The sequence below is a fragment of the Hevea brasiliensis genome, chromosome 15 (genome assembly GCF_030052815.1).
Source record: "Hevea brasiliensis isolate MT/VB/25A 57/8 chromosome 15, ASM3005281v1, whole genome shotgun sequence".
In the NCBI taxonomy this organism is placed as follows: domain Eukaryota; kingdom Viridiplantae; phylum Streptophyta; class Magnoliopsida; order Malpighiales; family Euphorbiaceae; genus Hevea; species Hevea brasiliensis.
Genome location: NC_079507.1, coordinates 3,094,004 through 3,166,092, shown reverse-complemented (window position 1 = coordinate 3,166,092; position 72,089 = coordinate 3,094,004). Strand labels below are relative to the sequence as shown.

The 72,089-nt window shown below is 34.3% G+C and overlaps 2 protein-coding genes across 4 annotated transcripts; one reads left to right on the top strand and one right to left on the bottom strand.

Annotated features, from left to right (window-relative positions):
- The first annotated feature begins 30,889 nt into the window (after nt 1-30,889).
- LOC110659245 (UV-B-induced protein At3g17800, chloroplastic) lies at nt 30,890-52,131 on the top strand. Of its 3 annotated transcripts, none has more exons than XM_021817119.2 (3): nt 30,890-31,175; nt 31,694-31,968; nt 51,056-52,131. In XM_021817119.2, the coding sequence occupies exons 1-3, from the start codon at nt 31,053-31,055 to the stop codon at nt 51,870-51,872; spliced, it is 1,215 nt and encodes a 404-aa protein (XP_021672811.2). In that variant the 5' UTR covers nt 30,890-31,052; the 3' UTR covers nt 51,873-52,131. The 3 variants fall into 3 exon arrangements, with proteins under 3 accessions (XP_021672811.2, XP_057991842.1, XP_057991841.1); XM_058135859.1 differs by lacking the exons at nt 30,890-31,175; nt 51,056-52,131 and adding exons at nt 38,747-41,135; nt 41,358-45,393 and having other exon boundaries at nt 31,843-31,968; XM_058135858.1 differs by lacking the exons at nt 30,890-31,175; nt 51,056-52,131 and adding an exon at nt 38,747-45,393 and having other exon boundaries at nt 31,843-31,968.
- Nucleotides 46,730-48,144, bottom strand: LOC131173755 (uncharacterized). Its single transcript, XM_058135861.1, has 2 exons — nt 47,724-48,144; nt 46,730-47,630 (listed from the first exon to the last, which is right to left on the bottom strand). The coding sequence occupies exons 1-2, from the start codon at nt 48,142-48,144 to the stop codon at nt 47,065-47,067; spliced, it is 987 nt and encodes a 328-aa protein (XP_057991844.1). The 3' UTR covers nt 46,730-47,064.
- Nucleotides 52,132-72,089: the final 19,958 nt, after the last annotated feature.

Sequence of the window (72,089 nt, the reverse complement as noted above, 5' to 3'; positions counted from 1 at the left end):
GAGAAATGGGAGTATATTTGAGAAATATTGAGATTTTGTTGATGAAATAGAGTTTGGGAGTGATTGAAAATTTTGGAAGTGTTTTTCACAGGTTCGAAAGAACTGTTTTATCCATTTTTAGCCGGCACTCTGCCGGATTTTCAATAAAATTTGTAGAACCTCAAATAAATTATAATTTCAATAAATGACTTAAATGAATTATATTTTATAAATTGTACTTCATAACTATGATAAAAATAAATTAAGGAAAAAAAATAATTGAGATAAAATAGAGTGTTCCGGTATACTGTGTGACATATCTTACTCGGCTATACTGTAGACAGGTAAAGGGTGTCACATTTAGTGGTATCAGAGCACGGTTTAGGCGTTTCTGGGCCCAGATCGAGTCCATACCATGCATTGCATTTGTAAGAGTCGAGGGGACACTAATGCAGATCTGTTTGTCTTTGTTAAACAGGATATGGACCCTATATCTCAGAGGGTAGTTGAGGAGGAAGTGGAGAGTCATGCTCCACTTACAGCAGGTAAGACTAAGGGTAGAGGAGAACCTACTCCGCCAACTCCGGCAAAGCCTGCTCAGCCTCCACAGGCCATGTTCCAGCAAATGGCCGAATTCTTCAAACAAATGGCTGGGGTAATGCCACCACCACCACCACCTCCACAGCAGAAATCCCACCTAGAAAGATTGACAAAATTTGGAGCAGTGAATTTCTTTGGCAAGAGAGAAGATGATTCTGTTGCAACCGAAAACTAGTTAAACAGAACAAGCAGAGTTTTAAAACAACTCCACTGCACTCCTGAACAAAATCTAGAAGTTATTGTATCTCTATTGCAAGATGATGTATATGAATGGTGGGATACGGTGTCCAATAAAGTACAGCTAAAAGTAATAACTTGGGACTTCTTCCTCTCAAAATTCAAGAAGAAATATGTTGGTAGTGTATACCTAGAAGAGGGAAGAAGAGAGTTCATTAACCTGAGGTAGAGACAGCTGACAGTGACAGAGTATAAAAAAGAATTTGTCAGACTAAGCCGCTATGGAAGGGAGATAGTCCCTAATGAAGCTGAGAGGTGTAAAAGATTTGAAGAGGGATTAAATGATAACATAAAGATCATGATCACTGCCTTGGGAATCACAGACTTCAGCAAGTTAGTGGAAGCTGTAATAAAAGTTGAAAAAGTTAGAATAAGTGAGCAGACCAGAAGAGAGAGACAACAGAAGAAGGACCCAGGTCAGTCTAGTTCATCTCTTGCACTTGGAAAGAAGTTTAAAGGTCCACCTGCACAGAGTTCAGGTCAACCACAAAGTCAGGGTCAGACCCAAGGGCCCAGGCCGCAGTTCACCCCTAGGAGAGATCAGTCCACACCATCAGTGGGCAGCTCTCCAAGGATGGGGTTTAGGGGACCAACCCCAGCATCTTCTGCATGTCCACATTGCCTAAAGTGGCATAAGAGGGAGTGTTGGAGAGTGACTGGTGCCTGCTTAAGGTGTGGGTTGACAGAGCATCAGTTGAGGAACTGTCCACGCAGAACTGCTACAGCTGCTCCAACACAAGCAGACAGACCTGCTCCTGCACCACAAAGGGGTAGGAAATCTAAAAAATCTGAGGCAGTGGGACCATCACAGAGGCCTGCATCTGAGCTAGTAGAGAGGCCTGAGGGCAGACCACTTGCCAGAGCCTATGCTATGAGAGCTCAGGAGGAGCAAGATACCTCGGACGTTATCAGGGGTACATTCTCCCTCTACAATACATCTGTGCATGCATTGGTGGATCCAGGATCCACTCATTCATACATCTGCATCAACCTACCCATAGAAAGGGGGATACTAGAAGGGGAGAGTGACCAAGACATTCTGGTCACTAATCCATTGGGCCACAGTGTAGTGGTGAACAAAGTGTACAAAGGTTGCCCGTTAAGGATTCAGGGGTATGAATTCTTGGCAGACCTGATTGAGTTACCTTTCCATGAGTTTGACGTGATTTTGGGAATGGACTAGTTGTCACGTCATCAGGCAATGGTTGATTGTAAACTGAAGAGGATTTTCTTGAAAACTCCTGAGGGTAATGAGATCACAGTTGTGGGGAAAGGACAGATTTCTTGTCCAATGTCATCTCAGCCACAGTTGCAAGAAAACTGATGAGAAAAGGCTGTGAAGCCTACCTAGCACATGTGGTGGATACTAAGCAGGCTAAGCCAAATCTGTGTGAGATACCCATAGTAAAAGACTTCCCAGATGTGTTCCCTGAAGAATTGCCTAGCTTGCCACCAGAAAGGGAACTCGAATTTGCTATTGAAGTATTACCGGGTACAGCACAAATCTCTATTGCTTCTTATAGGATGACACCCATAGAATTGAAGGAACTGAAAATCCAGTTACAAGAGTTATTAGATAAGGGGTTCATACACCCCAGCGTGTCACCATGGGGAGCTCCAGTGCTGTTTGTGAAGAAGAAGGATGGGACTTTGAGGTTATCAATTAATTACCGACAGTTGAATAAAGTGACAGTGAAGAATAAGTATCAGTTGCCTAGAATTGATGTTCTGTTTGATCAATTGAAGGGAGTAGGAGTATTTTCCAAAATTGATCTCAGATCAGGGTATCATCAGTTAAGGGTGAAGGATGCAGATGTGCCAAAAACTGCATTCAGGACCCGGTATGGGCATTATGAGTTCCTACTGATGCCCTTTGGCCTAACAAATGCACCAGCGACATTCATGGACATTATGAACCACATCTTCCATCCATACCTAGATCGGTTCTTAGTGGTCTTTATTGATGATATTTTGGTGTATTCCAAGACCAGTGAAGAACATGATGAGCATTTGAGGATTGTTCTGCAAACCCTGAGAGAAAAGAAGCTGTATGCTAAGCTGTCCAAGTGTGACTTTTGGTTGAATGAGATTGCATTCCTTGGACACATAGTGTCAGCTGATGGGATTAGGGTGGATCCCAAAAAAATAAAAGCAGTGATGGAATGGAAGCCTCCCAGGAATACAACTGAGGTCAGAAGTTTCTTGGGGCTAGCTGGGTATTACAAAAGATTTGTGAAGGGATTTTCGTTAATAGCTACTCCAATGATCAAGTTTTTACACAAGAATGTCAAATTTGACTGGAATGACAAGTGTCAGGCTAGTTTTGAGAAGTTGAAGGCTATGTTGACAGAGGCACCAGTATTAACACAGCCAGTGTCGGGAAAGGACTTTGTGGTCTACAGTGATGCCTCTCATAATGGGTTAGGGTGTGTATTGATGTAAGAGGGGAAGGTAGTCGCTTATGCTTCCAGGAAGCTAAGGCCACATGAACAGAATTACCCTACTCATGATCTAGAACTTGCAGCAATTATCTTCGCATTGAAGATATGGAGGCACTACTTGTATGGTGAAAAGTGTTATATTTACACAGACCACAAGAGTCTGAAATACTTGACAACCCAGAAGGAACTCAACCTCAGACAGAGGCAATGGATTGAGTTCCTGAAGGACTATGATTGTGTGATTGACTATCATCCTGGGAAGGCAAATATAGTTGCTGATGCTTTGAGCAGAAAATCCATCACAGCTTTAAGATCATTGAATGCCCGTCTATCTTTGGCTGGAGATGGAGCTATTTTGGTTGAGTTGTAAGTGAGGCCAAACCTGCTACAGCAGATTTTAGATGGGCAAAAGGTAGATGAGAAATTAATGACTACTATGACTAAAATCTCAGAGGGGAAAGCAATTGACTATGAGGTGAAAGCAGATGGGTGTCTGTACTACAAAGGAAGATTGTGTGTACCAGATGATGGGGAATTGAAAGCCAATATCCTGAAAGAGGCACATACCAATGTTTATGCTATGCACCCAGGAAGTACAAAAATGCATCATGATCTAAAGCTTCAGTATTGGTGGCCTGGTATGAAGAAGGACATAGCTGACTATGTGACTAAATGCTTGACATGTCAACAAGTCAAGGCAGAACATCAAGTTCCATCGGGTTTGCTACAGCCTATACGCATACCTGAATGGAAATGGGATCGGGTCACTATGGATTTTATAAGTGGTCTACCTCTCACCCAGAAGAAGCATAACGCAGTATGGGTGATAGTAGATAGATTGACAAAGTCAGCACACTTTCTGCCAGTTAGGACTGACTACTCACTGGAGAAGTTAGCAGAATTGTATATCAGTGAGATAGTTAGACTACATGGAATTCCATTTTCCCTCATATCTGATCGAAACCCAAGGTTTACAATGAGATTTTGGAAGAAATTGCATGAATCCTTGGGTACACAACTCCACTTCAGCACAGCTTTCCATCCTCAAACGGATGGGCAATCAGAAAGAGTAATCCAAGTAAACAATTGAAACCAATTGAATTAATACAAATATTGAACTGAAATGATAATAATAACATGAAATATATGTCAGGTCCTTAAGGATATGCTGAGGAGTTGTGTCATTGAATTTAAGGAAAGTTGGGATAGATATCTCCCACTGGCAGAATTTGCATACAACAATAGCTATCAAGCTAGCATTCAAATGGCCCCGTATGAAGCACTGTATGGGAGGAAATGTAGAACTCCAGTGTGCTGGACTAAATTGGGTGAAGATAAACTAGTAGGGCCAGACCTGGTGAAACAAACTGAGGAGAAAGTAAAGCTAATCAAAGCCAATTTGAAGGTTGCCTCAGACAGACAAAAATCCTATGCCGACCTGAAGAGAAAAGAAATAGAATATGCGGTTGGCAACAAAGTGTTCCTTAAGGTATCACCGTGGAAGAAGGTACTGAGGTTTGGAAGAAAAGGCAAGTTAAGTCCTAAGTTCATTGGCCCATATGAAGTCATTGAATGTGTGGGTCCAGTGGCCTACAGGCTAGCTTTACCACCAGAGCTGGACAAGATCCACAATGTGTTCCATGTGTCTATGCTAAGAAGATACCGCTCAGATCCTTCACATGTCATCTCCATGGAAGAAATTGAAGTACAATCGAATTTGACATATGAAGAAGAACCCATAAGGATCCTGGCTCTGGAAGTGAAAGAGTTGAGATATAAGCAGATTTCACAGGTAAAAGTGCTTTGGAGGCACCGCAACACCGAGGAGGCAACTTGGGAAAGTGAAGAGATGATGAGGCAACAGTTCTCTCAACTGTTTGCATCAGGTAAATTTCAAGGTCGAAATTTAAATTAGAGGGGAAGAGTTGTAATATTCCAACCACCAAGAGGTTCACACGACAACACCAATCTTACAACGAAGGAGTCTCACGGCAACAAGGTCACTCCCAACCCAATAATGGCCGAATCCCTTAACAACCCAAGCAAGAGTTACAATGTGCTTACGGCAACCAAGTGAACCACCTCCCTGTAGTAACTCCGTACATTCTACTGTTTCGATGACCAGTGTCAGTTCGGACAGCTAGAACGCCTGGAAAAATATTTAAACTAAATTGAGGAACCATAATTAACTCAAATATTAGCAAGAAAAATTTAGGAAAAATTTTAGAAATAAAATATAACCAAGTTAAATGAGCCGGTGCCCTAGCGATGGGTAACCTAGTGGGAAGTTGCGGTTCTCACAATTAGGGTCCTAGACCTAGGAAAAAATTCATAAAATAATTTTTGGGACTCCAGAGAATGGTCATTGAGGTTCCTATGGCATTAGAATGCCAAGAAAATGCTTAGGAAAATTTTTCAATCGGTACAGACAATTTTGGCTCAATAAGCCAAATGGAGGGCATTTTGGTCATTTCATCTTTAGAGATGATTTTTAGCCAACTTGTCCAGTTAAGTAAATAATTATTATGACATAAAATATGAATAAATATTGCTAAAAATTAAATTGAAAATGAGTAGAGAAGAAAAAAAGAGAAAAATGAGATTAAATGATAATTTTGATATCACATGATGTCATCAACCCTTTCCCCACCAATCACATTTAAGCTAACTTATTAAAAAGGGATAATTGAGATAAAAATACACAAAAGCAATTAGCAGCCATCACTTTCCTTCAACCAGCCATTTCCTCTCCACTATTCAAGCTCCACCAAAGCTTCATTTCACACCAAATCTCACCTTGAAACCACCACTTAGCTTCACAAAAAATTAACCTAGCAACTTGAACATCCTCTAGGTAGCCAAAAGAGGAAGAAAAAAAAGAAGTTTGGGCAGCTTGAAATTCTGCTCCATTCAAGGTTAGTGTCTAATCTTAGTTCCTTTTGCTTTAATTCATGTTTAAGGGCATGAATTTTGTAAGTAAGGTAAGAAAATAAAATAAACAAGAGTGTGTGTGTGTACCCTACAATTTTAGCAGCTAGGTTTAGCTAGGGTTTGATGATTTTTCTTGGTAGAAAAATAGTTACATGAGTTCAAATACATATGAAAAAGTAAAAATCTGCTACAAAATATCAAAATGACAAAATGACACCTAGTGCCCTACCAATGCACTGCAGGTAGTGAGGTGACATGGACACTGCGCAGAACTGCAAGATGGACTCACCCAGTCTGTGGTCTACTGGGCTCACGATCGGTATCTCCAGTACCTACGCGTGGCAAAAGCAACGCGCTAAGCAATAATGCTTAGTGGTGCAATAATATAATAATAAGAAATAACATATATAAATATGTATTGCATGTACATGTTTTGTTTGTCATGTATTTGTATATCCATTCATTTATTTCTTCTACATTGCTCATTTTCATTCATTTGGTTGCCCAAGTAACCTACACTAGACGACTGGACTGGATAACGGGTAAACTGGCACTGGGTATCTAGTACCTCGGGCCGTCACACCATCGGTCGCATATGCATCACCCGTGCAACGTAACAGCCTACCAAGCTGTAAATAATCTCAGGCACAAGGCCAAGTCTCAATGCAAAGTCAGAATGGCTAAAAGCCATGAAATCACAGAATGGCATTTTTGCCATGTGCAGTACTGCTAACTGAACCCTATTGGCATGCCAAACTATCCAAACCAATCTTGTTAGGTATACTAGGGCATTTGAAACTTTTAAATTCTTTAATTTGTGAATTTCAAATTTTTGGTGTCACTATTCATCATTGGTCAAAAAAAATGTTGACTTTTAGAATAAAAATGTGTACATTGACTTTGGCACTCCCAACATACCACATTTGGTGTTTAAAACTTGTTGGCATTAAGTGTTAATACCATTTCTAAGCATTAAACCAAATGAGCAGATTTTTCAGATTTTGTACCATAACTTCACTGTTCCATTGGATACTGTTACTGTGGGAATTTGTAGCTCTAGATATGGTCCAAGAACCCAAGCTGGCCGAATGTGCATTCTGCAGAAAATTACCATATCTACAGTGCATGAACAGTAACTAGAGTCACTTGGTTGGATGGGTTCTGGCCATAATTTGGGGTAGGTTCCTTCATGAAAGTTGTTTTTCTATGTCTTAACTTGTTGCTGTAAAAATTTCAGGTCAATTGACCAAATCTACAGTGAGTTATGGCTAAATGAACAGTTACTGTTCATTTGGCCAATTCTACAAAATCAGTTTCAGGGTTCCGGATTGGGGCCAAGTTTTGGTCCTCTTGCTTTGGTCTTTTGGGCATGGTTTCTTCAGCAAAAATGTGCCATTATAAGCCTAGTTTCATGTCCAATTGGCCAAACTTCAATTGGACTAACACAGTCCAAGTTATGGTAGTGCAAAGGGACTGAATTTTCAGTCCCTATGTCTTGCCCTAGGCGCTTTATACCTTGACTTTGCCATACCATTTTTCAGTCCAAATTGTATTCAACATACCTCAAATGGTCACTTATTGACCATTAGATTGTTCTTTAACAGTTTAGTAAGTCAAGTCAATTTTTCATGCCTCAAAACCCTAATATCCAATGCAATTTACCCATAAACCTCAACTAGCACCCTAATTCAACATCTATATAGGTATATAGCTTAAACATAACCTCCAATTCATGCTAAGTCCATTAAAAACATCCAGAACCATTCCTCTATTAGGGCTGCCGAAATTCAAGTGTTCATACCCATAGGTTTTTTGTTCATTTAAACTACAAATCTTACTAAGTTCAAGTCCAAAATCATGGAAATAAAGAGTTTAATGGGTATAAGTGCACTAACCTTGTTTGGGCAGAATTTCCAAAGCCCTAAACTTCACTTTCTTTCCTCTTGTTGGCTGCCAAAAGCTTGTTTAAGGTGTGTAGATTAATTTTAGTGAAGATGACTTAGGGTTTTGGGGTGAGGTTTGAGAGGTTTGAGAGCTTGAAAATGAAGAAAATGGAGGTTTGGCTATGGAATTTTGAGAGCTACGGGTAGCTTTTGTGGGAGTGGTGGCTGCTAGAAATTTTGTTAATTTGGTCTTTATTTAGTCCTTTTTATTTGTTGGTTAATTAGTTATTTAAATAGGATTGGTTATAGTTTTTAAATGACATCTTCATGATGTCATTAATAAGCATTTTTCTCATTTTCTTTTTTCTTCCTTCACTACTCAATTTCAATTTCATTTTTAGTAATGTTTATTCATATTTTATGTTATATTAATTATTTACTCAACTGGACAAGTCGGCGAAAAATCACCTCGGAAGGCGAAATGACCAAAATGCCCTCCGTTTGGCTTAACGGGTCAAAATCGTCTGTACCGATTGAAAAATTTTTCTAGGTATTTTCTTGGCATTCTAATGCCATGGGAACCTCAATTACCCTTCTCTGGAGTCCCAAAAATTATTTTATAATTTTTCCCCCGGGTCTAGGGCTCCTCGTTGCGAGAACCGCAACTTCCCTCCGGTTACCCATCGCTTGGGCGCCGGCTCTTTTTGCTTGGTTGTATTTTATTTCTAAAATTTTTACTAAGTGCTTCTTATTAATATTTGAGTTAATTATGGTTCCTGACTTTAGTTTAAATATTTTTTTCCAGATGTTCTAGCTGTCCGGACCGACACCGGTCACCGGAACAGTAGGATGTACGGAGTGGTTACCGGGAGGGTGTTACAACTCTTCCCCTCTAATTTAAATTTCGTCCTCGAAATTTACCTAATGCAAACAGTTGAGGGAACTGTTGCCTCATCGTCTCTTCACTTTCCCAAGTTGCCTCCTCGGTGTTGTGGTGCCTCCAAAGCACTTTCACCAATGGAATTTGCTTGTTTCTCAACTCTTTCACTTCCCGAGCCAAGATCCGTAGAAGTTCTTCTTCATATGTCAAATCCGGCTGTATTTCAATTTCTTCTCTGGAGATGACATGTGAAGGATCTGAGCGGTATCTTCTGAGCATAGACACGTGGAACACATTGTGGATCTTGTCCGGCTCTGGTGGTAAAGCTAGCCTATAGGCCACTGGACCCACACGTTCGATGATTTCATATGGACCAATGAACCTAGGGCTCAACTTACCTTTCCTTCCAAACCTCAATACTTTTTTCCGTGGTGACACCTTGAGGAACACTTTGTCGCCAACTACATTTTCTATTTCTTTTCTCTTCAGGTCGGCATAGGATTTCTGTCTGTCTGAGGCAACCTTCAAGTTGGCTTTGATTAGTTTCACCTTCTCCTCAGCCTGTTTCACCAGGTCTAGCCCTACCAGTTTGTTCAAGACAATTCAGTCCAAAGACACTGGAGTTCTACATTTTCTCCCATACAGTGCTTCATACGGAGCCATTTGGATGCTAGCTTGGTAGCTATTGTTGTATGCAAATTCTGCTAGTGGGAGGTATCTATCCCAACTTCCCTCAAACTCAATGACACAACTCCTCAGCATATCCTCAAGGACCTGACAAATATTTCATGTTATTGTTATCATTTCAATTCAATATTTGTATCAATTTCATTGGTTTCAATTATTTACCTGGATTACTCTTTCAGATTGCCCATCCGTCTGAGGATGGAAAGCTGTGCTGAAATAGAGTTGTGTACCCAAGGATTCATGCAACTTCTTCCAAAATCTCGATGTAAATCTTGGGTCTCGATCAGATATGATGGAAAGTGGAATTCCATGTAGTCTAACTATCTCACTGATATACAATTCTGCTAACCTCTCTAGCGAGTAGTCAATCCTAACTGGCAGAAAGTGTGCTGACTTTGTCAATCTATCAACTATCACCCATGCTGCATCATGTTTCTTCCGGGTGAGAGGTAGACCACTTACAAAATCCATGGTGACCCGATCCCATTTCCATTCAGGTATGCGTATAGGCTGTAGCAAACCCGATGGAACTTGATGTTCTGCCTTGACTTGCTGACATGTCAAGCATTTAGTCATATAGTCAGCTATGTCCCTCTTCATACTGTGCCACCAATATCAAGCTTGGATCATGATACATCTTTGTACTTCCTGGGTGCATAGCATATATACTAGTGTGCGCCTCTTTCAGAATACTGGCCTTCAATTCCCCATTATCTGGTACACACAGTCTTCCTTTGTAGTGCAGACACCCGTATGCTTTCACCTCATAGTCAGCTGCTTTTTCCTCTGGGATTTTGCTCATAATAGCCATTAGCTTCTCATCTACCTTCTGCCCATCTAGTATCTGCTGTAGCAGGTTTGGCCTTACTTGCAACTCAGCCAAAATAGCTCCATCTCGAATCAAGGTTAGACGGGCATTCAATGATCTCAAAGTCGTGATGGACTTTCTGCTCAAAGCATCAAGAACTACATTTGCCTTCCCGTGATGGTAGTCAATTACAGTCATAATCCTTCAGAACTCAATCCATCGCCTCTCTAAGGTTGAGCTCCTTCAGGTTGGCAAATATTTCGTGCTTTTGTGGTCAGTGTAAATATAGCACTTTTCATCATACAAGTAGTGCCTCCATATCTTCAGTGCGAAGATAATTGCTGCAAGCTCTAGATCATGGGTAGGATAATTCTGTTCATGTGGCCTTAGCTGCCTGGAAGCATAAGCGATCACTTTCCCCTCTTGCATCAATACACACCCTAACCCATTATGTGAGGCATCACTGTAGACCACGAAGTCCTTTCCTGACACTGGCTGTGTTAACACTGGTGCCTCTGTCAACATAGCCTTCAACTTCTCAAAACTGGTCTGACACTTGTCATTCCAGTCAAATCTGACATTCTTGTGTAACAACTTGGTCATTGGAGCAGCTATTAGGGAAATCCTTCACAAATCTTCTGTAATACCCACTAGCCCCAAGAAGCTTCGACCTCGGTTGTATTCCTGGGAGGCTTCCATTCCATCACTGCTTCTATTTTCTTGGGATCCACCCTAATCCCATCAGCTGACACTATGTGTCCAAGGAATGCAATCTCATTCAGCCAAAAGTCACACTTGGACAACTTAGCATACAGCTCCTTTTCTCTCAGGGTTTGCAGAACAATCCTCAAATGCTCATCATGTTCTTCCCTGGTCTTGGAATACACCAAAATATCATCAATAAAGACCACTACGAACCGATCTAAGTGTGGATGGAAGATACGGTTCATAAGGTCCATGAATGCCGCTGGTGCATTTGTTAAGCCAAAGGGCATCACCAGAAACTCATAATGCCCATACCGGGTCCTGAATGCAGTCTTGGGCACATCTAAATCCTTCACCCTCAGCTGATGATACCCTGATATGAGATTAATCTTAGAAAAGACTCCTGCTCCCTTCAACTGATCAAACAGATCATCAATTATAGGCAACGGATACTTGTTCTTCACAGTCACTTTATTCAACTGTCGGTAATCAATACAAAGCCTCAAAGTCCCATCCTTCTTCTTTACAAACAAAGACCGAGCTCCCCATGGTGACACATCGGGCGTATGAACCCCTTTATCCAAAGAATCCTTGCAACCGAGTTTTCAACTCCTCAATTCAATGGTGCCATCCTATAAGGAGCAATGGAAATGGGTGTTGTACCCGGCAGTGTCTCAATAGCAAATTCAACTTCCCTTTCTGGTGGTAAACCAGGCAACTCTTCAGGAAACACCTCTGGGAAGTCTCTCACTGTGGGTATGTCACTCAGGTTTGGCTTAGCCTGCCTAGTATCCACCACATGTGCTAGGTAGGCTTCACAGCCTTTTCTCATCATTCTTCTTGCAATCGTGGTCGAGATGACATTGGACAAGAAATGTCCTTTCCCCACAATCGTGATCTCATTACCCTCTCAAGTTTTTAGAGAAATTCTCTTCAATTTGCAATCAACTATTGCACGATGACGTGACAACCACCCATCCCAATATCACGTCAAACTCATGGAAGGGTAACTCAATCAGTGCGCCAAGAATTCATACCTGAATCCTCAATGGGCAACCCTTGTATACTTTGTTCACTATCACATCGTGGCCCAATGGATTAGTGACCGTAATGTCTTGGTCACTCTCCCTACTAGTATCCCCTTTCTACGGTAGGTTGATGCAAATGTAGGAATGAGTGGATCTGGATCCACCAATGCATGCACAGGAGTATTGTAGAGGAGAACGCACTCGATGACGCCCGGCATCTTGCTCCTCCCGAGCTCTCAAGGCATAATTTCTCGGCAGTGGTCCATTATCCGCCTCTCGCTAGCTCGGATGCGAGCCTCGAGATGGTCCCACGCTGATTTACGGACCTTCTACCCCTTGGTGGTGCAGAGCAGTGCTGTCGCTTGTGTTGGAGCATTGTAGTAGTTATGCGTGACGCTTCTTCAATCGATGCTCGTTGACCCACATCTCAAGCGAGCACCGCCACTCTCCAACACTCCTTGTGCCATTTCGCATGGTGTGGACACGCGAGAAGATCTCGGGCCGGTCCTGAACCCCATCCTCGGAGAGCGCCACCGATGGTGTGGACTGACCTCTCCTAGGGGTGAACTGTGGCCTGGGCCCCTAAGACTGACCCTGACCATGTGGCTGAGCTGAACTCTGTGCAGGTGGACCCTTGAACTTCTTTCCAAATGCAGGGGCTGAGCTAGACTGACTGGGTCCCCTCTTCTGCTGTCTCTCCCTTCTAGTCTGCTCACTGATTCTCACTTTTTCAACTCTTATTGCAGCTTCCACTAGCTTGCTAAATTCTGTGATTCCCAAGGCAGTGAGCTGTATCTTAATATTGTCATTCAATCCCTCTTCAAATCTCTTGCACCTTTCAGCTTCATTAGGGACTATCTCCCTTCCGTAGCGGCTTAATCGAACAAATTCCTTCTCATATTCGCCATCACACGCTCTGCCTCAGATTAATGAACTCTCTTCTTCTCTCTTCCAGGTATACAGTACCCACATATTTCTTCTTGAATTCGGAGAGGAAGAAGTCCCAAGTTATAGTTTCGGGCTGCACTTCACTGGACAGAGTGTCCCACCATCCGTAGGCATTGTCTTGTAACAAGGATACAGCAGCTTCTAAGTTCTACTCTGGGGTGCAGTGAAGTTATTTTAGGACTCGCTGCCTGCTCAACCAATTCTACCGCAATGAGTCATCTTCTCTCTTGCCATAGAAGTCCACACTCCAAACTTCCTTAGCCTTTCGGTGGGATTTACTGTGGAGTCGGTGCCGGTGGTGGTGCCGGCATTACCCGCCATTTGTCTCAAGAAGTCGGCCATTTGTTGGAACATGGCTCGTGGAGGCCGAGCAGCTCGCTTGAGTGGCGGAGCAGATTCTCTCATGCCCCAGCCTCACCGCTGCAGTGGAGCATGACTCTCCACTTCCTCCTCAATGGCTCTCTGAGATGAAGGGTCCATATCCTATTCAAAATAAGAAGGATAAACAGATATGCGTTATTTTCACCTCGACTCTTACAAATGCAATGCATGGTCTGGACACAATCTCGGACCAGAAACGCCTAAACCGTTCTCAGATACCACTAAATGTGACACCCTTACCCGTACAGATACCCGAGTAAGTAATGCCACACGGTGTACCAAGCACACTCTAATATTCCTCACTTAATTTATATCATGCTTTTGCATATAATTTATGAAATACAATTTATTTAAACCATTTATCAAAAGTATCATTCATTTAAGGTTCAAAATTTTAAATAAAATCCATGAGTACCGCTAAAAATGGAGAAAACTGTTCTTGAACTGTTAAAAAACACTTCCAATATTTTTATTCCATCATCTCAAACTCCAATATCCAAAATCTCAACAATATTTCTCAATAGCAAATTCTCAATAATCTTTTCATTTCACAAACATCCATTTCTCATATACAAGCGATAAATACATGCTCAAATTTTGCATTCATAGTCATAACTTTCATTATTTACATGGACATCAAAATATATTACATGAGTTCAAATACATATGAAAAAGTAAAAATCTGCTACAAAATATCAAAATGACAAAATGACACCTAGTGCCCTACCAATGCACTGCAGGTAGTGAGGTGACACGGACACTGCGCAGAAGTGCAAGATGGACTCACCCAGTCTGTGGTCTACTAGGCTCACGATCGGTATCTCCAGTACCTACGCGTGGCAAAAGCAACGCGCTAAGCAATAATGCTTAGTGGTGCAATAATATAATAATAAGAAATAACAGATATAAATATGTATTGCATGTACATGTTTTGTTTGTCATGTATTTGTATATCCATTCATTTATTTCTTCTACATTGCTCATTTTCATTCATTTGGTTGCCCAAGTAACCTACACTAGACGATCGGATGGATAACGTAAACCGCACCGGGTATCTAGTACCTCGGGCCACACCATCGGTCGCATATGCATCACCCGGCAGTAAATGTAACGACTACCAAGTCAGAATAATCTCAGGCACAAGGCCAAGTCTCAATGCAAAGTCAGAATGGCTAAAAGCCATGAAATCACAGAATGGCATTTTTGCCATGTGCAGTACTGCTAACTGAACCCTATTGGCATGCCAAACTATCCAAACCAATCTTGTTAGGTATACTAGGGCATTTGAAACTTTTAAATTCTTTAATTTGTGAATTTCAAATTTTTGGTGTCACTATTCATCATTGGTCAAAAAAAATGTTGACTTTTAGAATAAAAATGTGTACATTGACTTTGGCACTCCCAACATACCACATTTGGTGTTTAAAACTTGTTGGCATTAAGTGTTAATACCATTTCTAAGCATTAAACCAAAGGAGCAGATTTTTCAGATTTTGTACCATAACTTCACTGTTCCATTGGATACTGTTACTGTGGGAATTTGAAGAAATGTAAAACATGAAAGTTGTTCCTTATTTTGTCTAGTTGAATTTCCTTTTTTGAATCACTCCATTTGGAGTTTTGTAGCTCTAGATATGGTCCAAGAACCCAAGCTGGCCGAATGTGCATTCTGCAGAAAATTACCATATCTACAGTGCATGAACAGTAACTAGAGTCACTTGGTTGGATGGGTTCTGGCCATAATTTGGGGTAGGTTCCTTCATGAAAGTTGTTTGTCTATGTCTTAACTTGTTGCTGTAAAAATTTCAGGTCAATTGACCAAATCTACAGTGAGTTATGGCCAAATGAACAGTTACTGTTCATTTGGCCAATTCTGCAGAATCAGTTTCAGGGTTCCGGATTAGAGCTAAGTTTTGGTCCTCTTGCTTTGGTCTTTTGGGCATGGTTTCTTCAGCAAAAATGTGCCATTATAAGCCTAGTTTCATGTCCAATTGGCCAAACTTCAATTGGACTAACACAGTCCAAGTTATGGCAGTGCAAAGGGACTGAATTTTCAGTCCCTATGCTGCTGTCCTAGGGCAGTTTATACCTTGACTTTGCCATACCATTTTTCAGTCCAAATTGTATTCAACATACCTCAAATGGTCACTTATTGACCATTAGATTGTTCTTTAACAGTTTAGTAAGTCAAGTCAATTTTTCATGCCTCAAAACCCTAATATCCAATGCAATTTACCCATAAACCTCAACTAGCACCCTAATTCAACATCTATATAGGTATATAGCTTAAACATAAGCTCCAATTCATGCTAAGTCCATTAAAAACATCCAGAACCATTCCTCTATTAGGGCTGCCGAAATTCAAGTATTCATACCCATAGGTTTTTTGTTCATTTAAACTACAAATCTTACTAAGTTCAAGTCCAAAATCATGGAAATAAAGAGTTTAATGGGTATAAGTGCACTAACCTTGTTTGGGCAGAATTTCCAAAGCCCTAAACTTCACTTTCTTTCCTCTTGTTGGCTGCCAAAAGCTTGTTTAAGGTGTGTAGATTAATTTTAGTGAAGATGACTTAGGGTTTTGGGGTGAGGTTTGAGAGGTTTGAGAGCTTGAAAATGAAGAAAATGGAGGTTTGGCTATGGAATTTTGAGAGCTACGGGTAGCTTTTGTGGGAGTGGTGGCTGCTGGAAATTTTGTTAATTTGGTCTTTATTTAGTCCTTTTTATTTGTTGGTTAATTAGTTGTTTAAATAGGATTGGTTATAGTTTTTAAATGACATCTTCATGATGTCATTAATAAGCATTTTTCTCATTTTCTTTTTTCTTCCTTCACTACTCAATTTCAATTTCATTTTTAGTAATGTTTATTCATATTTTATGTTATATTAATTATTTACTCAACTGGACAAGTCGGCGAAAAATCACCTCGGAAGGCGAAATGACCAAAATGCCCTCCGTTTGGCTTAACGGGTCAAAATCGTCTGTACCGATTGAAAAATTTTTCTAGGTATTTTCTTGGCATTCTAATGCCATGGGAACCTCAATTACCCTTCTCTGGAGTCCCAAAAATTATTTTATAATTTTTCCCCCGGGTCTAGGGCTCCTCGTTGCAGAACCGAACTTCCTCCGGTTACCCATCGCTTGGGCACCGGCTCGTTTTGCTTGGTTGTATTTTATTTCTAAAATTTTTACTAAGTGCTTCTTATTAATATTTGAGTTAATTATGGTTCCTAACTTTAGATTAAATATTTTTTTCCGGACGTTCTAGCTGTCCGGACCGACACCGGTCACCGGAACAGTAGGATGTACGGAGTGGTTACCGGGAGGGTGTTACAGGTTTGCTCATGTGATGGTTCATTAACCTTGTAATGGTCAATTAGTGGCCATTTGAATGTGTATGATGAGGAAATGAAGTGAGTTGAGGCTTGGCATTTGTGTATGGGTGAGCTGCCTTGGCTGACCTGCAGGGCTGAACATGAGTCTAGCAGGTTTGGGCAGTTATAAATGGAGTTGTAGAGGTTCAATTGGCGCAAGGCTAATTGGACATGAAACTAGACACATAATGGCACCACTTTGGTAAAGAAACCCTTCCCAGAAAACCAAATCAAATTGGCCTAAAAATTGCCCTAATCCGGGTGACTTGCATTCTGCCTAGGCAAAATGACTAAATAAATAGTGTTTATTCATTTGGTTATAACTCAGCGTAGAAAGGTCCAATTGAACCAGCAGAAAGTTGAGACATAAACCTACAACTTTAATGAAGAACACAAATCCAAATTCTGACCATAACCTAGTCAAATTACCAACCAAACTTGGGTTACCAAATTTGGCAGAACCAGTTTTGCCCAGAATTTTGGATTCTGTCCAATCCGGCCAGTTATGGTGTTTAGGCCATAACTTAAGCTACAAAACTCCAAATAAAGTGATTCAAAAAAGAAAAATGTAATTAGACAAAATAAGAAACAACTTTCATGAAGACAACTTTGCCAAATTTCTATTGTACAAATGACCAATGAAACAGTAAACATAAGGCTTGAAATCTGAAAATTGTGAATAATTAACGCTAAGCTTAGAAATGGTATTGGCAATCAATACCAACAACTTTAAAATGTAAAATGTGGTATGTTAGGAGTATTAGAACTAATGTACCTATTGTCTATGCAAAAGTCAACATTTTAATTGACTAATGAAATGAATAGTAACACCTAAACTTAAATTTCAAGAATTGTACAATTTAAAAGTGTAACATACCCTAATATACCTAGCAAGATTGGTTTTGATAGGTTGGCATGCCAATAGGGTCTTGTTAGTAGTACTGCACATGGCATTATGCCATTCTGTGATTTCATGGCTTTTAGCCATTATGACATTATGTTGATACTTGGCTTTGGACCTAATATTATTACAGCTTATTAGCTATTCTGTTGCACACCAGGAGATACATATGTGACCGATGGTGTGATGGCCCCGAGGTACTTGATACCCAGTGCCAGTTTACCCGTTTATCCAGTCCAATCGTCTAGTATAGGTTATTTGGGAATCAAAAATGAAAGTGGATAAATTTAATGAAATTATGAATATAACAAGTACAAAATAAATAAGATTACCAATAATGATCAAAAAATTGTCTGCATAAGACATTAGGACATGCACTGTATATTTATTTTCTGTTATTTCTTTTTATTTTATTATTGGCACCACTAAGCATTATTCTTTAGCCCGTTGCTTTTTGCCACGCGTAGGTTCTGGAGAGACTGACCGAGAGCCCAGTAAACCACAAACTAGGTGAGATCTTCTACAGCTCTGCATAGTATCCGTGTCACCTCACCGACATCAGTGCATTGGTAGGACACTAGGTTTTATTTTGGTATTTTGTAATTAACTTTTATTTTCTTATGTGTAATTAAGACTGATGTATTGTATTTTAGTATTAATGTAAATAATGAAAATTATGCTTATGAATGAACAAGTGAATATTTATTTATGACTTTTATATGAATTTCATATGAAATGAATAAATGAGAAATGGGAGTATATTTGAGAAATATTGAGATTTTGTTGATGAAATGGAGTTTGGGAGTGATTGAAAATTTTGGAAGTGTTTTTCATAGGTTTCGAAGAACTGTTTTATCCATTTTTAGCCGGCACCCTGCCGGATTTTCAATCAAATTTGCGGAACCTCAAATAAATTATAATTTCAATAAATGACTTAAATGAATTATATTTCACAAATTGTACTTCATAACTATGATAAAAATAAATTAAGGAAAAATATAATTAAGATAAAATAGTGTTCCAGTACACTATGTGACATATCTTACTCGGCTATACTGTAGACGGGTAAGGGGTGTCACATATTGTCTTGCTGGGGGCTATGGTTGTGCTGTAGGGGCTAGTGTCTGAGCTTGTGTTGGCAAGTTTCCCACCATTTTTTGAAAGAGCGCAGCCATCTGCTGTGCAAACTGAGCAGCAAACTGCGGTGCTTGAGGAGGAGCTGGAGTGGCTGACCCACTCACATTCTGGAGTGCTGGGACTTCTCCTTAGGCCTCAGCCTTGACAGATTACTCTATGGAATGATCTCTCTCTTCCATTCCATTTTCCAAAAATTCTACTTCCTGAGATAAAACACATGGAGGTTGATCCCATTAGTGCATATTTATGATGTAAATATGTCATATGTATCAATTTAGGACACTTGAGCAATTGTACTTATCAAAGGAAATATGTACAAGCACAATCAAAATTCATTTCAAAACCATGCTCTGATACCACTAAACATGTCACACCTTACCCCTCTGTAAGGCATAACATGATCCCGTAGTATACCTAATGAATTACCGACTCCGTCTACCGATAATCCATTAAATACACTACGAGGGATTTTAAAACAATTTTCTTATTTTTTGAAAGTGGTGAGCATTTTCTTACATTTAATATAAGTTTAAAAGCTAGTTAAAATTTTTATCCATTTTTATTTGTCCGCAACTTTTGGAAAATTTTTTGCAGAGTGCCGTCTATATTTGGGAAAAAAAGTTCTTCAAAACCTGTGAAAAACACTTCCAAATAATTAATTTCAATCTTATTTGCAACCACTAAAACTCATATCAAAATCAATAGCAACAATTCAATTCAAAATCCAAATTTCAAATCAAAAATTGTTATCTCAAAATATTTCATAAACTCATGTACAATGCATTTTAAATATTTAATTTGCATTCATATTTTAATTTACAGACATAAAATCTCAAAAGTAATATTATTATACATTGACTATACAACTGCTCAATCTACATTAATACATATGACACTAAACCATTTACATCAAAATAAATATAAAGGTATCAACAAATACCAGTACAAAAATCTTCAAACTGTGCTCCTCTCTTACTGTAGCAGCTCACTCTACTGCTATGTCCTTTTCCTTATCTGCGACAGTAAAAAAAGCTATCGCTGAGTATAAAAATACTCACTAGTGCACAATAAAATGTAAAATGTATAATATAAAATATTTATGAACAATTCATAATTCAAAAATCTCATAATCGCATTTCACAATTTTTCAAATCACATTTATAATAAATCACAATTTTCAAAGCTTAATATAACACAAATTTGATCAAACAATTTAATAAACACTGTGTTACCAATCAATAACACAACTTAGACCATGACACAAAATTTCCAAACATATCGTGTTGCACACCACGACAAGGCAAACTCACCCCACTAATCGAAATTAATAAGGGAGGTGGCTAGCTAGCTAATGAGTACTAATCCAAACTCACCTCAAATTAACAAGCCAGAGAGGAAGGAATATAGTCAAACTCACCCCATAAATGGAGGTGGAACATAGTGATATTGCCATGCTAAGTGTGAATCAAAAACAATTTAAGTCAAGTTATTCAAACATTTCACGCAAAGCACAAATAAAGTTTTAACTCAAATTTCCATTCACAAATTGGCAACACAACATTTCTCGAAACTCATAATTAGTACAACTAATTCACAATGCATAGCTAAATAAGTTTTCAATTAGAAAACGATAAATCAAAGTTTATTGTGCACAAACCTGATGTGAGTTGCCTCTAGGCCTTGACTCAGTTTGCCCTATCCTTATCCAGGTCTTCACGTAATTTATAGTGTTTCAGTATCTTATATCATAATAAATCTAATAATTAATTCATATATACTTAATTCTAGCTCCAATACGCTTAAATTAACGTTCTTCAAAATTTTCATTTCGGAGTTACTATTCACAATACTATTCAAGTCAATTTATTGACTTTCTTATACTTAATAGGTATAGGGATTTCAATTTTATCCACATACCACATTTTGGTGTCCTAACTTATTGGTTTTGGTTGTTTTCCTCAAATCTTAAGTCTCTTAGGTGAAATTTCAAAATTTCAGATTTGATATCATGTTTTGCACTGTTCCATTGGTCATATTACTGTGGTAATTTGGCTAAGTTCTCTTCATAAAAGTTGTTTCTAATTGTCTTAACTTTATTTTCCTTTTCGAATCACTCCATTTGGAATTTTTGTAGCCTAAGTTATATCTATTTGAACATGGCTGGTCAGATTTGGTGTTACCCAGAATTATGGGCAAATTCTTGGTTATTGGCAATTTTTGTGGGTTGACTGCAGGTGAGTTTTTGGACAGGTTATGGTCAAAATTTGTGTTTGTTTTCTTCAAGAAAGTTGTAGGGCTATGTCTCAGCTTTCTATCAGTATAAAATTCAGGTCATTTGGACCTTCCTAGACCAAGTTATTATCATTTATGTAACTACTATTCATTTGGTCATTTTTGTACAGGGCAGTGTGCTCAATTTTGGATTTGGCCTAATTGTTTACTAAGTTATGGTCACTTTCTGGGCATGATTCCTAAATGAAAAATGTGCCATTTTGTGTCTAGTTTCATTCCCAATTGGCCTCACACCAATTGGGTTGGTAAATTTTTAGTTTTGGTCCCTAAAAGGGACCTAGGTCAAGCTATCTACATATTGACCCTAACCAATCCGAATTGTAACTTATTTTTAACAATTCACACACACTACAAATGGTCACAATTGACCATTTCTCAACTCAAATAAGGTCATTTGCATTAATTGACCATTTTCTATAATTTTTCTCCCAAACCCTAGGTCAAAAACCCTAATTTTCTCTAAATTGCACAATTGGTGAAATTAAAGTACATAATTCATACTTACACACTTAATTGAACTTGTATACATATTTTATCAAACCCAAACACATCAATTCACACTATCACCATGGCAGTCGAATTTCATTAGGGTTCTAACATGCTTGATTTTGTTTCATTTTTTTTAATTTTCTAAGTTAATTCAAGTATATATGCATGAATATAAGGAGAGATTAGATGATTTGAACTAACCTCTTTATGTAACTTCTCCCTCTTCAATTTTCCACTTTCTTTTTGAATTTTTCTTTCTTCAATCTTCTTTTCAAGTTTCAATAATAACTTTTCTTTAAGAGAAGTAAGGGATTTAAAGTTGAATTTAGGGTTTAGAAAGCTTGAAATTAAGCTTTCATGGTGGAAATTTGAGAGAGAATTAAGAGAGAGAGAAAGAGAGAGAGAGAGAGCTACGACTAGGGGTGGAAGACCAACTATTTTTCTTTTAATTTTTGTTATTTTTTTTGTTTATTTATCAATTAAAATTGACTTGGTCAAAAATCTAACTAATTGGAATTTATTTACCCCATCATGCTTATGTCACTTTGGGTGATGTCATTATTCTTTTTTTCCTTTTCTTTTTCCTTTCTTTTTCCTCACTTCTATAATTTAATTCTATATTTCAAAATTTTTATTTCTCAAATTTTATTGTACAGTTAGGTCATGAGTCATCTCTATAGGTGAATTGACTAATTTGCCTCTCGCCGGTCTGATCCGGTTTGCAAATAATTTGATATTTCTTCCGGATCCCTGACCTAATTATTTGACCTGCTTAAAAATTCTTTTCTGTGATTTTCTCTTTTCCACTGTGTTCGCAATAGTCCTAAGGACTGTGGCGTCATATTTTCCTGTTCGAAATTCAAGTTAAGACTGACCTCGTAGTCATTTTCCAGGAAGGTCACCCATCGTTGTGACTCCCGACTCATTTAACTTTTTATGTTCTGTTTTTTTTCTTTATACTTAACTATTTGGCAATTACTAATTATTTGTGTTCAGGGCTTAACTAAGTGTCTTAGACGTGGTTCTAATTCTCTTAATTGTCCAAACCGACACCGATCACTGAAATAGTAAAATGTACCAGGTTATACAGATAGGGGCATTACAATCTAGATGTAAAATGGATCCAATGGGAGCCTTGAGCAAACTTTCAACTACTCTTCGCAAATAATCAGCCGATCACTTCCCTCAAAATAATCATTTGCCCTTACATGATCATTGCAAGCCTTAACCTCATAAAGATTTATGGGGATGAAGTAGCTCGATATCAACATAGAGAGTTCAATCAGGTCGATCTCTAAGTTGATCTCATCTATACTTAGCAGTTTAGCTATAGTCTTCTAGGAAGGCTTTGACCCACCTCTTGCAGCAAGGGCGATTCTAGTTTCATCGGTATTTTTGGCATCCACAATCATCACTGTACTACCACCACCACTGGTGCCAACTACTTCATTTCTAATATCCGATGATGATTCGATGACCATTTCTATCTCATCTGAACTGTGAGTACACGCTTAGGACACGATTTCTTTGGTTTCTTGATTGTCCCTTTCACTCATTTTCGTGTCTTGAATAACAAAAAGTCAAAAAAGCACATAGTAAAAGGAAAAACAGAAGCAATTACTTATTGATTATAGTTACCGAAGACTCATTGGGAAAACAAATGAGTTTTTTAAATGGTAGAAGAAAAGGAGAGAGTGAAGTGTGACAACAAACGAAATGATTTCCTACCTTGGTAGAAGGAATATATAATCATTGTATTTATTGCTCAAAAATTCAAACTTTGTCGCCACATCACCTTGAACACCACACAGAGTATGACGTTTCAAATTCTAGAGGAATAATTGTCTAGCCTTTATTGTCTTTTATGACCAAGTACACGTCGACACAGATCTCTAAATATAGTTGTCATCTACATCGAATCTAAAGGGGGACTAATGATATAGTATGCTATAAGATCTGATCCAATCTCTAATGGATCAATTCTCTTAGAAATGATCCAATACGCTAGAACGTTGAATCTAACAGGGGAGTAGTCCAAGAGGGAGTCCAGATGAGAACTAGAATATGATGTGACTAAACATAAGGAGATTGAAAGGACTAGTCAGACAAACTAGCTTAGAAAGATATTGAAGAGAGCTCGGACTGCTAAAAACAAGTTTGAAATAATGTGGACAAATTGATTAATACACTAGATCTCCGCCAAGAATCGCAATGACAAGGTATGTTCCCATAGAATACAGCTTGGCGTTTATCAACTCAACACCAATTATCACATCGGGAATCTCTCATCATCTTCTAAATAGGCTCTAAATTCCTATCTAGGTACTTTTTTTTTTTTTTACATTCATTACATTTTCTATATTCTCTTCAGCAACCATCAGAGTCCTCTTATAACTTGAGCATCCAGGTGGCTACCTTTAGCCACCAATCTCACTTTCTCTTTGATTTCAAGTAGTCCAAAGTCCAAACAAAAGCTTTGGGTGACTTGAGAATACCAGGCAATATCACATGAAGAGATGCATTTTTTGGCCAAAAGGTAGGCACACTTTTGAGTAGTGTATATAAAAGCCTTACAAGTAATTTGTACAAGTAACAAAGGAACAAATAAGTGTGCATTTGTGTATGTGCAAGTTTGGCTTGGTACTTCATCTTTTGGAACTCTCAATTAAAGATATTGTGGAGCATTTATCTTCTACAATTATAAGGTACATTTAGATTGTGGATAAATCTATGTAGTTCATTATATTTATGTGATTACGTGGTTGACTAATGAAACAAATATGGTAGAGATCCTAAAGTATTTTGCATGAACATGGGTTGTAATCCATGTGCTTATTTTTCTTCAATGTTCTCTCTACCAGAATGATATTCTACTCTAAAACAAAGCCCAATAAATTATCCAAACTATATTGTTAAGAAATTTTGACAATTAGTTTTTGATGAGCATACCCATTTGTAATTTTTTTATTTCTTTCATAGTGGTTATGTAGATTATTGACATGGTTTATGTTAAAAGTTCTAAATGATATTGCAAGTGTAAATAACTAGGTTTGTGTTTCCAAGCATAATGTGCAGTAAACTCTCAATCACCATTAACAACGGACTCAGCTGATTAAATTCACAGAGTTTCGAAGTTTAATTGAACTCTAATTATAGTTTAAGGAATAAAGCTCACTCTCCCACAATTAACGCTAACTTAGACTTTTGAGTTTTTTTTTTCAATATTATTATTTGTTATCATTTTTTCTTCTATTATTTTATTACTAATGAGTGATAATTAATCTAATATTAATGCATAATCTTTCAACACGGTTTATATATATTTTTTAATATTATGATAGGAAACTTAATTGGAAGTGACATATTTTTTTTAAATCACCTGAAATTTTCTAATTCATGATAACTCTATAACCTGATTGTTGGAAATATGGTTTGGGTTACTTATTGGGGTTAACCTAAATTCATAGAATTAAAATTAGAATAAAAAATAACTATACAAAAAATTATGTACATTGCCAAAAAGTGTCAAAATCCAAAAGTTATGTACATTAATAAAATGTGATAAAACTCAAAAGTCATGTACATTGGTTAAAAGATATAAGTACACGAAGAGTTGCCTCCTCTTAATAGTTACATGTATGAAGATATGCATATTTTGGTTAAAAGATTAGCACACTTTGAGTAATATCTATAAGAGCCCTACAAGCCTTTTGCAAGATATAATAAAAGGACAAATAAGTTTGTGTGTGTAAGTTTTGCCTGATTTTTAATCTTTGGATGCTCTCATTATAAACAAGTTATGGAGTAATTTATTTTTACAAATAAGGTACATATCTAGATTATGAATTAATCCTTGTAGTTCATTATAAATATGTGATTGCATGATAGATTAATGAAACAAATATGTGGATATCCTATGTTTGTATAAACATGGGTTAGGTTCCATGTGTTTAAATGATTTTTAATTTTTGTTCATTGATTAAACCTAGACTCAACTTAAAATGACTTGAATATAAATGACTGTAAAATTGAGATATCAAATTAAAGGTTAAGATTTAAATTTTAAAATTATATTATTTTTATAAAAATTAATATTTTAGAGATTCAATTTGAAATAACATCCCACTCGCTATTAACTTAAAATCTTTTTTATATAATGATCTCATGAGTAATTCAATGTATTCATAACTCAAGATGACCTAGAACCCATTCAAAATGACATGAACCTGCACAAGTCGACTCCTTTGCCATCCTTTAACTTCAACCTTTATAGTGAGTTCAAGTAAAGGGATTCATTAACCTTTAATGGGTTTAGAAAATTTTTAATTCATTTAAATTTTCTGAAGAGAAGCATATTGAGTGAACAGTAATTTTAAAATATTATATAAATAATATAATTTTTTACTTGATTAAAAAGTAATTTTAAAATAAATAAACTTATAAGTCAAATTAAATATTAATTTATTTTTTATTTCTATTTATAAGTAGTTTTAATTAATTTATAAGCCAAATCAAACACATTTTATATGTATTTATTTCCTTAATAGTTTTATTTTTAAGATAATAATTGCTCATTCTTTAAAATAATTTATAATTATTCACAAAATCATAGCATGTTCTCAATATGACGCTAGAAATATTATTTATTTTAGACTTAATGGTATTTTTTTTTTTAGTTCTTATAATTATATTTAATTTTTAATCTAAATAAATTTATTTTAATTTTAAAAGTTAATTATAGATTTTTAATTATTAAAATTGAAAATATTTATATAACAGTTGATTATGATAAAAGTATTGTCTCCAAAATTAGTTTTTTATATTATTTTTTTTTCAAATCTTTGATTTTGAATTGTTTTAAAAGTTTTGAATAAATTGAATGCATTCTTATTTTAACACAGTAACTATTTATCCACGCTTTGTTTGGTAATGATCTAAATTTTTTATTTTTATTTAACTTAAGTTAATCAATTAAATTATTTATTTTGACAAAAAAAATTAATTAGATTAATATATATCAATATATATTGATTTAGTAATATTTGATTTAAATCAAAATATATTAGCTTAAAAAATAATTAGTAAAAAACTTTTTAACCTATCTAAAAGAATGAAAAAATGCGAATGCATTAAATAAAAAAAATATAAAGAAAGATTAAATATCTCTAAAATAAATAAATAAATACATATATATATATATATAAATAATTCATTAACTTACATCATAAATTAATTTAATAATCATATGGAGTTAAAGTAGAAGATGTCGCATGAATTATATATTTTCAGATAAAATTATTTAATTAAATATTATCTCATATAAATAATTTATTTATATCTAAAAAAATAAATTAAATTGAAATTTTTAATTAAATTATTACTTTTAATTGTGCCCAGTATCAATTATTGGTAAATCCAAGTGTCAATTATTTGTTAAACGTTTTGGATATATATATATATATATATATATATATAAAACACGTTATTTATATCTTTCATTCATAATTTAATTTATTTTTATATAATATTTTATTAATTTTTCATATATAATTAAGAGATTAAAGAATATTATTTTAATATAAATATTAAGTTTTATATGAATTATTTTTAGTGAGTAGTGAAAATTAAAATAAATTAATAATTAAAATTATAATTGAAAGATAAATTAATAATTAAAATTATATTACGTTAATTAATTTAACTTAATTTAAACTATGGATTAAAAAAATTAAATCATGCTAAAATTGTTAAAAAATTAGCTTTAATTATAAAAATCTGAAAAAAAAAATATTTTTTTAATATTAAGCCTTTAAACTACATATTATAAGATTTTAATATGTTAATATTACTTATTACGAATTAAAAGTTTATAAAATAATTTGAACATTTCATAAATTTTTACATTCTTATTTTTATATTTATTAATTAATTATTAGAGAAGAATACACTACTATACTTACATTCTTATTTTTATATTTATTAATTAATTATTAGAGAAGAATACAATACTATAAGTAAAAAGTTCAGTTAATTATATATATATATATATATATATATATATATATATATATATATATATATATATATATATATATATATATATATATAATTCTATGTAAGATAAATTAAAAATTTTAAAAATTGAAGTATTTAAAACAAAAAAGTATATATGGTAAATATATTGATGAAAAGTTAAATTAAATAATTTAAAAATACATTGTTATAATTATGCATCATGTCTTTATTTTATTTTTTAAAATAACTCTAAATACTCATATATTTACATAATTAAATAAAATTAAAAGATAAAAAAAAATCAAAACTTTTATGTTAATCATCAATTTTAGTAAAATATTTTAATTATATCAATTTAATCATAAACCTTTTCAAATATTTTGAATTAACAATACATTTAATTAAAATAATTAACTCATAAATTGACAAAAATAATTTAAATTTTTTCATTTATTATCAATTTTAGTAACTCCTTTTAGTTTTATTAATATATTCAGCAATTTCAATATTTTTATTAATTTTAGCAAACTTCATACTATAAAAACAATAAATGAATAATATATCTAATATTATTATTTCAATTTTTAATTTTTTCCTTTTTTTTATATATACTTTTAATTCACATTTTTCCTATCATTTTATTTAAAATTTAAGGAAAGAATATTTAAAAATAAAGTATGAACAAAAAATAAAACCAAAATACATCTAATTATAATTTTCAAAATGATAAATAAATAAATTAAAATAATATTTCATACTAATTTAAAAATAACTGCTAAAATTGATAAAAAAAATAAAATATTAATTAATATTAATGATGTATGCAAATATTTGAATTACTTTTATCAATTAAATAATTCAATTAGATTAGTAATTAAAATTAAAACTAATGTCAAAGTTGGAGATAAAATTAATAAAATTAAAAGATTTAGCTAAAATTAAAAAAATTTATAAAATTATTCATTATTCATCCCATATATCTAAATGTTATATTCATCATTAATTGATATTTTTTTATTTGGTGACCAAATAAAGCAAAAAATTTAATGAACTAATATTATGTTAATTTAATAGTTTTTCTCTTTTTTATTGGCTCAATTAAATAAAAAAATTAATAAGTTTATATTTTAACTTTTAAAAAATTAAGTTTTATTGATCTAACAAAATTAAAAAATAGTAGCCTGCATTTTTTAAATTTTTCTTTAAAAAATAAAAAATATATTTAAAAAAAATAAATTAAATTTTAAGTTAAATAAACAAAACACTCATCAAAATAATTTTAATAAATTTTTAAAAGATTATTTTTTTATTAGCTCAATTAAATAAAATATTTAATGAGTCTTTGTTCCAATAATTTGAAACTTATTTTTTTATTGATCTAACTTAGTTGAAGTTACCAATGTTTTTTAAATTTATTTTTATATAATAAAAAATAATTTAAGAATAATTAAATTTATGAGTAAGATACATAAAAATTAAAAAAAAATTTAAAAAATTTCACAAAAAGATGGATTGGAGAGGGAAGGAGCTAGCTTCTTTGACTCTACCTTAATTGCACTAATAAAAATAAGAAAAAGAAAAACTATTGAAAATTCTACATCCATCAACTCTCAAATGAATTTTATTATTATAACATTTGAAAATCAATAACCCGCAATGACTTTTAGAAAACCTTTTAAAAGGTCTCTAAAATTTAAGATTATAATTCATAATACCTAATATTTTTTATTAAAAATTATTTGATATAATAATATTATTATGCTCAAAATATTAATGAAATAAATGAATTGCAATGTAATCGTATTGAAGGAAAAAGTAAGGGTAACAATTTAGGTTAATGGGTCGTATTCGTGTTGACATGAACACCATTAAATATCAATAATTATATAATAAAATTAATAAATTGTGTAATATTAAATTGTATTATACAATAAAATTAATATTAAATTGTGTAATATTTAAAGTACCATTAAATATCAACACGAATACAGTAAAATTAATGAATTTTGTAAAAAATTTAAATACAAATATAATTTTTTTATTATACGAGTTATACGATATGACACATTAATATTAAATTGTATTAATTTAATTTGACATAACATAATTCATTTAATACAATTTAATATAATTCAACCCATTTGACATAGATCGGTCCATTTAATTGATTTGACAAAGCTCAATCCACTTAACATGATTTTCATGCGAACTAATGTAACTTATTTGACATGATTTAATATTTTTAATTTTTATTTATTAACATATTACATAAAATTTAAATATTGATTTTGATTTTACATAAATTTAATAATATATAAAAATATGCAATTTAACAATGAATTAACAAAATATTTGGCTAATTAATATTTTAAAAAAATAAAAAACAAATACTTTTAAAATAATATAATTTTAACTTATTATATAAATTTATAAATTAAACAAATTTCAATTAAAAAAAATCAACTATAATGAAACTTTAACATAATAAATAATTTCATTTTCTAATAATATAATTTATAAGTTAATGTGTAAAAATAAGTTGATGGGTTAAAACAAATTTAATGAGTCATGAATTGACACGTGACATCAATAACAAAGCATGTTATAAACGTATCAATTAGAGTTAGTAAGTTCATATGCAACACAATAAGATTATTGATGTATCATAAATGAGTTAATATGATTTCGTCACAAATATAAATAATTTAATTCAAACTCTCTATTTGTACATTATGTTTATAAGTTGTGTCTAAAGTTACCACTCTAAGAAAAAAGAGCATAATTTTTATTTATATTAAGCCAAGCATAATAATAATAATAATAATAATAATAATAATAATAATAATAAATTATTTTTTAACATTTCAAAGTAAAATAAGAGATAGTAAAATACCTAATAAAGTACTATATTTCCTATTTACTTAAAGTTTCTATATCTTTTATTTTTAATTTTATTTCATATCGAGCCATAGCAATATCTATTCATTAAAATAGCGTGGGATTTGACCATAATTAAAGTAATAAGCATCGTAATTAATTCAGAAAATATAAACTAAAATTATTTTTTATTTATTATTTGAGAAATTTTTTTTGACTTTTTGTTATTGTTTGAAATTCGCAATAATTTGAGCACAGAATTATTATTATTATTATTATTATTATACCTCAGATATTGTGTGTGCATAGCCTAAAGATATGGTGAGAAAATTCCAGAAAGGCTTTTCAAAATCAGAGTAGACAGACATCCAAGTCTGATTTTTTGAACCGCTTCACCTACCACTCCAATACGTTCCACTCTGTTTGGCGAGCGAGAAAAGGATAGAAAAAGAGAGAAAAATGCAGATAATGGGAGCTATAAGTGAGCTTTTGGTGGCTATTCCATCAACGGCAGGTCTCAGGTGTCCTGAATTCAGGCATCAATTGCATTCTTTCTCTTTTCTCTCTTCTACCGTTTACAAAGTATGTCTCTCTCTTTCTCTAATTCTCAAGTTTTGATTAATTTCAGTGATAATAATCCATGACCTTTAGATGCTCAATAATCTTTTATGTATTTTTTATTTATCATTATTTGTTTTGGCTTCGAATTCATTCAACAGGATCTCTTTTCTTGGACAAATGATGCTGGGGAAAAGAGTGTTAATTGATGCTAGCATCTTTTGGACAAATAAAATAGCTTTATTGTTCAGGAATGGAAACGCTTTGTGTGCGCGCGCGTGTTTGTCTGTGTGTGTGTGTGTTTTTTTTTTTTTTGATATTATTTGTATTTCTTGCTTTCCATGTTGCTATCATAAGTTGTGAGAATGATCAATCCAGCATTTGATAATGCAAAAAGGGCATGATAGTTTGTAAATTAAAGTTTGTTCTGTGGGCAAGACAAAAAAGATGTTTAGTTAAATACATATGTAATTCTCTATGTTTGATATTGTCCTTTCTTGACTCTGATGTTTCTGTATCTTGTGTATTTTATTATTTTCTAGACATGCCCTTCGTTTGGCATACCAAAACTAGGAATGGGAACCAGTAGGTATCGGGATAGAGGCATAACTGTGAGAGCCTCAGGGGATTCAAACAATTATTCGCTTCCAGTTTCTCCTCTTGAGTTTGAGTCCCCAGTGGGTCAGATGTTGGAACAAATATTGCAAACCCATCCACATTTACTCCCTGCAGCCATTGATCAGCAGCTTGAGAACCTTGAAACTGAGAGAGATACCCAGAGAAATGAAAGTCCTCCATCTCAAGATTCCCTTTACAAGTTAGTGCTTGCAACTTTTCTATTGTTGCTTGTTTATTTTCATCAATGTTGATTAACAGTATTCATTTTTAAATTGTGGCTTGATGAATTGAAATGATAGAGTATTTTTGTTTTATTTTCTGCATTGATTTTAGCATAACTAAATTGGGCTTGTTGAGATAATCTTCCTAATTAGCTGCTGTAATTATATAATATAATTAGGAATACTGTAATTTAAGCTAGGATCTATATCTTCCTTATTTGGTATCCTTCCTATTTAGAAATCATTGTAACTTGTATAAATACCTGTTTGGATTGAAGGAAATGCATAGAGTTTTTCACCGTCACCATTCTTTCTTCCTGTTCTTTTACAGGTTTGATTATTTTAGTGAAGTAGGCTGCTATTTGGATTTTTATATATACACCATTGATGACTTTAGAGAGAGAGAGAGAGAGAGAGAGAGAGAGAGAGAGGGGGGGGGGGGGGGGGTCGCGCTGGGGCTTGGTATGTTTGTGTATTCCACAGTCCAAACACACACTTCTAGTCAGCTATGTTACCCTTAAAAGGGAACAAAATAATAACAATACCTGCACAGTTGAAGCAGCCCGAATTGCATCTCTTTGGATATCCAATGAAGTAATGATCATGATGACCATAACCTAAAAAGAGACATTTAGCTAAATACAGCATCAGTGACCATAATGGTAGTCTTGTTGGACTCCTCCCTAGAAATTCTGCCCTTGCTCTACTCTTGTGATATAGTTTCTTGTAGTTCTTCTTCTCTAACATGATTGTATGATTAAATTTCATTAAAATCTTAAAGTAATAATAAATTAAAAAATATTTTAAAAATAAAATAGTAACATATTAAGCTTTTTTCAAAAAACAAAGAGTCACTATGAAACACATTCATTCATATGCAAAGTTATTATATGTAGGTATGATTATCCATTTCTTGAACGTCTCTTTTTGGCATGCATAAAAAGAACTTTTTATACGAACAGAATTTAGAGAGATATGAAGAGAAGAAGAAGAAACTAGAAGAAATGTCTAGATAGACATACCTTTCTATTTTAAATTTCAACATATATGACTTTCTATTTTCAAAACTAATTAAATAGACACCTCTTCTAACAGATATGACTGTATATTTTTATTAGACATGTCTATTTATAAACGGACACATTTTTATTAACAAATATAATTGCTAGGATTTTTATACGAAAATAAAATAATAAAAATAAAAAAATAAAAAAAAATTAATTATTTTATTTTCACATGCACAAGTGCCAATTGCCTTCATAGAATTATATCTATTTATATAGATATATATAATTCTATATATTTCACTTTCCCTCTACTTCTCTCTAATTTATATTTTATTTAAATTATCCTTTCGCACATTGTAAACACTAAAATCTTCTTGTATTTTAGCAATGTGGGAATTCTCTCTTTACTTTCTAACATACACGCTATTTATGACAATTCTCCACTTAGCTTGTATGTTAGATCCCATTGTTTCTGAGAATTTAGAGAAATAGAGAAGAAAGAAAGGAGATTTTGAGGAAAAATCAACTTAATTAATCCTTTTAAGCTATGGATGTATATATATACAATTAGAGTCCCTTAGGGAAGAATTACACAATTTCAGTAATCAAGGGATTCTTTGATTATAGGGATTTACATCAATTTGTACATTCCTATTCTAACACTCCCCCTCAAGCTGGAGTGTACATATTATATGCTCCTAGCTCGTTACAAATATATTCAATTCTAGGTCTTCGGAGAGATTTAGTAAGAATGTTTGCTAATTGGTCATTTGAACTGACAAAACTAGTTAAAATACGTCCAGACTTGATCTTTTGTCTAATAAAATGGCAATCCATCTTTATATGCTTCCTCCTCTCATGAAACAGAGGATTAAAAGCAATATGTAGCTTGATTGTCACAAATAAGCTTCATTAGTCCATCATCTCCACATTTTAACTCCTGCAGAAGCTGCTTTAACCGTATAAACTCGCATGTAGCCAAAGCCATAGCCCAATACTCAACTTCTATACTTAACCTGGCCACTACATCTTGTTTCTTACTTTTCCAGGATATTAGATTCCCTCCAATTAGAATGCAATACCCTGAAGTTGATCTTTAATCTAAAGGAGATCCTACCCAATCTGCATCAGAATACCCTACAATTTGTGTATGGCCCTTGTCTTCATATAACAAGCCTTTTCTTGGGGCTCCTTTAATGTGCCTGAGAATCTGAATTGTTGCGTTCACGTGACTATCACAAGGAGCTTGTAGGAACTGGCTAACCACACTTACTGTGAAAGAGATATCTGGTCGAACGATTGTGAGATAATTTAACTTTCCAACAAGTCTTCAATACTGACCAGGATCTTTAAGAGGCTCCCCCTGTCCAGGAACAAGCTTAATATTTTGGTCCATGGGAGTATCAATAAGTTTACAGCCTAGCATGCCAGTTTCGTTCAATATATCCAATGCATGTTTTCTTTGTGAAACAGTAATACCCTGCTAGATTGAGCTATCGAATGTCTAGAAAATAATTCAGCTTTCCCAAATCTTTGGTTTGGAAATGACTGGTCAAGTGCTATTTGAGTCGGGCAATGCCTTCATGATCATTGTCTATTATGGCAATATCATCAACATAAACCATTAAATAAATACACTTGCCATGAGAATAATGTCAACAGAAAACTAAATGGTCTGCTTCACTTCGATGCATCCCAAATTGTTGAACAACAGTACTAAATTGACCAAACCATGCTCTTGGGGATTGTTTCAAGCCATAAAGAGACCAGCATAGTTGACATACTAATCCAGACTCCCCCTGAGCAACCAATCCTGGTGGTTGCTTCATATATACTTCTTCAGCAAGTTTGCCATGTAAGAAGGTATTTTTAATGGTCAACTGATGATGAGCCCAATGAAACATAATTGCCATAAAGATAAGAAGACGAATAAAAGCAATCTTCGTTACAGGAGAAAAAGTATCACCATAATAAAGGCCAAATGTCGGAGTATAGCCTTTGGCAACCAGTTGAGCTTTGAGACAATCAATTTTCCCATTTGGTCCTACCTGAATTGTAACATCCAACTGTAGTTTTGTCATGTGGTAAGGGAACTATCTCCCAAGTACCATTGTCATGAAAGGCAGTCATTTTCTCAATCATAGCTTGCCGCCAACCATCATATGAGACATTGCTTTTACCACAGTCTTAGGTATTGGGACAGTGGATAAATTGATAACAAAAGCATGATATGAAGGTGACAAACCATGATAACTCAAGAAATTATAAATGGAATGAGGATTGCGAGAGGAATGAGTAACTTTTTGAAGGGCAATTGGAACGATAGCATCATCTGTTAAGGGCTCGACCGGTGTAGGAGATGGTGTTGGAGAGGGTAATGAGTCACTTAAAGTAGTGTGTGGACCTATATCTTAAGAAAAAAAATATCAATTAGGTTAGTAGGCAGAGGATTGGATTAAGGTCGACTTGAGTAAACTTGAAGTGGAGGAGAGGACTTTTTGTCAGGAAGAATAGGAATAGGAAGTGCTGTGGAAATGAAAGTTTGGTTAACGGTATTTGGTGAAAAATATGAAGAAGTCTCGAAAAAGATTACATCTGCTAAAAAAAAATATTTATTGGTAGTTGGATCATAGCATTTGTAGCTTTTTTGAAGACGAGAGTACCTTATGAAAACACATTTGATAGATTTTGGTTACAGTTTGTCTTTTCTTGGGGTGAGATTGTGAACAAAACTGGTACAACCAAATACACTCAATGAAAGAGGAAAAGGATTTTGATCTGGATAAAGAATTGGATGAGGACTTTGATGCTGCAAAACATAAGGAGGCATACGATTAATCAAATAGTAAGCAGTAAGGACAACATCCTCCCAAAATTGAAGAGGTACATGATGATGAAGGAGCAAAGTGCGAGTTGTTTCAATTAGATGTCTATTTTTACGCTCAGCTACTCTATTTTGTTGAGGAGTATGGGCTTAAGAAGATTGATGAATGATACCCTGAGAAGACATAAAGGTTTGAAAAGGAAGAGAAAAATATTATCATGCGTTATCACTATGCAACACTTTAATAGAAATACCAAATTATGTATCTCAGAACAAAATTTTTGAAAGATAGAAAATAATCCATAATGATTCTTCATTAAAAATAACCAAGTGCAACGAGAATAATCATAATTAAAGGTGACAAAATAATGAAAACCCAAAGTAGAATTGACTCGACTCGGATCCCATATATCTGAATGAACAATGTCAAACATGAATGCAGCCCGATTATTAATTCTTTTTGAGAAAGAAGAACGAGTTTGTTTACCAAGTTGACAAGACTCACAATTTAAAGAGGATAAGTGAGAAAGATAATGAACGAGTTTCTGGAGCTTGGAGATATTTGTGTGACCCAGATTATTATGAAGAAGATCAGGAGTGACGTCAGAAGTAAAGACAACCGGAGACGTTGAGCTGGAGAGATGATAAAGTCTTTGTGACTCACTGCCTACGCCAATCACTTTTCCTGTACTCTGGTCTTGCATAAGAACAAAATCAATAGAAAAGGTTACAGATTAATTTAGTTGTTTAGTTAACTTGCTAATGAATATCAAATTATATGGACATTTAGGTGCAAATGAAACTTAATTTAAAGGTAAGGAAGAAAGAGGGTGAGCCTTACCTATTCCTTTAAGTACAGTTTTTGATCCATTAGCTAGGGTAACATCAACAAAGTTTGAAGAAGAATTAAGAATAAAGAAAAGAGTTTGGTTACTAGAAATGTGATCTAAGGCAGTAGAATAAAAAATCCATGACTCGTTAGATGAAGACTGTGTCAAATGAGCAATTGTATTACCATGTTGGACGGTAGTAGATGAGGACAATGTCTACTTTTTTGTTGCTTAGTACTATAGATACTTATCGGAAGTAGCCCCAGTCAGAGTGACAAAATACAAGTAGTACATTTTTCAGGCTTTTTTTTTTAATAGCTCTTCTTTTTTGTATTTGTTATTTTTTTTCATATTTTATAAATATCTATCGAAGTAAAGTTTAAAAGGTACGAGTGCAGTAGATCTTCAAAAGTGTCGAAGAGCCAAGAGACGAGGTGCTTGATCTTAGAAGACCCAAATGCAAGAAACCGCTTGGACAAAGTTGCTTGGCTTCGGCAACTTTGAGGAAGAAACTTTAGGAATGCTGGAAAATTGATCACGCGTTAGCTCGTGTATAGTGCTGGAACGTCTGTGGTGGCGCATGGTGACTGACGGCTAGGATTTCGGTGCTGAAATTATTAGATTTTTTTTTCTTATTAACTTTGTTCTTATTAAAATTTTTCTTGAATTCTTTTTATAGAATGGAAAGAATTAATTTATTGGATGACAATTAATTTTAATTAAAGGAAAACATAAGTGAGGGACTAATTGTTTGATTTTTAAAATATAGGGATCAAATCATAATATCGGTCAAACTCAAAGAGCTAAGTAGTAAATTTTTCTTAATTGAATAAAGGGTATATTTGTCTTTTCACGTAAATTAACGACAATATTAGATGTAAGGACCTTTGATTTTGACGAAACATAAGTGAGGGGCTAAATTGTTCAATTTTCAAAATGCAGGAACCAATTTATAATATCGGTCAAAATCCAAAGACCAAAGAGTAAATTTTCCTATATTCTTTTCTATTAAGAAGCAACTGACTTAAAAAAACATTAAAAGAAGAAAACTATTGAGATTGAAATCCAACTAAAACAAAAAATTCCCAAATTGAACACTGTTGAATGCGCACGGGATTTTAAATAAAAAAAAAATGGAAATGGTGTAACAAAATCAACAATAAAGCAAGGATTGAAACACCGTTGAATGCGCACAGGATTTTAAATAAAAAAAAAAATGGAAATGGTATAACAAAATCAACAGTAAAGCAAGGATTGAACTAAAATAAATGAGATATCCAATCAACAAAGACCTAAAGGAACAATTTATTTATATCAATAAATTAGCACAAATAATTGTTTGAAAATAAATATACATCCATCATTAAATTTGCCCTAAATCTTGATTAATTAAATAATTCAGAATCTCTGCAAAAATTAAAGTGAAAGTAGGGACAAAATATGAAGGATCAAAGTAAATTAAATGAATACCTCATACAGTAATAGTTTTGGTCTAGAGACAGGAGGATGGCAAATAAAATAATTTTTTGTGTGAATTTGAAGTCTACAAAGAAAAATAGGAAGAGAAGAAGAGCAAATAAAGGGGAGATATTGGTGGATCTGTTCCTCAAAACTCTTAGCTGCTCAAAGCGATAAAAGTTAGTACCTGAGTTGCCAAAGCCTTGATCATCATTTACCCTTAAATAACAACTACTACAACACCAAGCCTTAATTCCAAACTAGTTAGGGTTGGCTATGTGAATCTTGTTTTGCCATTCAATTAATGTTTGAGACCAACTCCGTATTAATATTAAAAAATTATTAATCTTTTGATACTACTCCTCTCTATGAAATTTCCCTTAAATAATCTACAAAAGAAAATCTTTTGAAGATATTGGTCCTTCCCTATTGCAAAACATCAAATGACAGGTTTGTAATGTTAGTGTTATGGAAAGTCAATCACTATATTATTTCTCTGTATATTCTGTATTCTGTATTCTTATTTAGGATTTCTTCCTAATTAGTAGAACACAATTGTAGGAATCAATTGTATATATATACCCATGTACAGATTAATTGAAATTAAGGAGAATCATCTCTTTCTGCATGGTATCAGAGCAGGTCATCAATCTAGGGTGACTATTTATTCTCACCACCCAGCTTAGGAGAGATCTTGGCCACCGACCGGCCGTTTCGACCCCGATCAACATCGCCGGCGTCGCCTCAACTCCCTCATTCCACCACTGCGTGCTGTTGCTTGATCCAGTACACCATTAAAGGACTTCTGAGGTTTGGCTCTCAGATCTTATTTCGGTATTTGCTTGATTTGTGATTTTGGGTTATTTTGCTGCTATAAGCTCTTTGGATTAGCATTTCGGTTAGTTTTTTTTGTCTCAACAAATGGCAGACAATAAGAATGTTATTTCTGATGTGATTCCGGTGATGACTAAGATCACGGAACACAAAATTAATGACTCGAATTACCTGGAGTGGAGTAAGATTGTTAGGGTTTATTTGCGTAGCATTGATAAGGATGATCATCTTACTAAAGATCCACCCACAGATGATACACGACAAACTTGGCTCAGGGAGGATGCTCGGTTGTTTTTGCAGCTTCGGAACTCGATTCACAGTGAGATAATTAGTTTAATTAATCACTGTGAATTTGTTAAGGAATTGATGGATTACTTAGATTTTCTGTATTCTGGTAAAGGGAATATCTCCCGTATTTATGATGTTTGTAAGGCATTCTACCGTGCTGAGAAAGAGGATAAGTCTCTCACGGCTTATTTAATGGATTTTAAACGGGTATATGAGGAACTTAATGTGTTGTTGCCTTTTAGTCCTGATGTGAAAGTTCAGCAGGCCCAACGGGAGCAACTGGCTGTTATGAGTTTTCTTGCAGGCCTTCCTTCAGAGTATGAGACTGCTAAATCTCAGATTCTCTCCAGTTCTGAGATTTCCTCTTTGCATGAAACGTTCACACGGGTCCTTTGTACAGAGAGTACCCAATCTTCATAGCCTGCCAGTAGTGTTCTTATTAGCCGTAATCCAAATAGACAACAGGGTAATAGAGGAGGAAGTAGAGGAGGAATTATAGGCAACAGAAGTAATCAGCGTAATGGAGAGGCTAGTTCTAATCAGGACTCAAGAGGAGTCATTTGTTATTATTGCCATGAGCCTGGCCATACAAAATATAATTGTCCGCAATTTCAGAGAAAAAATTAGCGATCACATATGGCAAATATGGCAGCAGAGAATTCTATAGTATCTTCCTCTGAGAAAACTATTTTGGTATCTGCAGAGGATTTTGCACAATTTTTCCAGCATCAGGCATTTCTAAAGCCTACCAGTTCCCCCGTTACTGTGATCGCTGAGTCAGGTAAATCCACTACACGCCTTGTGTCTTCTTCATCCAAATGGGTTATTGATTCTGGTGCGACAGATCACATGACAGGTAATTCTAGTCTTCTATCTGCTTTTCAGTCTAATCTCACTTCCTCTACCGTTACTTTAGCTGATGGTTCAATTTCTTGTGTCATGGGTTTTGGAACTGCGAATCCGACTTCGTCAATTTCTTTGTCTTCTGTTTTGTGTCTACTAAAATTCTCTTTTAATATACTTTCTGTTAGTAAAATTACTCGTACCTTAAATTGTTCTATTTCCTTTTTTCCTGACCAGTGTTTATTTCAGGATCTATGTTTGCTTTAGTACTTTAACACCTCTTGAAGCTCATTGTAGATTGGGTCATCCTTCTTTGTCTACCATGAAGAAGCTGTGTCCTTAATTTCAGTCTTTATCAGTACTAGAATGTGAGTCATGTCAGTTTGCAACACATCATCGTTTGCCTTCTGTGTCTAGAGTCAATAAACAGGCTTCATCCCCTTTTGAGTTAGTTTATTCTGATGCTTGGGGTCCTTGTTCTGTTACTTCTAAAACTGGATTTCGTTATTTTGTTACTTTTGTTGATGATTACTCTCGTGTTGCCTGGTTATATTTAATGAAGAATCGTTCTGAGTTATTTTTTTTATCTTTTGTGCCTTTTGTAATGAAATCAAAACTCAATTTAATATTTTTGTGCGCATATTAAGAAGTGACAATGCCAAAGAATACTTTTCAGCACAATTTTAGTCTTATATGATACAAAATGACATTCTTCATCAGTCTTCCTGTGTGGATACCCCATCCCAAAATGGCGTGACCGAAAGAAAAAATTGGCATCTTCTTGAGGTAACTCGTGCTCTTCTTTTTCAGATGAAAGTTCCTAAACACTTTTGGGCGGATGCAGTTTCTACAGCATGTTTTTTGATCAATCGTATGCTGTCTTCTGTCCTTAATGGGGATATTCCTTATACTGCTTTGTTTTTTACAAAATCTTTGTTTCCTATTGAACCCCGTATTTTTTGTTGTACCTGTTTTGTGCGTGATGTTCGTCCACAGGTTACTAAATTGGATCCAAAATCTCTCAAATGTGTCTTCCTTGGGTACTCCCTTCTCCAAAAATGGTACAGTTGTTTCTCTCCTACTCTTAATCATTATCTTGTTTCTGCAGATGTCACATTTTTTGAGTCCACTCCATTTTTTCCTCAATCATTTGTGTATGAGAGTCAGGGGGAGGAGGATGATCTCTTAATATATACTGTCCAACCAATGTCTAGTCCTCTCCCACAGCCTGTTTCTTCTGTCTCTAGACCTACTCGACCTCCCATTGTTCATGTTTATTCCAGGAGATTGGAGATTTCTGACTCAGATCCTCCACCAGCTACTTCGTTGGGAGATCCTGTACCTCATACTGATCATGATTCTAATCTAGACTTACCCATTGCTCTTCGTAAAGATAAACGTTCATGTACTTACCCTATCGCTTCTTTTGTTTCTTCTAATCAATTGTCTTCTTGTTCTCAATGTTTTGTTATTTCTTTAGACTCTGTTCCTATCCCTAATACTGTTGGTGAGGCACTGTCTCATCTTGGCTGGTGTGATGCTATGAAAGAGGAAATGGAGGCTTTAGATGGTAATGGTACATGGGAACTGTTGCCTTTGCCCACTGGTAAGAAAGCTATTGGTTGCAAATGGGTATTTACAGTAAAGGTAAATCCTGATGATTTCGTGACTAGGCGAAAAGCACGCCTTGTAGCAAAAGGATATGCTCAGACATATGGGGTTGATTACTCTGACACTTTTTCTTCTGTAGCTAAACTTACTTCTATTCGCTTGTTTATCTCTTTAGCAGCTACATATGATCGGCTCCTGCATCAATTGGATATCAAGAATGCTTTCCTTCATGGTTATCTTCAGGAGGAGGTGTATATGGAGCAACCACCTGGGTTTGTTGCTCAAGGGGAGTTGGGTAAAGTTTGTAGGCTTCAGATGTCTCTTTATGGCTTGAAACAAAGTCCTAGGACATGGTTTGGGAGATTCAGTGAAGCAGTACAGGAATTTGGTATGCAAAAGAGTAAGTGTGATCACTCAGTATTTTATAGGCAATCTGAGGTTGGTCTAATTCTCCTGGTAGTCTATGTGGATGACATTGTCATCACTGGGAGTGATTCTGCAGGTATTTCATCTCTTAAAACCTTCCTCCAAACCCAGTTTCAGACCAAAAACTTGGGATTATTAAAGTATTTCTTGGGTATTGAAGTTATGAGAAGTAAGAAGGGTATTTTCTTGTCTCAAAGAAAATATGTCCTCGATCTATTGACAGAGACAGGAAAATTAGGTGCTAAGTCTTGTAGTGCACCAATGACTCCAACTTTACAACTGTTAGCAGGGGATAGTGAGTTATTTGAAGATCCAGAGAGATACAGGAGATTGGTAGGAGAATTGAACTACCTTACAGTCACTCGTTTTGACATTACTTATACTGTTAGTGTGGTAAGTCAGTTTATGTCTTCCTCAACTGTTGCTCATTGGGAAGCCTTAGAACAAATCTTGTGTTACCTGAAGGGCGCTCCAGGAAGATGTTTGCTATATGGTAATCATGGGCATTTGAATGTTGAATGTTTTTCAGATGCCGACTGGGCTAAATCTAAGGTTGACAGGAGGTAAACTACTGGATATTGTGATTTTGTTGGAGGAAATTTGGTGTCTTGGAGAAGCAAGAAGCAGAGTGTAGCTTCTCAATTTAGTGCTGAATCCGAATACAGAGCCATGGCACAATCAGTATGTGAGGTAATGTGAATACTTCAATTACTAGATGAGACAGGTTTTAAGACCTCCCTGCCTGCAAAATTGTGGTGTGATAATCAAGCTGCTCTCCATATTGCTTCTAATCCGGTGTTTCATGAGCGGACCAAACATATTGAGATTGATTGTCACTTTATTCGTGAAAAGATTCAACAACAGATCATCTCAACAGGACACATCAAAACTGGAGAGCAGTTAGGAGATATTTTCACAAAAGCTCTGAATGGAGCTAGGATTGACTACATTTGTAACAAGTTGGGCATGATTAACATCTATGCTCCAACTTGAGGGGAATGTTATGAAAAGTCAATCACTATATTATTTCTCTGTATATTCTGTATTCTGTATTCCTATTTATGATTTCTTATTTAGGATTTCTTCCTAATTAGTAGAACACAATTATAGGAATCAATTATATATATATACCCATGTACAGATTAATTGAAATTAAGGAGAATCATCTCTTTCTACAGTTAGTTTCTTGATTCTCTACATTTATAGGAGATACGTTACATTTGTGAAAAACGCGACTTGCCTTGTAACAGATGATACATCCATTTTGCATTGATATTATTGCCGATTCACTATGGTTTGTGGCTTACTTTCTGAATTGCCCAATATAGTATTGATCCCTTCAAAATTTCATTACATATTAGCCGATATGACATGTGATGGACAATATTTAATATCCTGGTAGGGCATTGGTCATAGTGCCTCTATTGTTGAAAGTCGACCTCTAACAGGAACTCACCTTATGGGCCTAAGCACATGGCCCAAAAGACATTACCACCATACTTGAACTTGCCAATCTACCAGAATCTGATGTTGGAAGTGTTGGAATCTTGTTGGACCACCACTACCAAAATACCTATCAGTAATACTTCTATTTTCAACATTATTCTTATTAAATTCCTCTCCTCATACCTTATTTTTGACCCTCTCACATTCTTACCCGATCCATTTACCTACCCAACTCCTTTGTCTCTAGGTTATCTGTGTTTCTTTTCCCTTTTTTTAATAACAATAGTAACAATGCTTTCTGGGTTGGTTTTTGGGTTTCCAGAATCTGGTTGTGTTTTATGTCCTAGCAAATCATCATAGCTTTGTAAAGGGTGACCCAGTGCATGAAGCATCCACACTTGTGGGCTTTGGATCATAGCATTGTCTTAGAGAAAAAGAAATTGTTAATGTGAAGTCTATAATGATTTGTGTATTTTCCTTGTGACTATATGGTTAACTATGGACTGATGCTTTGAGGATTGTTTACGTTGGTCAATTTGGTTAAATAGAGCTAATATGTTGATCTTAATTTTAAATTTTTACTGCATCAAATTCTTTTTGTGCCTAACCTTACTCAAGCACATGCCTATGACTTGCGCCTAGTACTTTGTGTTTGTGTTTTAGTGTACCTTGTGCCTTTAATGATTATGCCAGCAACGCAACTAAAAATTAGAACTTCTGTGTTACATTTGTAGACAAATCACACTGGCTTGTATGTCTTCTTAATGAAAAAGCCCAAATCAAACATCAACCATCGAATAAATCAATAAAATCCTGTAAGGATCCAAATCTGATTTATGATGATTAAAGTACAGAAACTCTAGTTTCAAAGTTTGAGTAGTTTCCTTGTTAGAAGCATAAATCAAAAGAATCTCAATAAGCACATATCCCATAAGAAGTTGCACTTGGAAACAGAAGCATGAAATCCACAGGAAAGGGGAACACCTACTCTGAATTGAGCTTGTTTCATATCTCAATAGAGGTTGGTGGTTTCCTTGTGAAAATGAGAGAGGTCTTGCGGAACTCAATTAGTTGCATCCATGTGCCTGAGTCTGCCTATTTATCTCTAAAGAGAAGCATGTAATGACTATAATTTATCAAGACAATGATCTTGCACCTCTCTTGCAAAGTGACATCATTTTGGCAGCTTGGGAGAGATGGATAGTTTGTTTAGATTTAGGAAAATAGATGATGACGACAAGGATAACTACAGAAGCTAGTTGAGGAAAATTCTGAAATGGTGAGCATAGGCAAAAAATGGGTGAGGTTTCTTGAAGTAATTGTGGCAGGTAGAGGGGAAAGATTAGGGAGAGAGTGCGATTTTGTGTTCAATTGGGTTTCAATTTTAACAGCTTTTTCTTAATCATCTAAATTAAATAGCTGTTACTTATTAACGTAAAGAATATATGGCATGTGCTGCATTTGGCAAAAAAATAATTTTATGGCAACCATTCCCAGTCAAATTTCCATTAACAAATTCGAGGGACAACTAAACAGATTGAAGGACATGGTATGGAATTGACAAAAAAAAAAAAAGGAAAATATTTTTCTGTCAAGCATCAAAGTGCAAAACTACATGTATTTTTTTTTAACTTTACCTTTTTTTTCCCCCAATCATTAACCTTTAGGGTATGCTTATTTACCATTTTTTTCCCCCAATCATTAACCTTTAGGGTATGCTTATCAGTGTTATCAAGGCGAAAGGCGACATTTAGGCAATAGAGTACTCTATGGCCTTAGGCGAGAGGCGAGGCGAGGGCCTTTTTGAAGAAAGGTGTCATAACCTTAATTATTTAAATTATACTATAAATATATACTATATATATATATATATTTAAATATAGTTGATAAAAAAAACATATTAAAAAAAAAAAAATTATTTACACTTTTTTTATATCTAAAATAAAAGAAATTAAAAATAGTGCATACCTGTAGTTCTAGCTCAAGTATAAGATACAAGTGAAAGTATGAGACTGTAAAATTAAAATATATAGCATAAGTAAAAACACACATAATAATAAGAGATGTTAAAAAAAGAAATAGTTCATACCTGAATTTTCAGCAGATATATATGATAAAAGTGATGCTATAAAATTATACATAATAAATAAAAAATTAGAAACAAGTCATAAGTCACATAATAGAAAATGTAAATTATAGAAGTTCAGACCTTCGAAATGATGGAGTTTCAACTGGTGTTGTTGGTAGAGCAGCTGGTAGAGCGAGGCGATGTTGGTAGAGTACCTCTCATCACAAATTCTTCCTCCTCTTCATCATCATCAACTTGCGAAGAGGATGCACCTCTCATCACAAATTCTTCCTCCTCTTCATCATCATCAACTTGGGGTGATGTTGGTAGAGCAGCTGGAGTTTCTGAATCTCGTTATGAATCGAGATCGGCTACAAGATCAACACCAGTTGAAACTCCATCATTTCGAAGGCCTGGTGTTGATCTTGCAGCCGATCTCGATTCATAACGAGATTCACAAACTCCAGCTGCTCTACCAACATCACCCCAAGTCAACACGTCATTCATGAAAACAAGAGAATCATCATCATCATCATCCCCATCGCTTTTTTCTAATTCACCAAGCAACAACTCATTACTTTCATCAATATTTGCCAAATCAACAGGTGTTGTGATATCCCCAAAAGTGTGTCGGCGTAGCAACGCTCTATTGTACTTCACATATACCAAATTGTCCAAGCGATCTTGAAATAGTCGATTTCTTTTTTTACTATGAAGCTGTTATTTATTTTACAGCAACAAATAAGTTAAACTTCAAACTCATATATATATATATATATATATATATTTCTTAATTTGTTATTTTATCTTGAGCTATATATATATATATATATTACTTATGTGCTCAAATACACTCCAATTTCTTTCGCAACCACTTGCACTACATGTGAGACATATATATATATATATATATATATATATATATATATATTTCTTAATTTGTTATTTTATCTTCAGCTATATATATATATATATTACTTACGTGCTCAAATACACTCCAATTTCTTTCGCAACCACTTGCACTACATGTGAGACTCATAACCTTTACAGCAAACTTTTGTAGGTTTGGAGTTGAAGAACCATATATTTTCCACCAAGCAGCTATTACAATATAGAACTAATGATTGTTAAATTCATGATATAAATTAATAAATGAGCAAAATGAAAAATTAATAAGAATTAAATTAATAACATGGAGATTTGGTTGTTCTTCCTCTAATAGCAGAAGGAAAACCAAAGGTCCTTGCAGTTGCCTTGTATCTCTCAATTTCATCAAGAATCATGTCAACTTTTGATGAATTTTTTTCCATTTTATGGATGCACGAAAGCAATCCTGTATTGACCTCTTCATCAGATTCAATTCTCATTTTATTTGGATAAAAAAATTCAGGATTCAAAAAGTATCCTGCAGCATGCAAAGGACGATGCAATTGAAGTGACTATCTCGCATCAATAATCTCAAAAATGCTCTTGTATTTCTCTTCATTGCCATTGAGTGAGTTGGCAATAGCTTCTTTAGCCCTATCCATGGCTTCATAAATATATCCCATAACTGGTTTTTTTTTATTATCAACAAGTCGAAGCACACGAACATGAGGATCGGAAACCTTAAGAGCATAAACAACATGATTCCAGAAGGCAGGACTCAAAACCGTCCTTTCACACTTTTTGCCTTTCACCTCTTTAGCCCATTTATTAGTTGTCCAACTTTCCAAAGTAAACATTTTTCTAATGTTGGCTTTTTGAAGATGAATCCTTCCCAGTGTAATAAAAGCAGTAGCAAATCTAGTTTGCCCTGGCCTTAGCAATTCTACTCCATTAGTAAACTTCCGCAACATGTTTAGAACTCCTGAAGAGCCATATATGAAACCAGTAAGCTCAACAGCTTTGCGGAATGTTTCTTTGAAAACACGGATCTTAAAGATATCCTCCAACATCAAATCTATACAATGGGCTGCACATGGAGTCCAGTATAGATGAGAAAAATTTGCTTCCAATATTCTCCCTGTCATAAACAAGTAGAAAAATTCATTCCATTAATAATAAAAATAAAATGATATTTGTTTTAGTAATAGAAAAAATTAAATAAAAATTTTACCTGCTACAACATTATTTGATGCATTATCTGTAACAACTTGAACTACTTTTTCGGGACCAATTTCCATCAATTCTTTCTCAATCAAACTAGCCAACAATGCCGCTGTCTTTGATTCATCACTTGCATCAACTGATTTAATAAATACACTTCCCTTTGGACTATTAGCCAAGAAATTAATCAAGGTTCTCACTTTTCTATCCGTCCATCCATCACACATCAATGTACATCCATAATTTTTCCATTCTACTTTATGAGACTCAAGAAGATCATTTATGATTTGCACTTCTTTGTTAAGTAACCAAACTCTAACCTCATGAAAACTTAGAGGTTTCATTTCTCTCCCATAATTTCCAATTACTCGAATCATTTCCCCAAAGCTATCATAATTCACAGCATTAAAAACTATTCCCACGTCATACATCCATCGTGCTATAGCAACACAAGCACGCTCCCTTAACTCCTTTTTAGCTGGACTATTTTAATCAATGGTAGTTTACCTCATATTTTTTCTCATAACAACAAGTCTAGGGGAAAAATAACAGTCAATAGGCCCTCTACTACTTTGTGGTGGTAAAACTTTTGGTTTTTTTGAAGCACTAGTACTTGTAACCTCCAGTACTTGCCTTCTTCTTTCACTGCCAATTTTTTGCATCAGCTCTTCCTCTTCCTCATTTTTATCTAATCCCAGTACTTCAAAATCAGCAAATTCAGGTGGTCTTTCCATATTCATAATTGATTTTTGCTCTCTTTGTTTAGCAATGAATTCCTGCATTTGATTCCTTACATCTTCTAGACATTTTGGACACCGAACTACATTTTTGTAACCTCCAGCAAGATGTTGCTTTATTCTATTAACTCCTCCTTTATAAACTTTCATACAGTACATGCATTGAAGATCATTGGTATTATTTTCACTAACTTGAATTACATGTGCCCATCCTGGGTCCGTTCTTCTACTTCTAGTAGAAGATTCAGATGTATTATTCTTATCACCCATTTATAATCTAACAAAAAAATTAACAAGAATAAAAAATAAATAAATTAACAATACCCAATATAAATTAAATAAGTAATTAACAAGAATGATAAGTAAAAAGTAAAACAGTAAACTAATTAACAACAAATTAACAATGCCTATATAAATTAAACAATTAATTAATAAGAACAAAAAGTAAAATCATCAAATTAATAATAAATTAATAATACCATATAAAATAAACAACTAATTAACAACTAACGTTTAATTAACAAGACAAAAGTAAAACTAATTAATCTAACAACTAATTAACAATAATAAGAAGTAAAAAGTAAACTAATTAACAACAAAGTAATAATGTCCATATAAATTACACAATTACTTACCAAGAACAAAAAGAAAATAATCAAATTAACAATAAATTAATAATACCCATATAAAATAAACATCTAATATCTAATTAACAAGAAAAAAGCAAAATTAATCAAACTAAAACTAATTAACAAGAATAACAAGTAAAAGGTAAACTAATTAATAACAAATTAGCAATATCCATATAAATTAAACAATTAATTAACAATAATAAGAAGGTAAAAAATCAAATTAACAATAAATTAATAATACCTATATAAAATAAATAATTAATTAACAAATAAAGTCTAATTAACAAGGCAAAAAGTAAAACTAATCAAATTAACAAGAATAGCAAATAAAAATTAAACTAATTACCAACAAATCAACAATACCCATATTAATTAATCAACTAATTAAACAAGAATACAAAGTAAAATAATCAATTTACCAATACCCATAAAATTTAAATAATTAATTAACAAGAATCAAAAATAAAATAATTAAATTAACAAATAAATAAATAATTAATTATAACTAATTAATAATAAGGAGGAGAAGGAAAAAAAAAAGAAAAAATAAAAAGGGACTGTTGAAAGGAGAGGAGAGGGGAAAAAAAAAAGAAAAAATAAAAAACAGTGCTTGTACGCAGCAGCAGGAAAGAAGAAAAGTGGAGAGGGAGAAAGCAAAAAAGAAAAAGACGTGAGAGAGATCGAAGCGAGGAAAGAAGAAGAAGAAGTCATGAGAGAGAGAGATCGAAGCGAGGAAAGAAGAAGAAGAAGAAAAAGAAGAAGAAGAAGATAAGAGAGAGAGAGAGAGAGGGCGTATCTGTTCTGTCTCGAAAGGAAGAGGACCCTGCGATGATTTGTCCTTGTCGTCGTGAAGTCGAGGAAGAGAGCGGCTCTATTGTCTTCGTGAGGTTGAGGAAAAAAGCGGTCTGCTGTCTTCGTGAGGAAGTGGTGTGGCTCTTTTGTTGGCATCAGGTAAGTAAGTGGTAGGTTTATTGATTTTTTAATTTAAAAATAAAAAAAAACTTACCATTGTGAAGAGGTGTTGCTCTCGCCTCTCCGGCCTGAGGCGTGGCCTCCCCAAAGTCTAGCCAGGTGTTCCAGTCGAGGCGACAGAGGGTCGCCTCGCTCACCTTGGATGACACTGATGCTTATTTGGAGGTAAAGGAATAAAACAATTAAGGGTTAACACTTACCTCCTTTACACCTGTTTGTATAACTTTTTTAAGGGTGATAATTGTTAAGCCCCATTTGGTGTAATTTTGTTAGCCCCCATTCCCTTAAGTTAAAAGGTTGCTCCCATAATATATTGTCCTCTCTTTTACCACTATCACACTTTTCAACACCCCTCCCCCCTCTTCCCACCTGAAAGTTCTTGAACCTCCAAACACACCCACCCTTAGGATAAAGGACAGGTTTTACGCTATGTTTGTATTATTTCCATTTTGTTGCCAAAATGAAGACAAATTTAGCAAACATGTTGGTGGCAAGCTCTAATTCCTGGTTTTAGGCCAAAAGCATTGTGGGTCTAGTTGCAAGTTAGGGTGTGGAAGCGAATTGTGACATAATACGTGACTTTATGAAATTTGGCAGTAATTGCATATATGAATAGTGTTTAGTGTTAATTTGGGTTTGACGGGGATGAGTTCCCATGTAAATTTTAACAGGTAAATGTGTTTGCCACCCTAGTTTTGAAGTTAAGAAGCAAAGGGGCTGTCGGTCATTCTATATATATATATATGTGTGTGTGTGTGTGTATATATATATATGTATAGCAGTGCCCTATTTTCTTGTCCAAGTGCTTATCTTAAATTTGTATATAAAGTCGACTCATATAAGAGTCTCAACTTCTCAATAGATTAAATGATCTACCTTATTAATGATGGACATTATGTATTAACATAGATTCTTGCTGTCTGAAATAAGCTTAAACCTTTTTATTATTGACTGCATTTTGGCAATGAATAATTAATTTGATGAGATCCTTGAATTTTTAGGAGAATTGCTGAAGTGAGGGAGAAGGAAAGACAAAAGACACTGGAGGAGATCATTTACTTTTTGATAGTGCAGAAATTTATAGACAATGACATTTCTATGATCTCAAAAATAACAGCAACCTCAGATCCTACTGGACGAGTGGATTTTTGGCCAAACCAGGAACAAAAATTAGAGTCTGTTCATTCGCCTGAAGCCTTTGAAATGATTCAGAGCCACTTATCTCTAGTGCTGGGAGATCGATTAGTGGGCCCCCTTGATACCATTGTCCAAATTAGCAAAATAAAACTTGGAAAGTTGTATGCTGCTTCTATAATGTATGGATATTTTCTCAGAAGAGTTGATCAAAGATTTCAGCTTGAGAGAACCATGAATACCCTTCCCAAGCGTTTTGATGAAAACAGGTCAATATATTATGATCCAAGTCCAGAGAACCGGCTTTGGGATCCAGATTCTTTGATAAGGATTCCGCCTGATGATGGAGGTGATAGTGATGAGGGCTATATGGATACTGATGGAGAAAAAAAATATAGACTGAGATCTTATGTAATGTATTTGGATGCTGAGACACTCCAAAGATATGCAACCATGAGATCTAAGGAAGCCATTTCTTTGATTGAAAAGCAAACTCAGGCACTATTTGGGAGGCCTGACATAAGGATTGCTGAGGATGGTTCAATTGATGCAACTAATAATGAAGTGGTTTCAGTCACTTTCTCAGGGTTGACTATGTTAGTCTTGGAGGCGGTAGCATTCGGATCCTTCTTATGGGATGCAGAAAGTTATGTTGAATCAAAATACCATTTTGTTAACAGCTGAAGATGTAGTCACTGTTGCTGCTGTGTAAATTATAATGCAGGTTCTTCTTCTTTCGTTTTAGCTGGTAAAAAAATGTGAAAGATATAGTTGTAAAATGGATGGAGCATGAGGTAAGTACTGGCCAGTAAATGCTATTAACTTATTAGAAGGACAAATCTTTCTACAAGCAGTAAATATCTCAACCACTTTTTGTTACTGTTAATATCAGGAAGCTGTGACAATGACAACAAAAGAAGACAGTTTGGTGAAACTGCCATAATCTGTCCTCGCAATGCACTTTTTTTTTTTTTTAATTGAACTTTGTTCTTTAAGTGCATGCATTAGCTTGCCTTCATGTTTGGAGAACAGGTTTTGGGTGAGATTCAGTAACCAAAATACGCTCGAGTATTTATCTGGGTTCGCTTATTAAAAGAAGAAGAAGAAGAAGAAGAAGAAGAAGAAAAGCATTGTCTGGGTTCATCATTGGGTTATCAACCTGAGCAATTGTTTGATGCTGGGTTTTTTTGCAAGGTGCAATGTGAAATTAAGATAGTTTAATGTGCAAAAAAAAACCTAAAAAATAATTTGATTTTTCAGTTTGAGAGAATTAATTTTATAATTTTTAGAAAATATTTATATCGATATTTATGTAGAATTAAGTAAAATGTGTATAATAAGTTCATGAATTTAAATATAAATATTTAATCTATTAGATTGTTTATTTTGCAAAAAAATAATTTATAGAAATTTTTTTTAAAAAAATTAATTTTTATAAAAGTATTTTTTATTGTTTGGTTGTAATATTAAATTAATGACATGTGTTTATATCATGTATGTATAAATTTTTTTATATTTTAATAAAATTATCAAAGTTTAAAAAATATAAAATGATTTTCTTTTTTGAAAAGAGTAAATCAATTTTTTTAAAAATGATTTAGGGCCTGTTTAATTTGCATATTGAAATTAGTATTAAAATCGAAATCGAATAAAATTGAAAACAGAATGATCAATTTTTATTTATATTTGATTTATTATGGAATCATATTTAGATTCCTTTTAAAGTATTTAGTTCACATATATAAATTGCAAAATCAAAATTAAACTTACTTTGTTTCAACAATAATCAAACTAAAATTACTTTAAATTTACTTGTTGAATTGTTAAGGAGGGAAGCAGCAGCGGGGAATGGTGAAGCTCTCAAATATCTTCATCAACGTCAAGCAAGTGGCGAGCATGCAACCATATGCAAGGATATTTTATATTGCTTTCTTGTAACACTCCTCATCCGTCTACAGTGTAGCCGAGTAAAGTGTGTCACATTCGGTGTCGGAGTACTCTATCTTGTCCTGTCATATCTCTTGTAAATTTTAAAAGTTCATAGAAAACATGTGGTAAATTTTTTTTTTATTACAATTTATTTTTGTGGAAACCCGGGCAGAGTCCCATCTGTTTTATTAACAACTGACGAGTTCCACTAGCTACCTATTAAAAATAATTTTATATCATATATGTTCTATTCATCTTGTCATATAACATATTGTATCATATCTGTTCATTCAATTTCAAGAAAATAATATTTTTCATTCATTTATTCATATGGAAATTATACACAAAAATTCATAAACTTATTTTACAGTCTTAAAAACATCAATACAATTTATTACATCATCAACTATAATTACATGGATCAAAATACTAGTCTATACATGGGTCCTATTAAAATACTACAACTGGTGAGGTGACTGTGGACTCTGGACTGTAGCAGATCTGGACAACTGTAATAAGAGTATTACTGAGGCGGCTGCTGCTGTGGTGGTTGCTGTACCTACGCGATGAAAAATTCAACGCGCTAAGCAAATTGCTTAGTGGTGCATAATCTTAAAGGAATTCAACTAAATAATTATAAATACTAATTCTGTGTAAACTTTTGCAATTCTAGGTCATTTGCATATTTTACTGCACTTTGGAAATAAATTAACTAGCAGTATCTTTTCTGTGTATTAATTTCATTCTCTGGCTTTTTAAACTCATATTAGTCTTTGAAAATCATATCAGTGTATTTTATGTCATATCTGTATTTTTCATGGCATATCTGTATATTTCATGTTATATCTGTATATTTCATATCATATCTGTATTTTTGTGTCCAAGTAACCTATAACAAACTATAATACTGGATACAGGGGAGTATACGGGTTAGACAGCCATATGTCTACCCTGTATACATTTGTCAGGCACGAGGCCAACTGTCAGGTACGAGACAAGCTGTCAGGCTTGTAAAGCCAGAATTACAATTATGCACAATGACATCTATCATGTCATCTGTCATGTCAGGCATAAGGCTCGTGGGCAGGCATATAATGGCCTATATACAACTGTCTGTCAGGCACAAGGCCAGCGGTCAGAAATTATATCAGACATATTTTGTCAATCAATGATTATTAATGTAGGCAGTACTGCTATATGTAATCCCTAATTGGTATACCAATCGATCCAACTATATATACATGCCTAGGTATACTTTAGGCAAATTAGTATTATTAAGCACTTATAGTTTTATTATTTTATGCTATGTACTATTAAGGGTTCATAACATATTGTTATTCACTTCATGTACTATCTATGCTTTATACCATTTCCATGTCATTATAATGGAAACATAGATCCCAAGTACATATTCATATAACTTATGTATTTATCACTCTTATTATTTTATGTCATGTACTGTTATGTCATATATGATGGAAACATATGTTCCTAGTGTATTTTCCTATGACTTATGTGTTTAGTAAACCATTTAAGTAATTTACATTTTATGTATCAATTGATTTTATGTCACCTTGTATTGGGTAAGTAGGTCCCACATACCTATTTCATATAATTTAACATGTAAGGACTTGTTAGGGATAAGTCAATAATTTATTTCAAGAAGCTTTCTTTAGGTTCAGCATTACTGCCTTGTCATTGCATATCAAATTGTGTAATTTGTGGCTACTGTTTGACCGCACTTCCTCAGTGGAAGTTGTTCCTCTATGTCTTATCTTTATTTTTCTTTTTGAATCATGCCATTTGAAATTGTATAACTCAAGTAGGCATTCTGATTCTAGAATTTACTAATTTATTTGGACTGCTTGTAATAATATTTAGATCTAGCATTCTTCATAATTCTTGTTACACTATGTCTTAAGGTCAATTAAAAATTTTAGTTGTAATTTTTCAAGTCTTATAGGGTTAATTATAACCACATTGTTGGATTGGACTCAAGTGTCCTATTTTAGCATGGTCCTTAATTAGGTCAGTAGTTTTGACTTATAATTCAAGCTTCTTGCATTCATAATTTGAGGAGGGTGTCTAAAGCAACATTTTCGTTATGTTTCTTAGCTTTCCAGAATGGTATGACATATTTCAATTGAAGCTTTGTAGTGGTAGATAAGCTTAAAAGAATATGCTGGATTTATTGGTCACTTATGCATTTTCCAAATTTTGTGCATCAAATTGATTAAGCTAATTGACCTAGTCCTCTTGGTTTCTGGGTTTTGTCCAATTACCAATTTTGTATGTCTATGTCTTATTGAAAATTTGACACTGATTTCATACCATTTGGAGTTCTATGGATTAAGTTATGGTCATTTTACTAATGCTGGTCAAGTAGCACTTATTTGACAAATTCTGGGTCACTTTTAGGTCAATTTCAATTCTGGCAGTTTTTATAACCCAACTTGAGCAATCAATTTGACTTAATGGCATTTTTGGGCTTGGTGGTCTTTACCAAAGTTGTAGCCCTATGTCTAAGCTTTTCAATGATATAAATTTCAGGTCATTTTGACATGTTTTGAGTGAGTTATGGCCAAAAGACTGGTTACTGTTCATATGGTCAAATTCTAGATTCACATGTTAAGCAAATTTGGATTTGGTCATTTTTTAGATCATTTCTAGGAAAAATTTTAGCATGACCTCTCCATGAAAATTGGTCTATTATATATATCCTATTTCACCTCCAATTGGCCTCATACTAATTGGGGTCACATATTTTCATTTATAACCGAAAATGTATACTGTTTTTACTAACCATACTTTGCATTGAAAATTGGCACTTCTAATGAACACCATTCACATTACATTTTTGTCAATTGTCCAACCACAACCCAATTGATCAATATCCAGAAACACTCAATTGATCAAATCAAATTTCCAATAACAGTTCAATTCAAGTAAATATCCATCAACACTCAATACAATTTAATCGATGTCCACAATAATTCAACTCTCCAAACCTAATTCAACTAATCAAAATTAATAAGGTACATTCCATAACTCATTAATCAACATTAATACACATGAAATTAAGGCCTTCCTAAGCATATCAAGGCTGCCCAAATTATACATATGCTTCAAATTTCCCATATTCAATTCACAACCTTACTTCAAATACTAAATTCAAACATACACATGCTAATTAAACTCTAATACATTTGAGCACTCTAATTAACCCTTCAAATCACCATAGACATGAAGAATTAAGTCATAATCCCATGGACATGAAGGCTGCCAGATTGAGGACTTGTCAACACTCATCAAATTCTTCAAATTCTTCCATATTCTAACTCCCCATTACCTCAATTAAAACTTTAATGAAGCAAGTAAAGAAAATGAGCACTTATCTCTTTTGAAGCTTGATCAAAACTTCATCAAAACTCTTCTTTCTTGCTCCCTATCTCTTCCCCAAGGTGTATGGATCAACTTTAGTGAAGGAGACTTGAGGAAAAGGTGGCTTGATCATGGAGGCATGGAGCTTCAAGCTTGGCCGGCTATGGAGTTTTTGGGAGGATTGGATTCGGCTTGAAGATGAAATGAAGAAGAAGAAGTGGCTGAAGTGGGATATGTTATCCACTTAATCCCTTTTATAGGTCCACTAATATTAAAATAATAATAATTTAATTAAACTTTTAATTATCCTAAACTTTACCCCTTTAATTTCCCTTAATTACATTTCATTCCAATTTCATTTTTCATGTGATTTTAAAAATTTAATACTACTTTATTTTCATAGACATTTAGGTCAAAAGCCAGCTCTAGGTATCAAATGACCAAAATGCCCCTCTTCGAGTTGCATTTATGATTTTTTGGTACTACCGATTAACTCCTTGACCCGCCGATTTCTTTAATTTTCGTTTTCTTTTATACTGACTTACTAGTTTCTCTTTGACATTTTCACTGTAAATTATACCTCCATAGACCTTTAATTAGGTCTCGAAAGTATTTCCTGGGGTTTCCTGCGGTCCAGGGCTAGTCAACGGTATTCGCCGTAACTTTCCGGTGTGGTCACCCATCGCTACGGTTTTGGATCATTTAACCTAATTTCATTTCGTCTCTTTTATTTTTTCTTAATTTTTGTTATCACATATTTCATCATTTTATGCCTCCTCACTATCATTTAAATGTATTTTTAGGCATATTGGCGGTCCGGGTAGGCATTGGCCGTCGGTACAGTAGAATGCACGGACTATATAAAGTGAGGGTGTTACAATTCCTTCCCTCTAAATAAAAATTTCGTCCTCGAAAATTACTTGATGTGAAGAGCTGCGGGAATTGCTGTCTCATTGTCTCCTCGCTTTCCCATGTCGTCTCTTCTGTGTTGTCGTGTCTCCATAGGATTTTCACCAGTAGAATTCTCTTGTTTCTGAGCTCTTTTACATTTTGTGTCAAGATTCTAATCGGCTCTTCTTAACATATCTTTTAGCATCTATCATGTAATTCATGTCATGTCATTATTCATGTCATGTCATTATTCATGTCATGTCATTATTATCGGTCTTTTTAACATTTATAACAAGTTACTAAGTTTTACTAGTTACCTGTATCACCCTTTCTGACTGTCCATCCGTCTGATAAGCCGTAGTGAAGTACAGATATCGACACTCCATGTAACCATACTATCTCAGCTATGTAGATTTCTGCTAATCCTTAGTCTGTCTTACTAGATTGAGCTCTATAATCTTATCCCTATATCGATTTTCTATCGGAAATATGTAATTCTACACAATAATCTCAAGTCGGTACTGTAATCTGCAGCTTACAGCACAAACATCGAGAACATTGCTTAGTTACTACGGTATATCCCAATAGATCAGGTTTTTCTTATACTTATCCTTAATCAGTTCTGTACTCATCCTTTTTCATCTCATATACAATCTCTTTCTTATTTTCATCCATTATCTTTAATACGATCCTTTTCGGTTGATAATCTATCATCACCTTATGACCTAAAGGGTTGGTGACAAGTATGTCATCTTCTAACCCATCTATCGGTCTAGGAGACCCATGCTCTGAAGGATCAGATGCCATCGATCTTATAAAATAAACAAAGAATAGATCTGCATTAGTGTCACCTCGACTCTACTTAAAAGTCTATGCATGTAATGCACTATATCTATTTCTCTCTATCTAGGTCTAGGACTGCCTAAACCTTTGCTCTGATACCACTAAATGTAATACCCCTTACCCGTCTATAGTGTAGCCAAGCAAGGTGTGCCACATTCAGTGCCGGAGCACCTTATCTTGTCCTGTCGTGTCTCTTGTAAATTTTAAAGTTCATAGAAAACATGTGGTAATTTTTTTTTTATCACAATCTATTCCTAAGGAAACCCGAGCAGATTCCCCTTTGTTTATTAACATCTAGCGGGTTCCACTAGCTACCTATTAAAAATAATTTCATATCATATATGTTCTATTCATCTTGTCATATAACATATCGTATCATATCTGTTCATTCAATTTCAAGAAAATAATATTTTTCATTCATTCATTCATATAGAAATTATACACAAATATTCATAAGCTTATTTTACTGTCTCAAAAATATCAATACAATTTATTACATCATCAATTATAATTACGTGGACTAAAATACTAGTCTATACATGGGCCCTACCAAAATATTACAACTGGTGAGGTGACTCTGGACTCTGAACTGTAGCAGATCTGGACAACTGTAATCAGAATACTACTGAGGTGGCTGCTGCTGTGGCGGTTGCTATATCTGGTCTCCAGTACCTATGCGGTGGAAAATCCAACGCGCTAAGCAAATTGCTTAGTGGTGCATAATCTTAAAGGAATTCAACTAAATAATTATAAATACTAATTCTGTGTAAACTTTTGCAATTCTTGGTCATTTGCATATTTTACTGCACTTTGGGAATAAATTAACTAGCAGTATCTTTTCTCTGTGTTAATTTCATTCTCTGGCTTTTTAAACTCATATTAGAGTCTTTGGAAATCATATTAGTATATTTTATGTCATATCTGTATTTTTCATGCCATATCTGTATATTTCATGTTATATCTGTATATTTCATGTCATATCTATATATTTGTACCCAATTAACTTATAACAAACTATAATGCTAGATACATGGGAGTATATGGGTTAGACAACCATATGTCTACCCTGTATACATTTGTCAGGCTTGTAAAGCCAGAATTACAATTATGCACAATGGTATCTGTCATGTTAGGCACAAGGCCCATGGGCAGGCATATAATAGCCTATATACAATTGTCTGTCAGGCACAAGGCTAGTGGTCAGAAATCATATCAGACATATTTTGTCAATAAATGATTATTCATGTAGGTAGTATTGCTATCTGTAGTCCCTAATTGGTATACCAATCGATTCAACTATATATACATGCCTAGGTATACTTTGCGCAAATTAGTATTATTAAGTACTTATAGTTTTATTATTTCATGCTATGTACTATTAAGGGTTCATAACATATTGTTATTCACTTCATGTACTATCTATGTTTTATACCATTTCCAAGTCATTATAATGGGAATATAGATCCCAAGTACATATTCATATAACTTATGTATTTATCACTCCTATTATTTTATGCCATGTACTATACATATTCATAGTATTGTTATTTCATATATGAAGGAAACATAGGTTCCAAGTGTATTTTCCTATGGCTTATGTGTTTAGCAAGCCATTTAAGTGATTTACATTTTATGTATCAATTGATTTCATGTCACCTTGTAGTGGGTAAGTAGGTCCCACATACCTATTTCATGTAATTTAGCATGTAATGACTTATTAGGGATAAGTCAATAATTTATTTCAAGAAGCTTTCTTTAGGTTCAGCTTTACTGTCTTGTCTTTGCATATCAAATTGAGCAATTTGTGGCTACTGTTTGGCCACACTTCCTCAATGGAAGTTGTTCCTTTATGTCTTGTCTTTATTTTCCTTTTTGAATCATGTCATTTAGATTTGTATAACTCAAGTTATGGTCAATTAACCATAACTAGGTCAAATCTAAATTTTGGTTTCCTTAGTAGGCATTTTGATTCTAGAATTTGCTAATTTATTTGGACTGCTTGTTGTAATATTTAGGTCTATCATTCTTCATAATTCTTGTTACCCTATGTTTTAGGGTCAATAAAAAATTTTAGTTATAATTATAACCACATTGTTAGATTGGACTCAAGTGTCCTATTTTAGCATGGTCCTTAATTAGGTTAGTAGTTTTAACCTATAATTCAAGCTTCTTGCATTCATAATTTGAGGAGGGTGTCTAAAGCAACATTTTTGTTCTGTTTCTTAGCTTTCCAGAATGGTATGTCACATTTCAATTGAAGCTTTCTAGTGGTATATAAGCTTAAAATAATATGCTTGATTTATTAGTCACTTATGCATTTTTTTGGATTTTGTGCATCAAATTGATCAAGCTAATTGACCTATTTCTCTTGGTTTCTGGGTTTTGGTCCAATTACCAATTTTGAAGGTGTAACACCCTCACCGTAGCAATTTCATACATTCTACTGTTCAGGTGACCAGTGTCTGTTCGGACAGCTAGAACGTCTGGAAAAAAAAATTTAGACTAAGGTGAGGAGCCATAATTAACTCAAATATTAACAATAAAAATCTAAGAAAAATTTTAGAAATAAAATACAAAGAAGTTAAATGAGCCGGTGCCCTAGCGATGGGTAATCTAACGGAAAATTGCTGTATTCACAGCTAGAAGCCCTAAACCCGGAAGAAAATTCATAAAATAATTTTTGAGACTCCAGAGAAGAATCATTGAGGTTTTGATGGCATTAGAATGCCAAGAAAATGATTAGAAAAATTTTTAGATTGGTACAGACAATTTTCGTTCGTTAAGCAAAACGAAGGGCATTTCGGTCATTTCGCCTTCAGAGATGATTTTTGACCAACTTGTCCAATTAAGTAAATAAATTATATGACATAAAATATGAATAAAAATTTATGAAAATTATATTAAAAATGGATAGAAAAGAAAAGAAATGAAAATAAAACAAAACTCACATTTATGACATAATTATGATGTCATAAATGAATAAACTTAAAATCCTAACTAATGGGAATTAACCAAGCAACTTAAAAGGGATAATTATCAATAATTGAGACCAAAAAATGAAAAAAAATTTTCTATTCTTCTTCTTCTTGGTTCGGCAGCCCATTCCTCTCAACTCCATTAGAGCTTTCTCCTTTCTCTCTCTTCATAACTCTTATTTCACACAATAAAACCTCATCCCACCTTCACTAAACTTGATCCTTGCAACTAGAATAGTCTTGAGGCAGCAATTTGAGGGAAAAATCTTGAAGATTAGCAAGCTCAAGAGGGAATTTTAATAAGGTTAGTGCCACTTTTATTTATTTTTCTCTTATATTCCTTGTTGCAACATCAATTTAAGCTAGAAAATGTGAAATTGGAAGAAAAATAGGCATGTTAAAGTCCCTTTAAAATTTCGGCAGCCCTACGGTTCTTTAAGGTTTCCATGATTCAAGTGAATTATAATTGTTTATTGATGCCATAGAATATGATTTGATGATTAGAACACTTGCATGTAAATTGTTTGAACAAATTGAAATTGTGGAGTTAGGGTTTGGGAAAAACCTAGGGTTTTGCTCATGTGTTGGTGAATGGAAGTTTTAATGGTCAATTAGTGACCATTTGGCTGAGTATAATGAGGAATTGAAGTGAACTGTAACTTTGGATTTAAGGTTGGGTGTGTAGCCTTGAGTGACCTGTAAGACTGGGTGTGAGTCCTGCAAGTTTGGGCAGCTATAACTTGAGTTGTGTAGGTTCAATTGGTGCAAGGCCAATTGGACATGAAATTAAACACATAATGGCACAACTTTGATTAAGGAAACCTGTCCAGAAAACAAACTTATGATGCCCTAAAAATTGACCAAATCCGGGTAGCACCAATTCTGCTTGGGCAAAATGACCAAATGAATAGTGTTTATTCATTTGGTTATATCTCAATGTAGAAAGGTCCAATTGACCTGAAATTTATATCAATGGAAAGCTTAGGGAATTTAGAACAACTTTCATATAGAATACAAACTCAGATTCTGGACTTAACTAAATGAAATTGCTAGCCAAAGTTGAACTACGAAATCTGGCAGAACCAAAAATTGCCTAAATATTATGGGTAAAGGCAATCAGACCAGTTATAGTGAAATAGCCATAACTTGAGTTAGAAAACTCCAAATGTGGTGATTGAAAAAGTGAAATATAACTAGACACAATAAAGAACAACTTTGATTAAGAACACTTGGCCAAATTCTCACTGTAGAATGACCTAATGGAATAGTGAACTCTAGCACCTAAAAATGAAAATTTTGATTTATTTTCCATTGGTTAGAAGTATGGATTGACAACTAATGCCAACACTTTTGGGAACCAAAATATGGTAAATTTATGTGATTTGAACTCATGTAACTATTATATATGAGAAAATCAATATTTTGACTTAAATGACTAAATGAATAGTAACCTTACATGTTAAGTATAAATATTCAAGAAATAACTTTGTAATGTGCCCTAGTAAGATTGGTTTGGATAGGTTGGCATACCAATAGGGTTCTGATAGCAGTACTGCGTATGGCTTTATGCCATTCTGTGATATGATAGCCTATGGCTATACTGATTATGATGTTATACTTGGCTTTATGCCTTATTGCTTTTATGGCTTATTAGCCATTCTGTCTGCACACCGGGAGACACATTGTGACTGATGGTGTAACGGCCCGAGGTACCTGGTATCCAGTGCTAGTTTTCCCGTTTATCCAGTTTGGTCAATTTGTATATGTTACTTGGGCATGGAAAGGTATAAATATAATTGAATTGATTATTAAAGAAAGTAAGGAAATTAAATATCAAGATAAGAAAAAAAAATGATTATAATAAAAAGAGGCTCAAAATCATCAAGAAAATGATTAATCAAATGCTAGAAAGAGTTAATATCATAAGATATAATTAGTCTTCGACTAAACAATAAGTTAGTAATTATTTATTTCTTATAAGCACAATAACTAGAAATTTTTTACTTTTATTTGCATATTATATTTTTTTGTATTATTGGCACCACTAAGCAGTATTGCTTAGCACGTTACTTTTTGCAATGCGTAGGTTCTGGAGAGACTGACAGAGAGCCCAGCAGACAACAGACTAGGTGAGGCCTATTCACATATCTGCACAGTATCCGTGTCACCTTATAGACTTCAGTGCATTGGTAGGACACTAGGTTCCATTTTGATATTTTGTACTGTTTGTATTTTGTAATTAAACATTTATTTTATCATGTATAGTTGAAACTCATGTAATATATTTTAGTATTAATGCAAATATTTGTGATTTGTGTTTATAAATGAAAATTTAGTATTTATTTATGATTTGTATATGATTATCATATGAAATGAATGAATGATAAATAGAAGAATTTTTAAGAAATGGTTGAGAAATATTGAGATTATGTTGATATAATGGAGTTTGAGAATGATTCAAAATGTATTGGAAGTGTTTTTCACAGGTTTTGAAAAACTGTTTTCTCCATTTTTAACCGGTACTTTGCCGAATTTCCTATAAAATTTTCGGAACTCAAATGAATTTATAATTTCAATAAATGACTTAAATGAGACAAATTTCACAAATTGCACTTCACATCCAAAAAGAAATAAATTAAGAAAGAATAAAAATAAAAGAGATAAAATATGGTGTTCTGGTACACTGTGTGACATATCTTGCTCGGCTGTACTGTAGACGGGTCAGGGGTATCACATTTAGTGGTATCAGAGCATAATTTAGGCGTTTTTGGGTCTAGATAGAGTGCATACCATGCATTGCAATTGTAAGAGTCGAGGTGACACTAATGCAGATCTGTTTGTTTTTCTTATTTTGATTGGGATATGGACCCCATGTCATAGAGAGCAGTAGATGAGGAAGTGGAGAGTCGTGCTACACCTGTAGCTGAGACTGGAGGCAGGGGAGAACTTGCTCCACTAGCACCAGAGGTGCCTGCACAGCCTCCGCCGGCTATGTTTCAGCACATGGCAGATTTCTTCAGACAAATGGCAGGGGTAATGCCACAACCACCACCTCCACAGCAGAAATCCCACTTGGAAAAACTGAGGAAATTCAGAGCAGTGGACTTTTTGGGTCGGAGAGAAGAAGACTCGGTGGCGGCTGAGAATTGGCTAGACCACATCATAAGGGTACTGAAGCAACTCCATTGCACCCCAGAGCAGAACTTGGAGGGTGTTGTGTCCTTACTTCAAAATGATGCCTATCAGTGGTGGGACACAGTATCTAGTAAGGTCCGGCCAGAGCTAATAACTTGGGATTTCTTTCTCTCTAAATTTAAGAAGAAGTATGTGGGAAGTGTGTACCTGAAAGACAGAAGAAGAGAGTTTATTAGTCTAAGGCAGAGGCAGCTATCAGTAGCAGAGTATGAGAAGGAGTTTGTCAAACTAAGCTGCTACAGAAGGGAGATAGTCCCCACAGAAGTAGAGAGGTGCAGAAGGTTTGAAGAGGGGCTAAATGATAACATCAAAATAATGATCACTGCCTTGGGGATTACGGACTTCACGAAATTAGTTAAAGCCGCACTGAACGTGGAAAGGGTCAGAGTAAGTGAACATAATATAAAAGATAGGCAACGTAAGAGGGAATTTGGACCAGGGCAGTCAAGTATACCGACTGATAGAAGCTTAAAGGTTCTGATTCACAAGATCAGACACAGGGCCAGAGAGACCAGACTAGGATATCTATAGCTAGCTCCCTGGGTACAGTAACAAGGGATCAGCCCCAGTGCTAGAATGTATGCACTGTGGTAGGAGACACAGAGGGGAGTGTCGACTGTTAACTAGAGAGTGTTTCCAGTGTGGGGATACGGATCATTTCATAAGAGATTGCCCTCAGAGGAGTGGTTTAGCAGCTCCAGTACAAGTTGATAGACCTGCCCTTATAGTTCAAAGGGGTAAAAGACCAGGTAGAGTAGAGACGGCTGATATTTCACAGAAGATTGTTTCTGAGACAGTAGAAAAGCCCGAAGTCAGGGTGGCACCACGGGTATATGCTATGGAAGCTCAGGAGGAGCCGAACCTAGACATTGATGAGGCGATACAAGGAAGTGAAGAAACAAGGAGGTAGCAACTCCATGATTACTTAAGTCAGGTAAATTTCGAGGACGAAATTTAAATTAGAGGGGAAGAGTTATAACACCCTCACTGTAGCAATTCCGTACATTCAACTGTTCAGGTGACCCGTGTCGGTCTAGACAGCTAGAACATCTGGAAAAAAAATATTTAGACTAAAGTGAGGAGCCATAATTAACTCAAATATCAACAAGAAAAATCTAAGAAAAATTTTAGAAATAAAATACAAATAAGTTAAATGAGCTGGTGCCCTAGCGATGGGTAACCTAACAGGAAATTACTATTTTCACAACTAGAAGCCCTAAACCGGGGAAAAAAAATTCATGAAATAATTTTTGAGACTTTAGAGAAGAGTCATTGAGGTTTTGATGGCATTAGAATGCCAAGAAAATGATTAGAAAAATTTTTAGATTGGTACAAATAATTTTCGTTCGTTAAGCAAAACGAAGGGCATTTTGGTCATTTCGCCTTCAGAGACGATTTTTGACCAACTTGTCCAATTAAGTAAATAAATTATATGACATAAAATATGAATAAAAATTTATGATAATTATATTAAAAATGGATAGAAAAGAAAAGAAATGAAAATAAAACAAAACTCACATTTATGACATAATTATGATATCATAAATGAATAAACTTAAAATCCTAACCAATGGGAATTAACCAAGCAACTTAAAAGGGATAATTATCAATAATTGAGACAAAAAAATGAAACAAATTTTTTGTTCTTCTTCTTGATTCGGCAGCCCATTCCTCTCAACTCCATTAGAGCTTTCTCCTTTCTCTCTCTTCATAACTCTTATTTCACACCATAAAACCTCATCTCACCTTCACTAAACTTGATCCTTGCAACTAGAATAGTCTTGAGGCAGCAATTTGAGGGAAAAATCTTGAAGATTAGCAAGCTCAAGAGGATTAGCAAGCTCAAGAGGGAATTCTAACAAGGTTAGTGCCACTTTTGTTTATTTTTCTCTTATATTCCTTGTTACAACATCAATTAAGCTAGAAAATGTGAAATTGGAAGAAAAATAAGCATGTTAAAGTCCCTCTAAAATTTCAGCAGCCCTAAGGTTTTATAAGGTTTCCATGATTCAAGTGAATTATAATTGTCTATTGATGCCATAAAATATGGTTTGATGATTAGAACACTTGCATGTAAATTGTTTGAACAAATTGAAATTGTGGAGTTAGGGTTTGGGAAAAACCTAGGGTTTTGCTCATGTGTTGGTGAATGGAAGTTTTAATGGTCAATTAGTGATCATTTTTCTGAGTATAATGAGGAATTGAAGTGAATTGTAGCTTTGGATTTGAGGTTGGGTGTGTTGCCTTGAGTGACCTGTAGGACTGGGTATGAGTCTAGCAAGTTTGGGCAGCTATAACTTGAGTTGTGTAGGTTCAATTGGTGCAAGGCCAATTGGAAATGAAATTAGACACATAATGGCACAACTTTGATGAAGGAAACCTATCCAGAAAACAAACTTATGATGCCCTAAAAATTGACCAAATCCGGGTAGCACCAATTCTGCCTGGGCAAAATGACCAAATAAACAGTGTTCATTCATTTGGTCATAACTCAATGTAGAAAGGTCCAATTGACCTGAAATTTATATCAATGGAAAGCTTAGGCAATTTGGAACAACTTTCATGTGGAATACAAACTCAAATTCTGGACTTAACTAAATGAAATTGCTAGCCAAATTTGAACTACCAAATCTGGCAGAGCCAAAAATTGCCCAGAAATTCTGGGTAAAGGCAATCCGACCAGTTATGGTGAAATAGCCATAACTTGAGCTAGAAAGCTCCAAATGAGGTGATTCAAAAAGTGAAATATAACTAGACACAATAAAGAATAACTTTGATTGAGAACACTTAGCCAAATTCTCACTATAGAATGACCTAATGGAACAGTGAACTCTAGCACGCAAAACTGAAATTTTTGATTTATTTTCTATTGGTTATAAGTATGGATTGGCAACTAATGCAAACACTTTTGGGAACCAAAATGTGGTAAATTTATGTGATTTGAACTCATGAAACTATTATATATGAGAAAGTCAATATTTTGACTTAAATGACTAAATGAATAGTAACTTTACATGTTAAGTACAAATATTCAAGAAATAACTTTGTAATGTGCCCTAGTACACCTAGTAAGATTAGTTTGGATAGGTTGGCATGCCAATAGGGTTCTGATAGCAGTACTGCGTATGGCTTTATGCCATTCTGTGATATGATAGCCTATGGCTATACTGATTATGATGTTATACTTGGCTTTATGCCTTATTGCTTTTATGGCTTATTAGCCATTCTGTCTACACACCAGGAGATACATTGTGACCGATGGTGTGAAGGCCCGAGGTACCTGGTATCCAGTGCTAGTTTACCCGTTTATCCAGATCGGTCAATTTGTATAGGTTATTTGGGCATGGAAAAGTATAAATGTAATTGAATTGATTGTTAAAGGAAGTAAGGAAATTAAATATCAAGATAAGAAAAAAAAATGATTACAATAAAAAGAGGCTCAAAATCATCAAGAAAACGATTAATAAAATGCTAGAAAGAGTTAATATCATAAGATGTAATTAGCCTTCGACTAAGCAATAAGTTAGTAATTATTTATTTCTTATAAGCACAGTAACTAGGAAATTTTTACTTTTATTTGCATATTATATTTTTTTGTATTATTGGCACCACTAAGTAGTATTGCTTAGCGCGTTGCTTTTTGCCACGCATAGATTCTGGAGACACTGACAGAGAGCCCAGCAGAGCACAGACTGGGTGAGGCCTATTCACATATCTGCATAGTATCTGTGTCACTTCATAGACTTCAGTGCATTGGTAGGACACTAGGTCCCAATTTGGTATTTTGTACTGTTTGTATTTTGTAATTAAACTTTTATTTTATCATGTATAGTTGAAACTCATGTAATATATTTTAGTATTAATGCAAATATTTGTGATTTGTGTTTATAAATAAAAGTTTAGTATTTATTTATGATTTGTACATGATTATCATGTGAAATGAATGAATGATAAATAGAAGAATTTTTGAGAAATGGTTGAGAAATATTGAGATGATGTTGATATAATGAAGTTTGAGAATGATTGAGAATGTATTGAAAGTGTTTTTCACAGGTTCAGAAGAACTGTTTTCTCCATTTTTAATCGGCACTCTGCCGGATTTTCTATAAAATTTTCACAACTCAAATGAATTTATAATTTCAATAAATGACTTAAATGAGACAAATTTCACAAATTGCACTTCATAACCAAAAAGAAATAAATTAAGAACGGATAAAAAATAAAAGAGATAAAATATGGTGTTCCGGTACACTGTATGACATATCTTGCTCGGCTATACTGTAGACGGATCAGGGGTGTCACAGTAGGTCTATGTCTTATTGAAATTTTGGCACTGATTTCATATCATTTGGAGTTCTATGGACCAAGTTATGGTCATTTTACTAATGCTGATCAAGTTGCACTTATTTGACAAATTCTGGGTCACTTTTAGGTCAATTTCAATTCTAGCAATTTTTGTAACCCAACTTGGGCTATCAATTTGACTTGCTTAATGGCATTTCTGGGCTTGTGGTCTTTACCAAAGTTGTAGCCCTATATCTCAGCTTTCTAATGATATAAATTTCAGGCTATTTTGACCTGTTTTGAGTGAGTTATGGCCAAAAGACTGGTTGCTATTTATATGGTCAAATTTTGGGTTCACATGTTAGGCAAATCCGGATTTGGTCATTTTTTTAGGTCATTTCTAGGCATAATTTTGGCATGACCTCTACATGAAAATTACTCTATTATATATCCTATTTCAACTCCAATTGGCCTCATACTAATTGGGATCACTTATTTTCATTTATAACCTAAAATGTATACTATTTTTACTAACCATACTTTGCATTGAAAATTGGCACTTCTAATGAACACCATTCACATTACACTTTTGTCAATTGTCCAACCACAACCCAATTGATCAATATCCAACAACACTTAATTGATCAAATCAAATGTCCAATAACAGTTCAATTTAAGTAAATATCCATCAAAACTCAATGCAATTTAATCAATGTCCACAACAATTCAACTCTCCAAACCTAATTCAACTAATCAAAATTAATAAGGTGCATTCCATTACTCATTAATCAACATTAATACACATGAAATTAAGGCCTTCCTAAGCATATCAAGGCTGCCCAATTTATACATATGCTTCAAATTTCCCATATTCAATTCACAACCTTACTTCAAATACCCAATTCAAACATACACATGCTAATTAAACTCTAATACATTTGAGCACTTTAATTAACCCTTCAAATCACCATAGACATGAAGAATTAAGTCATAATCCCATGGACATAAAGGCTTCCAAATTGGGGACTTGTCAACACTCATCAAATTCTTCAAATTCTTCCATATTCTAACTCCCCATTACCTCAATTAAAACTGTAATGAAGCAAGTAAGGAAAATGAGCACTTACCTCTTTTGAAGCTTGACCAAAACTTCACCAAAAACTCTTCTTTCTTGCTCCCTATCTCTTCCCCAAGGTGTATGGATCAACTTTAGTGAAGGAGACTTGAGCAAAAGGTGGCTTGATCATGGAGGCATGGAGCTTCAAGCTTGGCCAGCTATGGAGTTTTTGGGAGGATTGGATTCGGCTTGAAGATGAAATAAAGAAGAAGAAGTGGCTGAAGTGGGATATGCTATCCACTTAATCCCTTTTATAGGTCCACTACTATTAAAATAATAATAATTTAATTAAACTTTTAATTATCCTAAACTTTACCCCTTCAATTTCCCTTAATTACATTTCATTCCAATTTCATTTTTCATGTGATTTTCAAAATTTAATACCACTTTATTTTCATGGAAATTTAGGTCAAAATCCAACTCTAGGTGTCAAATGACCAAAATGCCTCTCTTCGGATTGCATTTTTTATTTTTCGGTGCTACCGATTAACTCCTTGACCCGCCAATTTCTTTAATTTTCGTTTTCTTTTATATTGACTTACTAGTTTTTCTTTGACATTTTCACTGTCAATTATACCTCCATAGACCTTTAATTAGGTCTAGAAAGTATTTCCTGGGGTTTCCCGTGATCCAGGGCTAGTCAACGGTCTTCGTCGTAACTTCTCGGTGTGGTCACCATTTGCTACGGTTTTGGCTCATTTAACCTAATTTCATTTTATCTCTTTTATTTTTCCTTAATTTTTCTTATCACATATTTCATCATTTTATGCCTTCTCACTATCATTTAAGTGTAGTTCTAGGCATCTTGGCTGTCCGGGCAGGCATTGGCCGTCGGTACAGTAGAACGCACAGACTACATAAAGTGAGGTTTACAATTCTTCCCCTCTAAATAAAAATTTCATCCTTAAAATTTACCTAATGTGAAGAGCTGAGGGAATTGCTGTCTCATTGTCTCCTCGCTTTCCCATGTCGTCTCTTCTGTGTTGTCGTGTCTCCATAGGATTTTCACTAGTAGAATTCTCTTGTTTCTGAGCTCTTTTACATTTTGTGTCAAGATTCCAATCGGCTCTTCTTAACATATCTTTTAGCATCTATCATGTACTTCATGTCATGTCATTATTATCAGTCTTTTTAACATTTATAACAAGTTACTAAGTTTTACTAGTTACCTATATCACCCTTTCTGACTGTCCATCCGTCTGAGGATGATAAGCCATACTGAAGTACAGTTGAGTGCCTAGTAACTCTTGTAGCTTCTTTCAAAACCTCGAGTCTCAGTCAGATATGATCGATATCGGCACTCCATGTAACCATACTATCTCAGCTATGTAGATCTCTGCTAATCCTTAGTCTGTCTTACTAGATTGAGCTCTGTAATCTTGTCCCCATATCGATTTACTATCAAAAATACGTAGTTCTACACAATAATCCCAAGTCGGTACTGTAATCTGCAGCTTACAGCACAAACATTGAGAACATTGCATAGTTACTATGGTATATCCCAATAGATTAGGTTTTTCTTATACTTATCCTTAATCAGTTCTGTACTCATCCTCTTTCATCTCATATACAATCTCTTCCTTATTTTCATCCATTATCTTTAATACGATCCTTTTTGGTTGATAATCTATCATCGCTTTATGACCTAAAGGGTTGGAGACAAGTATGTCATCTTCTAACCCATCTATCGGTTTAGGAAACCCGTGCTCTAAAGGATCAGATGCCATCGATCCTATAAAATAGACAAAAAACAGATCTGCATTAGTGTCACATCGACTCTATTTAAAGGCCCATGCATGTAATGCACTATATCTATTTTTATCTATCTAGGTCTAGGACTGCCTAAACCTTTGCTCTGATGCCACTAAATGTAATACCCCTCACCGGTCTACAGTGTAGCCGAGCAAGGTGTGCCACATTTGATGCTGGAGCACCCTATCTTGTCCTGTCGTGTCTCTTGTAAATTTTAAAGTTTATAGAAAACATGTGGTAAATTTTTTTTTATCACAATCTATTCCTATGGAAACCCGGGCAGTGTCTTCTCTATTTTATTAACATCTGGTGGGTTTCACTAGCTACCTATTAAAAATAATTTCATATCATATTTGTTCTATTCATCTTGTCATATAACATATCGTATCATATCTGTTCATTCAATTTAAAGAAAATAATATTTTTCATTCATTTATTCATATAGAAATTATACACAAAAATTCATAACCTTATTTTACTGTCTCAAAAATATCAATTCAATTTATTACATCATCAACTATAGTTACATGGACT

Excerpts from the sequence above, each read along its gene's own strand:
- LOC110659245 (XM_058135858.1), top strand. The coding sequence starts at position 40,768 with ATGATACAAAATGACATTCTTCATCAGTCTTCCTGTGTGGATACCCCA.
- LOC131173755 (XM_058135861.1), bottom strand. The coding sequence starts at position 48,144 with ATGTATGACGTGGGAATAGTTTTTAATGCTGTGAATTATGATAGCTTT. Across the intron at positions 47,631-47,723 it reads ATCAAATAATGTTGTAGCAG|GGAGAATATTGGAAGCAAAT; the intron begins GTAAAATTTTTA and ends TGTTTATGACAG.